This window comes from Lissotriton vulgaris, chromosome 4_1 (genome assembly GCF_964263255.1).
Source record: "Lissotriton vulgaris chromosome 4_1, aLisVul1.2, whole genome shotgun sequence".
Classification (NCBI taxonomy): Eukaryota; Metazoa; Chordata; class Amphibia; order Caudata; family Salamandridae; genus Lissotriton; species Lissotriton vulgaris.
The window spans coordinates 2,091,080,409-2,091,152,497 of record NC_141691.1 but is presented as its reverse complement, the minus strand read 5'-3'; positions in this window follow the sequence as shown (position 1 = coordinate 2,091,152,497).

Here is a 72,089-nt window from a genome sequence, read left to right as displayed (position 1 = left end):
GGTGCTGGCCTGCTTAAACCCGTCAAATACCAAACTAAATTGCAGATTTGTAAAACATCTGATGGTGGCTGAACGGAGAATGCCAAAAATATCGAAAAATGCTCTACAAAACCTGCCGACCCAAGCTGACCAGTAGACGGGCAAAAGGACTTAGCAGAACCTTATCAAGGATGACCACCAGCAGCAGAGGGACAAATTTTGCAACAAGCAGAGTCTATGTGGAAAACACGACAAATGGTTAAGCTGGGCGAGAGCAAGGGGAAACTGAGATACGCACTTTCCAGCATCCAGCGAATTATTGTTTGTCTCTAATCAGCACAATTGAACTATCAATTTAAACTGTAATGAATTTTTCACTCTTTGGCTTTTATTGGTTTTAAACATGGATGTTTTATGAATTTTGGAATAGTTTTTATTGCAATGGTTTTAATTAACTATACAAAAATAAAATAAACTTAAACTTAAACACAGCAGAAGACATTAGTATGCATACAATTGAGTGGGGGTTATGACAGTGGAACACCCTCCCTGCGTTTTGGGAACACGGCGTTTTGCATTTTCCTCACTGCGAGAAGGCGCTTCTTTTTTCACTCCCAGTCCCTTTGCAGAAATAATCCAAGCAAATGGATCTGCGTACGGTGTGCCCCGCAACACCAAGCCAGACATTTGACACAAAACAGACCAGTAGCCAGAGCGTTGTCAATAATAATAGAATGAAATGACTGTTTTCAGTCCATTGGCAGCCAGAAGGTTCTTTCCCCCAAGTCCTGTCCATAAAAATCCAGTTGTCAAAATCTGTGATTGTTTTTAATTTCTACATTTGGTAGTCGGCGATTTTTAGTCTCGGTGTGAAGCGGATTTCGCCAAAGAGGTTGAAATGCTGGTTAGTTGGGAGGTGATGGGTTGCTGTTTACCCGAAGAAAATGAAGCTGCAGGCAGTTTCCAGGTATCTCTGAACACCTTTGAATACTGCAGACAGTTGGTGGAGTATCACCCCCTCCCTGCCTTCAGCCCTCTGAGAGAGGACCCCTGAGTTTAACACTTTTCTCTCTGTTCTGCACCTTTTCCTCTCCTCTTTATTTATCGGAATGGCAGGGCTGCTGCTTCATAAACATCCCACAAATTACCAGTTCCTTGTCCAATAGCCATTTCCAGCGAAATGCCTTCAAAAATAAAACTCCAGCGGGGTAAATGCAAATAAGGTTGGAACTGGAAGCTTGTTTTTGCAGGGAAATTCAAGTGTCGCCTAAAACTGATGGGAGGGAAGCACAGGTGTGAAAGACAGAAGCAAAACCAGGTTTTCTGACACACACACTGTGCTGACAACCAATGTCACGCCGACCCCGATAAATGTCGGATGTTCACTTACCGTAAAAATTGGGCAGCGGTGCAATGGGCAGTTCTTTTTACACAGCTGAACTCTACCAGGGAATCCTTTAAAAAACCCATAAGGGAAGCAGTGACTATAACACGCCTCGTGTCCTCGTCTGCGGCACAGGAGGTAAAAGTGGGTCTGTGAGTAAAGAGACCTGATTGCCTAAGCGCTTCATTTTTTAAAATATTTTCGGGGAGATACGCAACCCCAATGCAAATTCTGCCAATCCTTTTTTTTTTTTTAAATGCTTATTCTGGCCCTGGAGGTCCTTGTGGGACCTCCTGAGCAGGCCTAGGGGGTCAGGGTGTTTCTACTCTGCCCCTTTTCTTGTTTTTTTAATGTTTTTCTACAGTTTTCTTGTGACTTGGTTCTACCGAGTCACAAGATGGCAGCCAACACTTCCTGGCTTGAAGTGTTGGCAGCCAATTAGAATGAAGCTTGTGGTTGGGAGGGTTCATGAACCCTCCTTGGCCACAGATATCAAAACTTTAATTTCTTAGGAACACCTGAATAGATTTACACCATTTAAAAAAAAGTCACTTTCTGAGCCAAGACCTACCTTTTTGCCAAATTTGGTGTAATTCTGCTATGCAGTTCCCGGCTGTAGCTTTGTCTTAAGTTCCTATGGAAATTCACATGGAAAAAACGCTTGACGGATTACACCGACACTTTCAAGACAGGAGTTGACCTGAGCGCCCCACTAGTTTTGAAAATTTCGTGAAGATTCATCAAACGGTGCCAAGGTTATTGGTAAATCAAAAAACGCTTTTCATATATATATATATATATATATATATATATATATATATATATATATATATTCAATGAAAAAAACATAGGTTTCAGACATGTTATAGTTAGTTGCTCATTTCACTCGTACAAAACCATAGAAATTCCCCTGTTATAGTTAGTTCAGCTAAATATTACACGCGCCCCCGCATTGCACTGCTGATGAAGTCATATATTACATCATTCATCACATGGTCAGTGACATCACTGATGACATCTCAAATGACATCACTGATGACATCATCCAGTGACTGTGTGTTTCTGTAAAGTTTAAATTTGTTTTATCTATATGCCAAGCTGTATTGAAGAATGAGTGGGTGTATAAGTGTCTGTATAAAGGATTTAGTAGGTACGTGACTGACTGTATAAATGAGTGATTACATGTGTCTCACTGAATGCATGGGTTAGTTACTAAACTGTGTGAATGTCTGTATCAGTCTGTCTGTTGTTGTGTAACCTGCTGCATGGGTTACTCAGTAGCTACATAAGTGTCTCTATGGGTTATTGATTGGTTGCCTGAGTATATTTGTATGGGAGAGTGAGTGAGTGTGTGGGTGGGTGAGAGGTATCTGACTCTGTGCATAGATGTGTGAGTGGTTGATTCACTTGGTGTATAGGTTCAAAGGTGCATGTGGAAACAGCTGTATGGGTGGGTGAGTGTGTGTATGAGTCTGTTGGTAACTAAATGGATGTCTCAGTGGTACATGAGAGTCAGTGATTGTGGAAATGGCTGTATAGATGAATGTGTACTTGTATCAGGGATTACAGAAGAGACTTAGCATGCATTTGTTTCTGTATAAATACTCAAGGTGGTGAGTGTATAACTGTATAGGTGAGTAAATAGGAGTGTGATTGATTCTTTGCATGACTGACTAGCTGTGTGAATATCTCCATGGGTGAGTGGGAGTGTGTGAGTGTTTATTTAGATGTATGAGTGCATATGATAGTGTTGTATTTCTGAATGACTGCATGTTTGAGTGACTGTATGGGTAAATGAGTGGATGTGTCTCTTGACCTAGAAACAGTGAGTGCGTATGTAGTAACTGGTATTGTTGTGTCGATGGTTTTGAAAATGTTACTCAATATTTTAGAGTGGATGTATCAAAGGTTATATTAGAATGTGAGGAGGTGCATCAGATATTTACGAGGATGATGTCATCAGTGATGTCATCAGTGATGTTATCAGTGATGTCATTTGAGATGTCATCAGTGATGTCACTAACCATGTCATGAATTATGTAATATGTGACGTCATCAGCAGTGCATTGTGGGGGCGCAAGTTATAGTTAGCTGAACTAACTATAACAGGGGAATTTCTATGGTTTTGTACGTGTGAAATGTGCAACTAACAATAACATGTCTGAAACCTATGATTTTTTCAGTGAATTTCCAAGGTTTTTTAAATGCTAATTTGTAACTATAACGTTCCTGAAACCTATGTTTTTTTCAGTGAATTTCGAAGGTTTTTAAAATGATAATTTGTTACTATAACGTCCCCGAAACCTATTGTTTTTTCAGGGAATTTTAACGTTTTTTTAAATGCCATGACCTGCCACAAATGCAGAGGCTCATGGAGGACATGCTGTGGATGGAGCCGTAATGGATGGCACCCACCATGGAGCACGAAATGTAGCTGGGTACCATGCCTTGATGCCCACTGGGCTAAGTCTGCGCACGATAAGATCCCTTTATTATTATTATTATTATGCCCTTCAGGTCCTCATCATGGCGCTGCTGCCACAAGGCATGGCGCAGATGAATGCTGCTGCTCCCACACCCTTCACATCTCTGCCCCCTGGTGAGTTAGTGCCTCACAGTACAGCAGGCATATCCACTGTGCCCCCAGAAGTGTCAGTGGTACACAGTGTGGAAAACAATACACCTTTGTCCACTCATGTGTTAGTGGCACACAGTCCCCCAGCTGCTACAGAAAAACCCACTGGTGGGGCAGTGCACTCATACGAGGGTGAGGACCCGGATGGGTTTGAGATCAGTAGAAGGCACTACCATTAATTTCCACAACCTGGCCTGTTTATCCTTGGTGCCACATATAGCCCCACGACCTTCCATTGTCCCACATTACACTCTGATGCACTTACCTTGGTCCGCGACATGGTCTGCCATATCCTCTTCAATGACCAATGACACAGCGACCTCTCTGGGGACTGTACCCTTTAAGTCCTGCGGTACCTGTCATCCCCGGATGGAGTCTGGTTCACCCTCCACGAGCCCATATTGTGAGGTGTGCTTGTCCGTTTCCTCTACCGCTCCAGCTGCTAAACCTCCAGTGTTGCACTGCTGTGTTATGTCATACATAATTTATGTATGAATATGTGGAAAAATGTAAAAACAGTGATTCACCTTACGATAATGATGCTCATCTAATGGGGTGCCAGTCACAGTATGCGACATAGCCTATTGTGTTTCGGGTGCCGTAAAAACTCAAATGGGAACACACGCATTAGTCACTTCCTTGTCCGGACATGTACTAAACCACGCCCAGAGTCATTGTGGCTTTCCCTGCCCTGTCTCGTCGTACACCACGCCACTCTGATTACGTTCCAACGTTGGTACCACATAGCTACCTGTCACAGGCGTACTCGCTGTTGGTGTGTAGGTCAGTGGTCTAGTTGTCAATATGTCACATCCACTCCCTGAGGGCAGGTTAGCACACACACCACACCAATCCGGCACATGCGTCACAGGCCATGTGAGCATGCAAATATACTGGACCGGCAACATCACATCCTTTATTGCCGGTAGTTTCTGGAAGGCAGACGCTCCACAGGTCTGAATCAAAAAGAGTCCATGAAAAGTTGTCCAGAGGGTTAGTCGCACCCTAATCTGTATAGCTGTCACGGGTTTTCCACCACATGGCACGGACTTGAGTTGCACAAGGTTAGTGCCACCCTAACATGATGTGGCCGTCAGGGGCCTACTTCCACGTGGCTTGGACTTGAGTTGCTTGAAAAAAGAGGGGCGGTGGGACCTGGAGCCGATATTTATGCAGGTCCTGCACACGTGGCTCAGAGGAGAAAGTGACGACAAGGAGTGTACAATTCCTAAAGTGAGGGTGGGAGGGGGAGGGGAAAAGACAGGTTTTTTTCATGTTGCCCTCAAACATCCCGACAGGTGTCATGCTTCATCACTGGACCTTGTTCCTCGTCAGGCCGGCGCTGCAATGCCCAACGGGCTCACCGTAAGCGGGGCTCTTTGCCAGAGATCTTTTTAGAAGATGCTGTAGGGTGTGTGTGGGTAAGGGGACAGTGGAGGTTTGGTGCACATGAAGTGAGATCTTAAATCAGTCAGGATCAGTCCTATTCTCAAAGAACTTTAATGATTTAGGTAGATCCTGCCTAAATAAAATGGAATGGATGCCCTGTGGGAATGTGATGATCCTAATGGGCAGTCACTGAGGTGGGGTGTTTCATTCATGCCTAGTTCTTCCTAAAGAATTGTGTGGCGCTTCTTCAGGCCTCTGTGAAAATGCAGTGCACAACTAATAGGCTACAGTTTATTTAGACAGTAGCCTGTTGCGGGGCCCTAGTAGTTCTGTACTGGGCGGTTGGAGACCTGTGGGAATAAAAGACAAAAGACAAAGGGTATATTATAGAACAGGGGGGATTACCAACAAAAAATAATTCAACATTTTTTAAAATGTTTTAAAAAAGGAACAACCTAATGTACAATGGAGTTTGGGACTCATCGGTAGCTCTGAGGCGCCCTTCTTCAGGTGCCTGTGGTTGCACAGGGTTAGTGCCACCCAAAGCTGATGTGGCCGTCAGGGGCCTACCACCACGTGGCGTGGAATTGCGTTGCATAGGGTTAGCGGCACAAGAAGCTGATGTGGTCTCCGCCATTGATGACTCAGGACTCAGCAACATATATGGGATCTGCCTGCTGCGGAGCGTGTCCACATAATGTGCACCAAGCCATGATGGCGGGACCGGGCCCTGGAGCTTTCACGGGTACGTGGAATGCCCACTGGTAGACACTCTGGTGGCAGCAGGTATTTATTTGGTCATGGATACGAAGGGGCGGCGGTGTCTCTCTCTCTCTCTCTCTCTCTCTCTCTCTCTCTCTCACTCTCTTCCTTCCTTTCCATCTATCTCTCTCACTCTCTCTCCCTTCTCCCTTTGTCACTCCCTTCCTTTCCTTCCCTCTCTTGTTCTCTCTGGCTTTTTTTTCTTTCTCTCTATCTCTGTGTCTCACTTCTTTGATATGCGCATTACACACATCCTTATTTTGTGCTTTATTTTACAGGCTGTGTCGTCGACATTGATGGACCCGACAGGAGTCTTCCGCTTTGTTGTTTTGTGTTCAGTTTGTTAAATTTCAATAAAGTTTTTGGTTATTACTTAAGTGCTGTGTGACTCTTTCTCGTTCTTATTACTGTTATTTGGTGGTGTCCACCATGGTGTTAAATTTGGGGGCAGTTATCGCAGAAATACCGGTGATGTCTGCAGTTTGTAACAGCTTCTAAATAGTGTGTTAGATTTATATCAACTTTAGTTGCAATAAAGTGCTGATAATGAGATGCAGAGTAGGTGTTCCCGTGCAAAAACACAGATCAATCAATCAACCGATCAATCAGTCATGTCTTAAGCGCACTACATACCCGCGTGGCTCTCAAGGTGCTGGGCGGGTGGGGGTGGGGCCGCTACTGATCGAACAGCCAGGTCTTTAGTATCCTCCTGAAGGTCAGCAGGTCTTGGGTCTGTCATATGCTCAGTGGGAGGGTGTTCCAGTTCTTGGCGGCGAGGTGGGAGAAGGATCACCTGCCAGTGGTTGTTCTTCGGATGCGCAGGACGGTGGTGAGTGAGAGGTTGGTGGAGCGTAGCTGGGGGTTGGAGGTGTAGAAGGAGAGTCGTCTGTTAAGGTAGGCTGGGCCGGTCTTGTGGAGTGCCTTGTGTGCATGGATGAGGAGCTTGAAGGATATCCTTTTGCTTACGGGGAGCCAGTGCAGGTTTCTCAGGTAGGGGTGATGTGGCCGTGTCGTGGTACATCGAGGATCAGTCGTGCCGAGGCGTTTTGGATGCGTTGTAGTCGATTGATGAGCTTGGTCAGGGCTCCCGGGTAGAGGGCGTTTCCGTAGTCGAGTCTGCTGCTGACGAGGGACTGGGTGACTCTCTTTCTTGTATTACGAGGTGCACCTTTGTGATTTATTCTAAATACTAAAATCCTGTATTGAATTGCACTGTGGTAATGGGTACATATACAGTGTACACACAAAATCAATGAAGAAATCTAATTGTATTTATATTGATTGGAAATAGTGGGTCAGGAGCTGGATCTTGATAGGATACACTGCCCAGTTTGTTTATTTTCCTGTTCACGAAAAAACCACATCAAAACTTTCACAACGAAAGGCAAAAACTGCAATGCGAAACAAACTCTGCATTAGCACCAGGGATATTACACTTGCTTCTGCTGGTGTTAAGCAGGATGACCACCTGCAGCATTAAAGGGAACACAAGCAAAGGGCCTGAACGGACCACCCACAGGTGCCATAGAGTCAACGAGCATGATACACGGATACTGATGAGGGCAACAACACTCATTGCAACAACCCCAGGACCGCCAACGCCCCTCAAACCCACATCTGAGCAAGTGTGTCCGTGTGATCATTGTGTTAGCATGATGGGCACGGACCCTGCAACATCACAGTGTGCTGTCTTCAGCAGACGTTACCATGTCACCTCAGCGTTAGCAGTGAGCCTGGATATATAGCTACGCACGCATCCTCCTGCATGCAAAAGCAGCGTGTGCTGGTCCGGCGTACACAGGTCAGCGCACGGGTGTGCCTATCCGGCAAGGGGATCGGGGTGTCTCGGACATGTTCTTGTGCAGGAAGTGCGGTAAGTGTGTCTCTGTGCTCTGGTGTGGCTGCCACAAGGGCCACAGCAGTCAATGTTGTAAAGTGGCATGCACCCCTCCAAAGGGCAGTGTCATGGTGTGGTTTGAATGCTGCAGGACATGCGTGAATAGGCATTACAATGGTGTACCGTTGGAGTGCACGGGATACAACAGCGCAACGCACAAGAGTATGGGGGCTCGTGGGAGAGAGGAGCAGTGAACCCGCCCATGTACCACATGCTGGGCATCTCATCCATGATAACCAGGGTTGCAGACATTAAACAAAACACACACGACCGGCCTCTCTACACATCCTCTACGAATGCAGCTGGAGAAGTTACTGTAGGGATGAAAGGTTCTTTGGTTGAGCTATCTTGCACTAGCACATCTGCTGCTCCGAGAAGGAACTTGCAAGTGGTCCGCACCCCCAGCAGTTACGATAATATTTGCATCCGTCTCCCACAATACGCACTACCCGATTTGAGAACGAGTACACATCCCACACTAAAAAGTCCTTTGTCATAGTTAGCGTGCGTGAAATGGCCTTCACACGTACTCCCACCACACCCCTGCCCTGCACCCATTCCACACAGACCCGGCTCATTGCACCAAGCTGTGCCATTTCATTCACAAGACTGGCACATGGCAAGCCAATGCAGCTACAAGCAGAGCCACTGACGCAATGGCATGGCATCCCGAACACATGGTCGACTCCATACACGTCCACCTATGCCTAGCACGTCTTCTGCATGTCCTGGATGCACTGCCTTTGGCAGTGCTACAAATCACTTAGCGGCTGAGCTTCCACATTGCGAACGTCACCTGCGTCCAACCTGTGTTTCAATGTCACACGTGCCGACCTAAGTGGTGCATGGACGTGTCCCTCTCCGATGTGTGAGTCGCTGACATGGATTATGACGGGTGTGTGCACCCCCTCTTAGCCCACGACCAGGAGTGTCATAGTGATGCCCGTTTATGGCATGCATGAATGTTTGGCATGCATGTTGGGACTGGGCCTGGGAGATTGCATGTGTCATAGTATGCAATGAGCAAATTGACCCATTCCCCGATTCTGCTCTGGTGCACATTGGGTACAGTGATTGGAGTCAGCACATCTGTCCCGGTCAGCTGATGGATTACGTCGATGACATGTCAAATATTGTGGCCAACCACCACTTATTAGAGATAGTGGCTTACACAGCTGCACTTGCGTTCATGTACGAGTGACAAGATATCTGCAACCAGTGTTCCCTTTAGGCTGCGCGCATGCGTGCCCACGCACCAGTGCTACCACAAGCGCGCAGTGTCTCCTCTGAAGCGCACACACTTCACTGCATATCCCATCACACAAGAGACCTTTCGCGCTACAGATTTAAAAAACATGAGCAACACGGACAATGGTCTTTTGCTTGTTGTGGGATATGATATAGAAGCAACATTGGGCTGAGGGTCACACCAAGTTCAGCAGCAAGTAACTCCGGCACGGCCACTTGCTACATTCCATTCCGTATTTGGAGAGTGGCTTGTTAAAGAGTATTGTATGTATTTTTTAAATATGTTAGCGATCATGCTGCTATCTCATTTTCATGATCACTGATTTATTTAAAAAGCTCCACAACAGCAGTGCTGCATGGAAGCATGTCGCGCTTTCACCATCCCTAAATATATTTAAAAAACCACACAATCTGCATTGCTCCGCATTCGACTGGCAGAGTGTGTCTTTTTTTTAATTTTATTATTTGTCTACTCATGGCATGTGGTTTACGAGTGGAGCTGGCAGCGATGCTCCTGTAGCCATTGCTGCCAAGGTGTCCGTTCAGTTATGTGTGACTTTTTCATGGCTTAAGTCTGTAAATGTGTGACATTTCAATTCCGTAGGTACGACATTCTGACACTTTATCATGAGTAGAACAATGCATTAATGTAAAACATAGTAATTTAGTTAATGCCAGAAATGAACCTTTTGTTGTATGTAATGATCAAAAAAGTGTTGTAAAACAGCTGCAATGTTCCTACTTGCTGATATATAGCTGTAGAAACAATTCTGATGCCACGATAAACAAGTCATCTGTTGATAATATCTTTGTTTATTTAAGCAATGTGCTTGCAAAATTTGAAAGCTTTGTTTGCAGGACACTGCAAACAACAGCGAAGAGAGGTGATTTTTTATTGTATCAGTAGCTGGTTTTCTGTGATGAGCCTGATCAATCGAACCATGTTAACTGCACGACAAATAAGTTTATAGGTGTTTGGTGGTAGTAATCGGAGAGCAGAACGTTTTTAATACAAATTCTAATTGCTCTCTTTCACTGCAAGGCTCTAGTGTACTATTCTGGCTCGAAGCTTCTGTTTGTTCTCGTTTTGCATTGTCAAGTTAAATAAACAATTGTGCTTATTGCCGCATCTGAGAACATCACATTCCCACAGGGAGTCCATTCCATTTTATTTAAACAGGATCTACCTAAATCATTAAAGTTCTTTGAGAATAGGACTGACCCTGACTTATTTTAGATCTCACTTCACGTGCACTAAACCTCCACTGTCTCCTTACCCACACGCACCCTCCAGCTTCTTCTGAAAAGATTTTCGGCAAAGAGCCCCGTTTATGGTGAGCCCGTCGGGCATTGCAGCGCCGGCCCTACGAGGAGCAAGGCCCAATGATGAAGCATGACACCTCTTGGGGTGTGTGAGGGCAACATGAAAAAAGACCTGTCTTTTCCCCTCCCTATCCCACCCTCACTTTAGCAACTGCACACTCCTGTCGACACATGGACTTGAGTTGCACAGGGTTAGTGCCACCCGAAACTGATGTGGCCGTCAGGGTCCTACTACCACGTGGTGTGTACTTGAGTTGCACAGGGTTAGTGCCACCCAAAGCTGATGTGGCCGTCAGGGGCCTACCACCACGTGGCGTGGAATTCGTTGCATAGGGTTAGCGGCACGAGAAACTGATGTGGTCTCCGCCATTGATGACTTAGGACTTAATGTGCACCAAGCCATGATGGCTGGACCGGGCCCTGGAGCTTTCACGGGTACGTGGAGTGCCCACTGGTAGACACTCTGGTGGCAGCAGGTATTTATTTGGTCATGGATACGAAGGGGCGGCGGTGTCTCTCTCTCTCTCTCTTTCTCACTCTCTTCCTTCCTTTCCATCTATCTCTCTCACTCTCTCTCCCTTCTCCCTTTGTCACTCCCTTCCTTTCCTTCCCTCTCTTGTTCTCTCTGGCTTTTTTTCTTTCTCTCTATCTCTGTGTCTCACTCCTTTGATATGCGCATTACACACATCCTTATTTTGTGCTTTATTTTCCAGGCTGTGTCGTCGACTTTGATGGACCCGACAGGAGTCTTCCGCTTTGTTGTTTTGTGTTCAGTTTATTAAATTTCAATAAAGTTTTTGGTTGTTACTTAAGTGCTGTGTGACTCTTTCTTGTTCTTATTACTATTCTTTGGTGGTGTCCACCATGGTGTTAAATTTGGGGGCAGTTATCACAGAAATACCGGTGATGTCTGCAGTTTGTAACAGCTTCTAAATAGTGTGTTAGATTTATATCAACTTTAGTTGCATTAAAGTGCTGATAATGAGATGCAGAGTAGGTGTTCCCGTGCAAAAACACAGATCAATCAATCAATCGATCTATCAGTCATGTCTTAAGCGCACTACATACCCGCGAGGGTCTCAAGGTGCTGGGGGGGGGCGCTACTGATCGAACAGCCAGGTTTTTAGTATCCTCCTGAAGGTCAGCAGGTCTTGGGTCTGTCGTAGGATCAGTGGGAGGGTGTTCCAGTTCTTAGCGGCGAGGTGGGAGAAAGATCTCCTGCCAGTGGTTGTTCTTCGGATGTGCAGGACGGTGGTGAGTGAGAGGTGGGTGGAGCGTAGCTGGGGGTTCGAGGTGTAGAAGGAGAGTCTCTTGCTGACGGGGAGCCAGTGCAGGTTTCTCAGGTAGGGGTGATGTGGCCGTGTCGTGGTACATCGAGGATCAGTCGTGCCGAGGCGTTTTGGATGCGTTGTAGTCGATTGATGAGCTTGGTTAGGGCCCCCGCGTACAGGGCGTTTCCGTAGTCGAGTCTGCTGCTGACGAGGGCCTGGGTGACTCTCTTTCTTGTATCACGAGGTGCACCTTTGTGATTTATTCTAAATACTAAAATCCTGTATTGAATTGCACTGTGGTAGTGGGTACATTTACAGTGTACACACAAAATCAAGGAAGAAATCTAATTGTATTTATATTGATTGGGAATAGTGGGTCAGGAGCTGGATCTTGATAGGATACACTGCCCAGTTTGTTTATTTTCCTGTTCACGAAAAAACCACATCAAAACTTTCACAATGAAAGGCAAAAACTGCAATGCAAAACAAACTCTGCGTTAGCACCAGGGATTTTACACTTGCTTCTGCTGGTGTTAAGCAGGGCGACTACCTGCAGCATGAAAGGGAACACAGCCAAGTGCCAGACCAGACCACCCACAGGTGCCATAGAGTCAACGAGCATGATACACGGATACTGATGAGGGCCACAACACTCATTGCAACAACCCCAGGACCGAAAATGCCCCCCGAACCCACATCTGAGCAAGTGTGTCTGTGTGGTCATTGTGTTAGCATGATGGGCACGGACCCTGCAACATCACAGTGTGCTGTCTTCAGCGGACGTTACCATGTCACCTCAGCGTTAGCAGTGAGCCTGGACATATAGCTACGCACACATCCTCCTGCATGCAAAAGCAGCGTGTGCTGGTCCGGCGTACACAGGTCAGCGCAGGGGTGTGCCTATCCGGCAAGGGGAACGGGGTGTCTCGGACATGTTCTTGTGCAGGAAGTGCGGTAAGTGTGTCTCTGTGCTCTGGTGTGGCTGCCACAAGGGCCCCAGCAGTCAATGTTGTAAAGTGGCATGCACCCCTCCAAAGGGCAGTGTCATGGTGTGGTTTGAATGCTGCAGGACACGCGTGAATAGGCATTACAATGGTGTACCGTTGGAGTGCACAGGATACAACAGCGCAGCGCACAAGAGTATGGGGGCTCGTGGGAGAGAGGAGCAGTTGTTTGCAACGTAACACACAGTGAACCCGCCCATGTGCCACATGCTGGGCATCTCATTCATGATAACCAGGGTTGCAGACATCAAACAAAACACACACGACCGGCCTCTCAACATATCCTCTAAGAATGCAGCTGGAGAAGTTACTGTAGGGATGAAAGGTTCTTTGGCTGAGCTGTCTTGCACTAGCACATCTGCTGCTCAGAGAAGGAACTTGCAAGTGGCCCGCACCTCCGACAGTTAAGATATTATTTAAATCCGTCTCCCACAATACGCACTTCCCGATTTGAGAACGAGTACACATCCCACACTAAAAAGTCCTTTGTCATAGTTAGCATGCATGAAATGGCCTTCACACGTACTCCCACCACACTCCTGCCCTGCACCCATTCCACACAGACCCGGCTCATTGCACCAAGCTGTGCCATTTCATTCACAAGACTGGCACATGGCAAGCCAATGCAGCTACAAACTGATCCACTGACGCAATGGCATGGCATCCCGAACACATGGTCGACTCCATTCACGTCCACCTATGCCTAGACCATTGCTGCCAAGGTTTCCGTTCAGTTATGTGTGACTTTGTCATGGCTTAAGTCTGTAAACGTGTGACATTTCAATTCCGTATGTACGACACTCCGACACTTTATCATGAGTAGAAAAATGCATTAATGTAAAACATAGTAATTTAGTTAATGCCAGAAATGAACCTTTTGTTGTATGTAATGATCAAAAAAGTGTCGTAAAACAGCTGCAATGTTCCTTATTGCTGATATATGGCTGTAGAAGCAATTCTGATGCCACGATAAACAAGTCATCTGTTGGTAATATCTTTGTTTATTTAAGCCATGTGCTTGGGACATTTGAACGCGTTGTTCTAGGACACTGCAAGCAACAGCGAAGAGAGGTGAGTTTTTATTGTGTCAGTAGCTGGTTTTGTGTGAAGAGCCTGAAGAATCGAACCATGTTAACTGCACTACAAATAAGTTTATAGGTGTTTTCTGGTAGTAATCAGAGAGCAGAACGTGTTTAATACAACCTCTAGTTGCTCTCTTTCACTGCAGGGCTCTAGTGTACTATTCTGGCTCGAAGCTTCTGTTTGTTCTCGTTTTGCATTGTCAAGTTAAATAAACAATGGTGCAAATATGCACTAAATGATGTTTACTTGCATATGCTTACTGTTCATGACAAGGTTGCCTTGCCAACTTTGAATGTATTCTGCATTGAAATACCAATAGACTGTGATTCCCATAGAAGTTTCTAGACGCTAAGGTCGGCCGAGTACAGCCACCTGTGAAGGGGTGTTTGACCCGCTGGTGATCATAGGGGCTTTATTTACCTCACAGGTTAGATCACATCACCGCGCCGGACATGCATGGTCAGTTGGTCTAACTTAAGATCCTTTTGTTCGTCGCAGCCCATACATTGTAATCCTTTCTATAATGGCACAGTGAGTTATGAAGGACATGTGGCTCCCGCACCTTGTAACCCTCACCGTTTTATGTAAAACATATTTTACACTGATTTACAAACACATGATATATTGTCACTGTGTAATTTGTACGTGTGAACAAAAGCAGACAACGTGCGGGCACTTCCGAATGTGCCCTGGTGTCAGAAATTTACACCAGGATGAGTACAACATCTTTCTGTGAATCCCGGGAGGAGTGGGAAAGGAACGTGGCGCTCTGCTGAAAGCGGCCAGTTGTGCAGCAGGGTAGAGGCGCTATACTCTGAAAATAGTGGGTAGATGGTGTCTTCCCGAGTCTACCCTCTGTTCGAGCCCTGCCTGTACCACCGAGCACCTGCCCATTTTAAGCACTTGAAAAAAGGCAAGGTTAGTTGTTGTTTTGTCACTACCATTATCTTTGAATGTCAAGATTACATGCATCTCCAAACTTTAGCCTCTCTACATATAGTACTGGCTGCTACAGAACGGAGGTTGGTGGGGCGGGAGGGAAGGGAAGGTGGGGAATAAAAAGCACATTCCTGAATAAGGCTGGCCCCGCCTCTCCTCAGTCCTCTTTTCTGCAGCAGGAAGCAAACAGCCTCGCAGAATCCCCTAGCCAATCACGGCACTGCCTTGTGACTGGTCTGAGCACCATGGTTCGGCACTCGGGGAGGGACTGGGAGGCTGGGCATGGTCTCCACCTAAGCTGTAAAATACACCACGTGGAGAATATGCAAAGTGCAGGTGGTAATAACGGAACGCTATTATTGCTAAACTTTTTTGTATTGAACTTGCAGTTGAAGCATTGAGGCCAAAAGCATGAACTCTATCCAGGTGAAATAGCAGTATTAGGCAGTGTCTGTGATCTACTAGAAGGAATACAGAGAACGGGCTTTGTGTTGGCTCACTTCAACCAGGGGTGTTTATGGGGATTTTATGGCTTGCCATTTCTTGTATGGACCGTCCATCAAGACAGTGGCATGTGCATCTAAATTGTAAAATCTGTCTTAAGACCCCTCGCATGGTGCTGTACATGTGGAAATGCAATTTCTTTTCAGTTAAGTAAACGTTTGGAGTGCTATTTGCACTGATATTTGTGGCTGCACTTGCATGCATTGTCAGGTTCTTGGCTCACATAGACTTGGCTGCAGTGCACAGAGAGCATACATTGCCGCACACAGAGGTAAAAAAGTTGAGGGAACATTGCCTGCAACCACAACTTGATGTGCCACATTGCAGGTGTCCCTCCGCATCATTGCACATTGTGCATCTGGTCACATGTCCCAAGACGACAGTGGACATGGCTGCATTGGCATAGACTCGTGTCCAAGGCACAGACAACCAAATCTGCTTGACACTAACGTGTGTTGGTGATGGACTACCCTGAGGTGAACATGGACGTTTTCCTACGTTCCTTATTCAGGCATGCTGCTGCATTTTTCTGCATATCGTGGCACTATTCTTGGCCGTAGTCACACGCACTTTTTTATAAAGTTTTCACATTTTCACCTGTCTCCAAATGTGTTGTGTCCTCATGTGTATTCCAATGTGTGGGTCACAGACTCTCTGGCTGCGTGCCATACGTGAATTGCTACCCCATCCAGACTGAAGGTTTGTACTAATGCGTTCTCATATGCTTGTTTCAAACTGACGCTTTTGGATGTTTATCCGCCACAAACGAGTGCATTTGTGTCCTGTGTTTGATTGTGCAAATGTTTGTGTTTGGACAACATTGTATTGGATGTTGTGCTCTGCTTCCTATGTGTGTGTACTGCATTCAGTGTGAGATGCCCCTTCATGTGAGCTTTTGTTCATCCTTCTCCCTTTCAGGCAGTGTGGTTTTCACTTCTGTCCTTGATTCTTTAAAATTGCAAAACTTCTCTCTAATGGTTATTTTTGAATTTTCCATACAAACCTTTTTTTTAATATTCAAGGACACATAGAAGTCAGAAGTGCAACATATTCTATCAACACACTTTCTAGAACATTCTACAACACGTTCAGGTTAAAAGTTCATCAATTTTTTGTAAACCTAACGATATTTTTTTGCCACATTTTCTCAAAAATTTAACGGCGCATGCAGGTTAAAAGTTCACGATTGTTTTAAGTATGAACAATGCCTTCCAAATGCAAGTTTTTATTTAGTATACACAATGGTTCTGTCGGGTATGCAACCTGATTGCTTCAAAGTGTGAATGAGTCATTCAAGATTTACGTTATTCGTTGCTTGCTTCAATCAAGACTCTACAGAAAACCATTAATGCTAATCCAAACCAAAAACAGGGTAACATTAGATTTTTGTATTTGAATTATTCGCAATCATAAATACCCTTTGTCAATACATGAAGAATAATTGAAGAATCAAGTGCATTTTGCTAAACGGTGCATCAAATAAAGTGAGCATGTTTTTAAGTGTGTAGTGACATGTTGTGCACTGGTGACATAAGATTAGTGACTTATATACAGGTGAGTGAGGGGGGAGGGGGGAAAAAAGTGAGAGAAGATCGTTTGGCCAGTTTAGTAATCAATTGTAGTTATTCCAGTATGCCACTTCCGTTTGCTTGTGCTTACTGAATACTCTCAGCTGGACCAATGTATTTAAATCGTTGATGTTACGACCCTATGAAAGCCCAATTTATGGTTCAGGTACGGGTCTTCTTCAGGACTTGGGGCAGGAGGGGGGCGAGATGGGATGTGCCGCCTGTTGGTTAAATTAATATGCCATCAGGTAAGAATTTGCGTGAAGTTAAATAAAATTGATTAAAAACAATGTGCAGCAACGATTAGTTCTGCACTCACCTCTGGGACCCCTAGTGAATTGGACCCAGGCGAGGTAGTGTGCAATAGTCACAGGTTGTGTTAAGGAGTCTGGCTCTCTTGAGGGTGTAATCTGTTGAGTAAATGGGTTTGGTAATTAATATACCATTCCGCTTCTCGTGTCTTATATGGCAACTTATTTAACTAAGAGAAATGGGTATTCTGTGCAGATGCCCATTACACCTTTCAACTATGAGAAATCACTCACCCAGACAAAGGAAACTCGTCGGTCCCTGTGTTACCTTAAATGAATTGAGAAGTAGTTAATTCCAGCTGCATAGTTCAAGCGATCTGAAAATGAAGAAGAAGGGTAGCGGAAAGCCGCGTCTTGACATATGCTTCTCCAGTCCGAATATGGAACGGGCAGTATGCGCCGCCAAACGCAGGGAATGTAGTCAGTTCCCTGACAAGGTACGGTGTTAGTGGGGATTGGTTCACCTGGAACTCAGATTAATATCTATTTGAAACGGCCCCGTATGCGATCGATTCCTTTCTCGCTGTCTGCGCGCCGTCAGATTGTTATCTAGGCAACCCGTCTGATTCGGGGCATGTATAAACTGGTTTTCGATCCTCGAGGACGTTGCCCCGTCAGGGCGTCATCTCGTAACTAAGCAACGTATTGCACACGCTCGCAAGGGTGCTGGACCTGCTGACATCAGGATGCAACTGACGCTGGACGTCCCTCGTTGCCAGGCAACCCAACGAAGCATCATTTACGTGAAGCCTTGTATGATCAGGTCCAAAGCAGCACGTCGAGGTGTAGTGGAATCAACGTGCTATCGTCAACATTGGCTGAGTAAAACCAACAACCAATTCAGTCTACACTAACGTGTTTGAGTGGATCGTTTCAGTAAGTCCGGGATAGAGCCACACCCTGATTTAGCTTACTCGTGAGTCAAATTACATTTCAATGATATTATACCGGCAACATTCTGAACCCCCATTGATGGAGTGTCTGCTGTAAAAAGTCGGCTGGCTGCACCATACGCTTATAGCATATTTCTACTCATTTCGGGAGTGTAGTTAACCAACATAGGGGTATGCTAGACACCTACACTCATCCTTATTATTCAGTTTGCATCAAACCTACACTCATCCTTATTATTCAGTTTGCATCAATGTGCTATGGGGATATTTCAGGCAGTCCCCGACAGTGGATCGTCCTGATTATAGGTACTCAAGGGGTTTGTGATGGCATGTAACGAGTTACATTTTCAATTTTAAGATTACCCCTGATACTGTCAGAGATGGTAAATCATAACAGTTGGACATGTGAACATCATGCAGAGCAAGTAATCATACAATTTTACGCAATTCGAACTCGCTGTATAACAAGAATGCGTACTCATTCAGTTTACCATCCATACCATCACTATATTACATAATGGAATTCATTGCACGAAAGGCAGTTCATGGTATGTCAAGTATAATGCATGCAACATTAATAGATCAACTGTAAGGGCAGGTAAATCATAACAGCTAAGAATTTAAGCATCAATCAAAACAAATGCAAATAAATGTACAATTCTGAGCGAGTCGAATTTCCAGTATGCCCCGAGTGTGTACTCATTGAGTTTGTAGATCACCCCTTCAGTGTATTAGAAAATGAAGTTCATTACACACGGAGTAGATCCTAGTTTGTCCGACATACTACACTGCATTTTGTGGTTAAGCATGGGGTAACATATGTTATTACAGCTCCCCCATCTGTTTAGCCGTCTCCTCTCTCTCATTGAGCCCATCCTGTACTGCGTTCAGAGAATGTATCCATCTACACTCTTTGTAATTGAGCGACTTGGAGATGGACCCACCTTTGGCGTTGGGAATTATCTTTTCCAAGACCCTCCACTGGATGTCCTCAGGTTTGTGACTGTGTGTGCTGAAATGTTCCACTAATGGTGCCCCCACTGTGCTACACCTAATTCTGCTCATATGTTGTAGGATCCTTGTTTTTACTTTTTGCATTGTCTGTCCAATGTAAATCAGTGTGCAATGGCAAGTGAAGGCATAAATTATATGTGTGTTGCAATTAGTGAAGTGTGTTAGCTTGTATGTTCTGGCGTTATGGGTAAAGCTTGAACTCTCTTGGCAATACTCACAAGCCTTGAAATTACCACACTTGTGGTGTCCTGTCAACGGTGGAAGGTTCAACAGGCTTCTCAGGTCTGGCTGTTTGGGGGGTTATAGAAAGGCTTTAACCACTGTATCTTTTATGTTCCTCCCCCTCTCGAATGCAAACAAGGGTTGTTGTACCATCTGTAGTTTGCAGGCCACCAGGTTCCTGTACTTTCGTATGATCTTTTTTATGTAATTGCTCCTTGTGTTGAATGAGTTGACACAAACAATGCCGCTGGCTTCTTTAGGTTTTTCTTTGGTCTCGAGTGACTGGTCTCTGGGTTGGTACCAGGCACACTTCTTGGCACGTTTCAATAAACTAGAGAGATACCCACGGGTCTTCAGTCTTCTTGTCAGGTCATCGGCTTCTCGAAAAAATTCTTTTCTCTGGGAGCAGTTTCTCCTCAGCCTCAAGAACTGCCCATAGGGCAAGTTGTCCTTCAAATTTCTTGAGTGGTGCGAGCCATACATCAACAATGTATTCCTCTCCATTGGTTTGCGATACAAATCACAATACAGTAGTCCATTTTCAACTTTGAATGTGAGGTCCAAAAAGTCAATTGATTCCCTGCTATGGGCCATTGTGAACTGGATGTCTCCACTCCTGTTGTTCAGCCATGTCTGGAACTCATTCAGCTTATTTTCATCCTCAACCATATCATTAGAACATCATCGATGTATCTTTTCCAGACATCAATTTTGTCAAGGTAGGGGTTGGCCAGGTCATACAGGTGTTCTTCCTCATATCTGTCCATAAATATATTCGCTAGGCTTGGGGTTTATGTTGCGCCCATGTCGACTCCTTTGTACTGATAGTAGAATTGCCTCCTGAAAATGAAATAGTTCCTTTTCATTGCTATTTCCAAGAGTTCAATGAGGAAGTCAGTAGGAATCCAATGTGGTCTAGGTCTTCTGTTTAGAGTGGTTTTGATGATCTCTACTGCATTGTCCTGAGGGATGAATGTGTACAAAGATGACACATCAAGGGAAACCAATATCTGGTTTCTGCCATCAAACGGTTGACCCTCAAGCAACTGGATTATGTGCATACTGTCCCGCACGTAGGATTTTGTTGTCGGAACCCAAGACGAACTTAGAAAGACTGAGACGTCGCGGGTTTCAAGCGTACACGTTTCGTGCACGAGACATTGTAGGAACCGCACAGATAAAAAAGTCCCTTGAGGAAGAGCATTCAGCTCGAAATGCATCGGGCATGATGATTGAAAAATATTTTGGAAAGTTATGATGATCAAATAACGACGCATTGATGAAGAATAAATGAAACCATTACATACAAAATATGTGAACACTTTATTTGAAAGTTGAATGAATGGAGCATTTACGAGTGCTTATGTGACTGTAAACTTGGAAGCCAAGAAACACGCATCAGAATGTGTACAAAGTTGACACATCAAGGGTAACCAATATCTGGTTTCTGCCATCAAACGGTTGACCCTCAAGCAACTGGATTATGTGCATACTGTCCCGCACGTAGGATTTTGTTGTCGGAACCCAGGGATGTAAAAAGTGATCAATAAATTGATTCAGGCGCTCCAAAATAGAACCACATCCTGAAACTATGGGTCTGCCCGGTGGATTTTCCAGTCTTTTGTGCACTTTATGTAAGGTGTATATGGTTGGGATCCTAGGTTCCTGTTGGTTGAGAAAGATATGTTCCTGTTGACTCAGGAAACCCTCATCAATTTCTCCTTGGGTGGTTACCTCTATGAGTGCTTTAATCTCCAATGTTGGGTCCCTTGCAACCTTGCGATAACTGTCTTGTACCTGCAACTGCTGCTCAATCTCGCTGATATAATTCTGGGTATTTTGCACCACTATCGCTCCCCCTTTGTCGACCGCCTTTATCACTATGGCATCATTTTTTGCAAGTTCATAAAGTGCCACCTTTTCCTCTTTACTTGTGTTGTATCTGATGTATTTCTTTTCTTCCATCAGGTGCATGGTGTCTTCTAAGACAATCTTTTCAAATGTGAGTATTCTGTCACTCATCATAAAGGATGCGGGCTTGAAAGTTGATGGTGGTCTAAAAGTAGTTGCTGCCCGTGTAGGTGCAAAGGTATTTTTGTTAAAGAAATATTTAAATCTGATCTTACGAAAGAACCTATGTAATTCAAGTTTAACTTGAAAAGAATCCAGTGTGGCTGTAGGTACATACGATAATCCTTTTGCTAGGATATCTTTCTCCAAACTGGTCATGGTGTAGTTGGATAAGTTAATCACCGGATCGAGGTGCAACCCAGCTGCCCTTGGTGGGGTCATAGCTGGCATACATCCTTCACTCAGGGCAAGTGTATGTTCAAAGCTGAGGCAGTTATCCTGCACCTGTCTGGTAACTGTATCAATGGCAGGTGTTAGCCTATCTGTGTTTGGGGGGATGTTAGTCTGTGGTGCGGTGGTGGGTATGTAGGCAGTGTTTTCTTCCGCAGGGAAGACTACCATCTGTAGGTCTGTCTCCTTGTGGAGATCTCTCCATGTGTCTCTGGCTGGTAGAACCTGACTCGGGAGGTTCCCTGTGTAGTCCTTCCCCTGCCCCATCGCCTGGGTCGCTCCCAATTCTGTTGCCTCCCACCCCTCTGTTCCCCCTGGGGTGGCTGTCCCCTAAAAAATGATGGGGATCCTGGTAGTCTGAGCTACTTGTAGATGGTCTCTCAGTCTCTGAATCTGAGCTGCTTCCTACAGATGAGTCCGAGAAGGTATTGAACCTTCGTGGACCCTGCCTCCCCCTGTTCGTGTAGAAACCCTGGTTGTCTTGCTGGTAGTAGTCGTCAGAAAGGTAGGGGTATGTAAGTTTTTTATCATAATTTCTTACGTCCTTACTAAGTTTATCTAACTTCCTACTAAGTGTGATGGTATTAAACTCAGATAGGGTCTTTTTTGCACGCTCCAATGCCTCCTTGGCGTTCGTGAGTGCTGAATCCCCCAATATCTTGCTTTTAAGATCTGCAATCTCTTGTGTCAGTTTCCTCACGTATTCGATGGCTTTTTCTACCCCAAGCACCATCCAGTGCATGGAGCAGTTGTTTGCCACGTAGCTAAAGCCCTCCCGTAACTTTGGGACGTCTATAAAGATTGCTGGTTCGTTGCGAACCCGAAGGCCTTTTGGTATTATCTTAGCTTCTAAGTAATTTGTCAATACGTGCCCATGAAGGCGCGATCTAATTAGTTTCTTCTCCAATTTCTCAATCTTGGCTAGTTTGGCACTCAGACCTGCATCTGATGGTAATCTATTGTTCCCCAAGAGAAAGTTGGACGCACCTTGATCTTGAATAAGTCTAGCTATATATTCAGCACTGTAGGTCAAAGTTTCCTTGTCAAACATATTTAAATAAACATCAGTAAACACCAATAAAACAACGCAATTGCTCATTAAACAAACAACAATTAATGAGAGTAAAACACCCTCGCAGGTATTCACCTGCACTAAGTAATGTAAATTGCTATGGGGTAACCCAGTATCCCTCAGAACCTGGGCGGTACTATTTAGTATACACGATGGTTCTGTCGGGTTTGCAACCTGATTGCTTAAAAGTGTGAATGAATCATTCAAGAATTACTTTAGTCGTTGCTTGCTTCAATCAAAACTCTAAAGAAAACAATTAATGCAAATCCAAACCAAAAACAGGGTAACATTAGATTTTCATATAGGAATTATTTGCATTCATAAATACCCTTTGTCAATACATGAAGAATAATTGAAGAATCAAGTAAATTTTGCTAAACGGCGCATCAAATAAAGTGAGCATGTTTTTAAGTGCGTAGTGACATGTTGTGCATTGGTGACATAAGATTTGTGACTTATATACAGGTGAGTGAGGGGGGTGGGGGAAAAAAGGGAGAGAATATCGTTTGGTCAGTTTAGTAATCAATTGTAGTTATTCCAGTATGCCACTTCCGTTTGCTTGTGTTTACTGAATACTCTCAGCTGGTCCAATGTAATTAAATCGTCCACGTTTCGACACTATGAAAGCCCAATTCGTGGGTCAGGTGCTGGTCTTCTTCAGGACTTGGGGCAGGAGTTGGGGGAAAGATGGAATGTGCCGCCTGTTGGTTAAATTAATATGCCATCAGGTAAGGATTTGCGTGAAGGTGTGGTTGAGTTGAGCACATTTTATCCTATGATATGTACTCCACGTTTAAAGTGCTTTTTCTTAACCAATCACAAATATGCTTTTCCACAAAACGAATGTGCACCCTACTTTAAAAAAAAACAGTTCTTTTTATCTCCTAATCAGGTATTGTTTTGCATGGGGAAAAAAGTAGTTCCCCATCTTTAAACATATCTCTTATTCTACTAACAGACTGCATGAGGTACAGACATCTATCTATACCTCCCAGCCATACCTTCAAAATGCTAGTGTGGATCGTAGGACATAGCTATGTTTTCTGGTGCAAGAGGTATGCAGAACAGAGATGTATTGACTTAAACCTAGGTTTACAAAATGTGGACATTAAATGCTTTGCACAGAGAGGATTGAAGTGGCACCAATTGTTGCCTTTGGTTAAAACTTGTTTGCATCTCAAACACCCTTACCTCATGATTGTGCATTGTGGTGGAAATGACCTTGGCACATTGACTGGCGTAGGTTTGTAAATGCTTAGGAAGGACGCCTTTAGACAACTGATGGTGCTTTTCCCTCAAACTGGTTTTGTATATTCCAATATATGTCAAAGACAGAAGTTGAAATGGTCAAACCAATTTTGTCCTCAGATTAAAAAATCTTAGAAAGAATGTTAACAAAGCTGTGTCTGCATAACTCAGAGACCATAGAATAGGGTGCATCTAAAACAACAACATACGTTTTGATATGGCTTATATCTACAGAAGTGATGGAGTACACTTCACAGATCAAGGAAATTGAGTATTTCTGATTATCCTGCAGCTGTGCATCCGCACTAATATGTAGCTCCAACTAATAAACACAAGGGCTCTTTTTAGAGCCGCTTTATAATCCCAATATTAGTTTGCAGACTCACAGCTGCAATCCGGCTACAACAGGGAGACCTGCAGGCCATTGGGCAGTCTCGCAGAGGGAGAGCTGCGGCCTGTGGGCTCCCCTCGCACAAGGAGAGCTACGGGCAGTCCACTCGCACAACTACAGTTGCGTGCTGGCTTGCAGAGGGAGAGCTCGAGTCTAACTAGTAAAGGGACAGAAACGGGCCAACTGCCCTGCTAGCAGAGATGCACCTATGACCTAACGGACTGGCTCGCACATGCACAGCTGCGAGCTGATGGGCTGGTACTGTTTTATGGTTTAGGATACTACATGGTGTTTGTGTACTGTAGTGAATTGTGCTGCGGGTAGTGTTTTAGGATTTACAGTTGTGCAGTGGGTTTGTGTAGTGTTTGGAGGTTTGTGCTGGAAATAGTGTTTTAGGATTTAGGGTAGTGCAGTAGTGTTTCGGTAGTGTAGCGGATTGTGCCGATAGAGTGACTCACACATCTCTGAGCCAACGCACTGGCTTGTAAAGGCATAGCCGCAACCTGCTTATGTAGGGAGAAGCAGTGTGAAAAGGGTATCTCACAGAGACACAGAAACCAGTGTTGCTTCGCACAGGTAAAACTACGAACCTGATGGCTTCTACACGGACAGATGCAAGCTGACGGACTGAATCACAAAATGGCTGCCAACACTTCCTAGTTTCAATAGTTCACAGCCAATCAGCCACAAGCTTGTGCTTGTAACCCCTCAGCCAATCAGATGTCAGAATTCTTAATATGCAATATCTGTCAAATTTGATATTTCCCAAAAACTACTGAACGGATTTATACCATTTAAACAAAAGCGTGCCTTTTGAACCATCACCTGTCTCCCTGCTAAATTTGGCCTAATTCTGTTCAGCAGTTTCTCCTGTTGTCTTCTCTAACGTTTTGCATGGAAATTGCATGAAGAAAACATGTTTTGCGACCCCCTTTTTTCTCAACCCCCAGACCAATAATCCCCAAAATTTTAATATAGGAGGTGATGAAAAAACAGAAATGTTTTGGATAATTTCATAAACCTTCTTCAAACGATGCCAAAGTTATAAGCACATGCAGGGCTCCAAGAGGGAGGCCTCGCAACACCCCTCCCAACATGACTGAAGCCCCGAGCTGCGGGGACCACAGCGGGCACCCGCAGACCCAGCAAGCCCCGCTATTATTTTTTAATAAATGTCCCCGTGACCTACCCACCCTGGGACCTCATTAAAATAAAATGCTTTTTTTGGCCCTGTGAGTCCTTTTGGGACCCCCTCAGCATGCCTAGGGGGTCAATGTGTTTCTACACTGCCCCCTTCCCTTGTTTTATACCTTTGTTTCTCCGTTTTGGGTGACTCACTTCTACTGAGCCAAAAGATGCCAACACTTCCTGGTTTGGAGTGTTGGCAGCCGATCACATTGAAGCTTGCCCCGCCCAGATAACAAAAACTTTTATGTTTCTAATTTCTCTGCAACTACTGAACGGATTTACACCATTTTTAAAAAATAATGATTTCTGAGCCAAGCACAACCTTTGTTCCAAATTTGGGGTAATTTTGTTCAGTAGTTTCGGCTGTAGCCTTGCACAAAGTTTCCTAGGGGCAAATATTTTTTTGACTCTTATTTTTTGAATTTCTCAAAAACAATTGAACGGATTTACACCATTTAAAAAAAAGGTCGCTTTCTGAACCAAGCTCTACCCTTCTGCCAAATTTGGGGTAATTTTGTTCAGCAGTTCAGGCTGTAGCTTGTCGCAAAATTTCCTATGGAAATTTACATGGGAAAACGCGTTTAGGGACCCCCCTTTTTTCTCAGCCCCGCTTGACGAATCACCACCAAACTTACAGGATAGGAGCTGACCTGGATAGAATTTTGTTTGGGAGAATGTCAGAGAGATTTATCATACAACGCCAAAGTTATTAGCAAATCAGAAATGTTTTTCCTATGGAAACTAGGTTGTATTCACAGAAGAATCCATATGTTTCAGGGGTGTTATAGTTAGCTGGACATTTCTCTCAGACATAACCATAGAAATTCCTCCGTTATAGCTAGTTCTGCTAACTATAACTCGCACACCGGCAATGCACTGCTGATGATGTCAAATATTACATAATTCATGACATGGTCTTTGACATTACTGATGACATCACTGATGACATCATCCTGTGAATGTGGTTTAGTTTGACATTTAAATATGTATTATATATATATACCAATCTGTATTGATGATTGAGTGGATATATAACTGTCTGGATGGAGAATTTAGTAGCTGTCTGACTGTCTGTTTAAGTGAGTACTTAAAAGCTTCTCGCTTAATACATGAATTAGTAACTAAACTATGTGAATGTGTGCATCACTGTCTCTGTTGTTGTATAACATGCTGCATATGTTAGTTACTAACTACATGAGTGTGTATATTAGTTATTGATTAGTTGGGTGAGTATTTGAATGGGACACTGAGTTTGTGTATGGTGGATGGGGTGTGTGTAACTATGCATAGATGTGTGAATGGTTGATTGACTAGGTGTATAGGTTTAAGAGTGCATGTGGAAACAGTTGTTTGGGAGACTGGGTGTATTTATTTGTGTGTTTGTGAGCGAATATATGTTTTAGTTGTACATCTTCAACAAAGTAAAAAAATAAAAGGCATTGTGTGTGAGAGTTGGTGTATATAAATAAGTATATGTGAGAGTCAGTGATTGTGAGAGTAACTATATGAATAAGTGTATAATTGTAATGGTGATTTTTTAACATATTAACTATGAGTTAGTGTTTGAATAAATGAGGTGTTGTGTGTATCAATGTGTAAGTGAGTAAATGTAAGTGTGAATATTTTTTTCATGAGTGAGTAGGATGACTGCATAACCTACTAAGATGACTGCTCAATGTCTATATAAGTATATAAGTGCATTTGAAAGTTTTCTATTAATTAGTGACTGCATGTATAAGTGATTCTGTTGTTCAATGGGTAGTTGTGTGTGTAGACTTAGGAATCAGTGAGAGGGTATGTAGTAACTGGTATTGGTGTGTCATTGGTTTCAAATATGGTACTCTGTATTTTACAGTGAGTGATGAAAGGTTATACTAGTGTATGATGAGGTATATCAGATTGTCACGTGGATGATGTCATCAGTGATGTCATTTGAGATGTCATCAGTGATGTCATCAATGATGTCACTGACTATGTCATGAATGATGTAATATGTGAAATCATCAGCAGTGCATTGCGGGCGCGCAATTTATAGTTAGCAGAATGCCCCCTCCCAAACGCGCAGCGGGCGGGCGCAGCGGGCGCGCCGATGGCGTGCCGGAGGCGTGCCAGAGGCAAGCCCGTCTGGGCCCGTCCGGGCCAGGCCGGGCTCAGGGCAAGACACTATGCCCATTTCTCACAAACTTCGTATCAAATACTTGCGAGATGAACTCCTGCATCTAAGAACTAAAACCACCCCCTCTAAACCACTATCATCTCACCAGGGTGACCCACCTTCGAAAGACAATCGCCAGATACCGAAGCACGTAAGCCTGGCCCTGCTTAATTGCAGATCTATACCCAAACACTGCATAGAAATCAATCTGCTAATTCAAGATACCAACGTGGACATACTATTCCTCACGGAAACATGGCTGACCTCTAATTCGGAGGCAGACATTGTCAGTATGTTACCCCAGGGATTCCTAATACAGCTTCACAACAGAACCCAGGGAAAGGGAGGTGGGCTAGCCATAGTTTACAGGGACAAATTTACCTGCAGGATACAAGAGGGAGGAATCTCGGACTGTGAGAGCGTCTATTTTAACCTACAAATTACCCCAAACAAATCCTTATCCGGTATTCTTATATACCGCCCCCCCGGTAGCCTATGACAATTTGTAGTCTCACTGCTAGAAACCACAATTACCTCCTGTGCCGCGACACCTACTTTTATTTTACTAGGAGACTTGTACCTTCATTTCGATGATCTCTCTGATAAAACAGCAGGCAAACTTAAATCAGAGCTGAATGCGTTCGACCTCCTCCTTAAAAACTCTGAGGCTACACACACAAAAGGACATCTTCTCGACCCGATTTTTTCTAACATCCCCGAAATAAAAATATCGCCCCCCCCCTCCCACTACCTTGGTCGGACCACTTCCTCATCCCGTTCGCATGGCAAACCAATTTAGACTACCCTCAGGGTCAGGTACCCTGCACTCAGGAGAGAACATGGTCCAAACTCTCTTTTGAGAACCGGACCCTTGAATTAGAACACACTGCCCCTCCCGCTGACCCCGATCCACTGAAAGCTGACACGAATTTCACCAATTGGCTGACTAATACCCTTGACGCGGTAGCACCCAAGAAAAATATGAAGAAAAAAAGAAAAGTTTTCAAATCACCATGGTACTCTCAAGAACTTAGAGACTTAAGAAAAATCTGCAAGAACCTGGAGCGTAGATGGAGAAAAGACTGGGCCCCCCTCAATAAAGAGAAATATAAAGCAGCCATGAGGACCTATAAATCAGCTCGGAAAACAGCCCAAGCCTCCTTCTTCGAAGAGAAAATTAGAACTGCCTCCAACTCGTCTCGAAAGACATACAAAATAGTAAAAGAGCTGCTCAAAATACCCAACCCCCCGTTGGTGCAGGACACCTTGGACACCAGATGCAATCAATTAGCAGCCTTCTTCGAGAGCAAAATAAAAAACATCCTACAATCCCTACCGCTAAAGTCACATATTTCTGCCCCTGCGGATCTTACTGCCGCAAACACAGGCCCCACTCTGGACTCCTTTACCCAGATATCCAAAGAAGGCTTTCAAACTGCTCTGACCTACCATCTCCCCTTTGGCCACAGACCTTATTAATGCTTCGTTTGATCAAGGGGTGGTTCCCCCTGGTTGGAAACAGGCAGTAGTAAAGGCACTACTAAAGAAACCAGAACTTGATCCCCATGACTTTTCAAACCTCCAACCAATTTCCCTTTTGCCAGGGCTCAGTAAGATCGCAGAGAAAATTGCAAACCAACAATTCTCGGCCTTCTTAGAAACCAACAGATTGCTCCGCTCCTCTCAAACCGGGTTTCGCCCTAGCCAGGGGACTGAGACCGCCCTCCTAACAGTGGTCCAGGAAGCAAGGTGCATCTTGGATTCGGGAGGATCGACTTTGCTGATCCTCCTGGATCTAAGCGCAGCATTCGATACCGTAGACCATAAGATCTTAGTCCAGCGCCTTCTCAACTTAGGGGTAAGAGGCACCGCACTGCGATGGCTGACATCCTTTCTGAAGGACAGAACCTTCCAGGTTTGGGAAGGGAATCCGCGCTCCGAGCCTTTTCCCCTCCAGTGTGGGGTGCCGCAGGGCTCTTCATTGATCCCTACCTTATTCAACATTTATATGGCCCCCCTTGAGGATGTTGTCACTCCCTTTGGGATTAAGGTTGTTACATACGCTGACCACACCCAACTGGTCGTCTCACTCTCCCTTGAAAAGGACAACTTCAAAAAGCTGCATAACTGTCTCTCAGAAATCTATAACTGGATGTGCGACTCGCGACTTAAATTAAATGGCACAAAAACAGAGCTTATGCTTCTGGGCCAGCGAATGACATCCCTTCCCTCCTCCATCTGGCCCATATGTCATGGGGATATTCTGCCACCAAAGAAAGAACTTAAAAGCCTAGGGGTATGGCTGGAGCAAGACCTCTCCCTTAAGACACAGGCCAAAAAGACTGCTGGCACCTGTGTGGGCCTACTCCGCTCAGCCCGGAAGATTCTCCCCCTACTTCCGACACAATCCCGAAAGTTGCTCATTCAGGGTCTTATCTTATCTAGATTAGACTACAGTAACGCCCTTTTTATGGCCGCGCCAGAATCCACCATTAATATCCTTCAGCGCATCCAAAACTCAGCAGCTAGGCTGCTGACAGGCACCTCCCGGAGAACATCGGCTAAACCAGCACTCAGAGCTCTCCATTGGTTGCCTATCCGGGAAAGGATCAAATTTAAGGCTCTGTGTATCACCCACAGATCCCTTCAGGGCAAAGGGCCCCCTATTCTTGGGAAAATGCTCTATCCCTACAAAACTACCAGGTCCCTGCGCTCCTCCCAAGGTAACCTGGCCACTGTTCACAGAGTTAGGAAGGCCCGAACTGGAGGGCGACGTTTTTCGGTCACTGCAGCAACCTTGTGGAATTCCTTGCCTATTAGTCTTCGATCTGAACCAACGTATATGAAGTTTCCTAAACTCCTGAAGACACACCTCTTCCCATAAAAGCCATAAGTTCACCTGTCAAACCCTGAGTTTCCCCTCGGACTTCCACTGCACCCACAGCGCTAGGACGCTCCCGGGCAGCCATGCGTTTTATAAATCTTTTTTCATTTCATTTTATTCATTCATTTCATTCATTTCATTCATTTCATTCATTTCATTCAACTATAACGGAGGAATTTCTATGGTTTTGTACGAGTGAAATGTCCAGCTAACTATAACACCCCTGAAACCTATGTTTTTTTCTGTGAATTTCAAAGGTTTTTTTAAATGCTTATTTTTAAGTGTAATAGTAGTTATACCTATTTTTTTGTACTGATTTTCCACAGTTTTTTAACTGTTTATTATTAAATATTTTATTCATTAAATAACATTACATATTTTTCTGAAAATTGCAAAACAAAATTAAAAAAAATAAATCCAACTGAAATATTGTTTAATTTTTTTGTTTAAATTTTTTATTGTAATATATTTATATTATTTTCTTTTTTAATTTTTTTTCCAATTTTTTTGGGGGAGTTGCGCACCCAAAGTGTACACATCATGGTGGGTGCGTGGAATCTAGGTGCATTTTAGAAAAGTCGTGAAGGATCCGCGTACGGTGTGCGACGGCTGCGTCTTTTTCAGTTACATCATATACATTTAATATTATGTGATGTGCGCGATTGGTATGCGAACAGTCCGCGACTCCTGCTGCCGTAAATTCGTAACACATGCGCAATACAGTACACAAGCTTGCACGGTGGCGGGTACCGCGTGATGTCATATACGTGCTGGGGTGAGATTATCTAAGATATTCATGAAAATAATATATTTGTACTTATAATAAACTTATATTATTTTTTTATATATTTTCGCGAAGTCGCGTCGGGTGCATGCTTTGTGAGCGCAGAATGAGCGGATCCCATGTGACCACAAAAAAATAAGATTTAATTGGTTCATAACATTTCCCACTGTAACTATTGAAGGACCCCCACCCATTTGAATAATTCTGGATAGAACCTCTTAAGAGAGACATCGCTTTTCCTACAAGAACCCTTTTTGCTTGTTTTTTTTGTGTTTTTCAAAAGAATCAAACAAAATGGCATCTGGACAGCAGCAGGAGGAAGTTTCTTCTGTAGAAGAATTCTTACAGGACGCACCACGTCCACAGAGGTCGTAATCTGTAGTGTGGAAATTCTTCACTTTTCCACCTGGAGAGAAGAAAGTAAATGCGAGAAAGGTGACGTGCCAAATTTGTGACCAAGTCCAGTCAAGAGGCAGTGAAAAAAAATACTCTTGTGGCACTGCTTCTATGTACAAGCATCTCCCTGACCACACATCCTCTCAATCTCGCTCAGGAGGAAATGAGGGATGCTGCTTTGAACCCCTCACCTGCTGTGGCAAGTACGTCTGGAGCGTCCTCAGGAACACCTGCAATGGACCTTAGGCCAGAATTCGCCTTTCTCGCGCAGAAGGGACACCTTCCAGCACAAAAACAATCAGCAAAGGCATTCTCCTCTATCAATGTATGCTGTGGAATGCAGCATGCATCGAAAGAGAAAAAAATGAGGAGAAATGAAAACAATTCTCCTTGTTGCGCCTTGCTACACCAACTCTAGGATAGTGCAGCATTCATACACATCTCCAGATGTTCGATTTCTCATAAATCTCGAGATGTCTTGTTCTATGGGTTTTGGGTGGGTACACCCACAGTATTTATTTATTTATTTATTTTGGCGATTTTTAGAGCGCGCAAATACCCGAGGGTGTCTCGGCGCTGTGACACAGAACTCTCCGTAGGAAAAGGAAACTAGGCATGGAATAGCCATGTTTTCAGATTTTTTCTGAACTTAAGCAGGGTAGGTGCACACTTAAGGTGGAGAGGGAGAGTGTTCCACAGTCTAGCTGTGGCAACGGTGAAACGTTTGTCTCCCCAGTTAGGCCTTCTTGTGCGGGGGACTGTTATCAGATGGGCAGAAGATGAACGCAATGTTCTTTGCTGTTCGGGTGGGCGAAAGGCTTGTTTTAGAAATAGGGGGCCATGGTTATGAATGGCTTTGTACGCTATGCACAAGGCTTTAAATTTGATGCGGCTCCTTACCGGCAGCCAATGCAGCTGTTGGATGTAGGGGGAGACAGATGCAAATTTAGGAATGCGTAGCAGGGTCCTAGCTGCTGCATTCTGTACAGTCTGTAATTTATTGAGGACCTTTTGTTGTGCATTTAGGAGTAAGGCATTACAATAGTCGGTCTTGGAAAAGACTAGCGTGCTGACTAAAGTTTTGCCTGCGGAAGATGGTAGGTACGGGATGAGTTTTTTGATTCTTTTTAAGGTGTGGAAGGCAGATGAGACCACTGAGTTTGCGTGCTGCTGGAAGGACAGTTTGTTGTCGAAGATGACCCCCAAGTTTCGTACCTTGACCACTGGTACTGGAGGTTGTCCCATTTGTTGGGGCCACCATTGAGGAGACCAGGTTGGTTGTAGTCTCCCAAATGTCATCACTTCTGTTTTATCAGAATTTAGCTTGAGGCAGTTTGATGACATCCAGGAGCTTATTGCTTCCATGCCAGATTGGAAGTTTGACGCTACTGTTTGGCCATCATCGAATACGGACAACACCAGTTGTGTGTCGTCTGCGTATGTGGTGAGAGAGATACCGTGGGACTTGATGACCCTCGCTAAGTCAGACACATATATATTGAACAGTGTCGGGCTTAGCGAGGATCCCTGTGGTACACCGCAAGGCAGGGAGAAGGTCTGGGAAGTGTATTGTCCCAGCTTCACCGTTTGTGGGCGGTTTGACAAGAATGAGGCCAGAAGCTCCTTAGCCTTGTCCCTTACTCCTATGGCCGCGACACGGTCGATCAGAGTGGCATGGTCGACCGTGTCGAAGGCTGCGGACAGATCTAAAAGTATGAGGATTGCAGCTCCTCCATTGTCCATAATGGATCGAATCTCGTCCGCCGCCATCAGGAGAGCTGTCTCTGTGCCGTGTCCCTGACGGAACCCGAACTGGGTGTCATCCAGTAAGTTGTTGTTGTGGATGTATGTTGCCAGTTGCTGGTTCATGATCTTTTCAAAGATTTTGGCCGGAAAAGGAAGGCATGCAATAGGCCTGTAACTGGATGGGAGAGACGGGTCTAGACTGGGTTTTTTGAGTAGCGGCTTGATAATGGCTTCCTTCCATACTGAAGGGTAGGTGCCGGATGTGAACATTGCGTTGCAGATCGTAGTGAGTGACGGGGCAACAGCTTCTGGGATAAGGTTGAGAACAGCAGGAGGGCATGGATCAAATGGAGATCCAGATTTGGTTCGGGCGATAAGGGGTTGAACCGTATCTTTCGTGATATTTTCGAAGGCTGAGAAATTTGGAGTGTTATTTGTCGTAGGGTGCTCGGTAGGGGATAAGGAAGGGTCAGGTGCGAAAGTGGAGAAAATGGCTCTGACCTTATCTTCAAAAAATGTGGCCAGTGCATCTGAGAGGTCCTGTGATCCCTCTGAGGGGGGTGGAGGAGGATTGGACAGGTATGTTACTACCTGGAACAGTTTTCCTGATGAATTTTTGGCCTGGTTGATTTGGTTGGTGTAGTAAGTGGTTTTCTCGGATGTGATCAGTTTTTTATAGTTGGAAAGGGCGTTTTTATAGCTGATCTTGTCTGCGTTATTATAGTGTCGACGCCATTGTCTTTCTAAGTTCCTGCAATATTGGCGCTGCAATCTGAGTGATTCCGAGAACCAAGGGGCTGAAGGATGCTTTCTGTTCCTGTTAGATGTTTTTGTGGGGGCTAGTTTGTTACAGGCTGCGTTCAGGATGTTTAAGTAGGTGGCTGACGCAGCTATAGGGTCTTGATTGTTTAGCGGAGGACTGTCCCGTATGATCTCAGTGAGCTGGTCGATATTAATGTTTTTCCAGTCTCTGAATTTTGTTGGTCCAGAAGTAGTCTGGGAGGGTGGGCAAGGAGTGATGGGGACTGAAAAACAAACTGCCGAATGGTCTGTCCATGTTAGAGGAAGAACCTTATTGATTGTAATATCTCTGTCATTGGTGAATAGGCGGTCTAAGGTATGCCCTGCTGAGTGGGTAGGTGATTTGACAATTTGTAGGAGGTCTACTGACTCCATGTCACCTAATAATGTTCCGGTATCAAGGTCATCATGAGATTCAAGATGAAAATTGAAGTCACCTAATACGGTGAAGTGTTGGGCTCCGATAGACATCTCAATGATTTTGTCAGCATTTGAGAGAAATTTAGATCTGGATCCTGGGGGGCGGTAAATTAACAAACCTCTAAAGGTAGTTTTACTGGAGGTGCGTATGGCAAAGAGGAGAGCTTCGCACTCAGGGAGAGTAGTTTCTGATGTTGTTAATTTTAGGTGCTCTTTATGTATGATTGCTATTCCTCCGCCTTTTCTTAGGGGTCTGTTTAGCTTGCTTACACAGTAATTGTTAGGCATGGCATCTCTGAAATCAGGTCCAGAGGATTCATCTCCCCATGTTTCGGTGATGAATATTAGGTCCAGGTCATGGGAGTCAATGAACTCGGCGATTTCCATTTTGTGTTTGGGTAAGGAACGAACGTTTATTAAAGCTGCAGACACTGTGAGTATGGAGGTGGTAGTGTCTGTAGACGGTATCTTTATGCATGTGGGACATGTAAGCGGTCCAATGCAAGAGTCGTAATTACAGAGGGGTATGGGATGGGCTATTTCGGCATAAGGTTTATAGCTCCGGAGTTCTGCGGAGGAGTAACCTAGCAGAGGAGTATTGATGGTGGGTCGTGGACCAGGCAGAACAGGGGGGGTGGCCCCGGGCCCGTCCTCGGCGCGGACGAGCGCAGACGAGCTTGCCTTATGCGCGCCTTCGGCGCGCAATCGTCGCGCCCGCTGCGCTCGTCCGCTGCGCTTCCGGAAATTGCACATATTAGTAGGGGTGCGTAATAGGGAGGGGGGCGTGGCCTGGTGTTGGTGGGCGTGGCCTCAGTGTCCCAAAAATCGCGGCAACACAACAAATCCCGCAGCTGCCTCTAAAACTGCAGCGCGGTAAATGCCCAGAGAAGGTGCTAGTTTGTTTTTAAAATAACAGAAATCACAAATGCACAATTCAAGTTTAAAACACAGCGTAGTGACCCTCCCGGCTTCCGCCTCAAGAGGTCTGATGTCAGGGATCGCGCTAGCGAATCAGCGCGCTTTAAATGCTGGTGTGGAGGGGGGCGTGGCCTGGTGTTGGTGGGCGTGGCCTCAGTGTCCCGAAAATCGCGGCAACACAACAAATCCCGCAGCTGCCTCTAAAACTGCAGCGCGGTAAATGCCCAGAGAAGGTGCTAGTTTGTTTTTAAAATAACAGAAATCACAAAATGCACAATTCAAGTTTAGAACACAGCGTAGTGACCCTCCCGGCTTCCGCCTCAAGAGGTCTGATGTCAGGGATCGCGCTAGCGAATCAGCGCGCTTTAAATGCTGGTGTGGAGGGGGGCGTGGCCTGGTGTTGGTGGGCGTGGCCTCAGTGTCCCGAAAATCGCGGCAACACAACAAATCCCGCAGCTGCCTCTAAAACTGCAGCGCGGTAAATGCCCAGAGAAGGTGTTAGTTTGTTTTTAAAATAACAGAAATCACAAAATGCACAATTCAAGTTTAAAACACAGCGTAGTGACCCTCCCAGCTTCCGCCTCAAGAGGTCTGATGTCAGGGATCGCGCTAGCGAATCAGCGCGCTTTAAATGCTGGTGTGGAGGGGGGCGTGGCCTGGTGTTGGTGGGCGTGGCCTCAGTGTCCCGAAAATCGCGGCAACACAACAAATCCCGCAGCTGCCTCTAAAACTGCAGCGCGGTAAATGCCCAGAGAAGGTGCTAGTTTGTTTTTAAAATAACAGAAATCACAAATGCACAATTCAAGTTTAAAACACAGCGTAGTGACCCTCCCGGCTTCCGCCTCAAGAGGTCTGATGTCAGGGATCGCGCTAGCGAATCAGCGCGCTTTAAATGCTGGTGTGGAGGGGGCGTGGCCTGGTGTTGGTGGGCGTGGCCTCAGTGTCTCGAAAATCGCGGCAACACAACAAATCCCGCAGCTGCCTCTAAAACTGCAGCGCGGTAAATGCCCAGAGAAGGTGCTAGTTTGTTTTTAAAATAACAGAAATCACAAATGCACAATTCAAGTTTAAAACACAGTGTAGTGACCCTCCCGGCTTCCGCCTCAAGAGGTCTGATGTCAGGGATCGCGCTAGCGAATCAGCGCGCTTTAAATGCTGGTGTGGAGGGGGCGTGGCCTGGTGTTGGTGGGCGTGGCCTCAGTGTCTCGAAAATCGCGGCAACACAACAAATCCCGCAGCTGCCTCTAAAACTGCAGCGCGGTAAATGCCCAGAGAAGGTGCTAGTTTGTTTTTAAAATAACAGAAATCACAAAATGCACAATTCAAGTTTAGAACACAGCGTAGTGACCCTCCCGGCTTCCGCCTCAAGAGGTCTGATGTCAGGGATCGCGCTAGCGAATCAGCGCGCTTTAAATGCTGGTGTGGAGGGGGGCGTGGCCTGGTGTTGGTGGGCGTGGCCTCAGTGTCCCGAAAATCGCGGCAACACAACAAATCCCGCAGCTGCCTCTAAAACTGCAGCGCGGTAAATGCCCAGAGAAGGTGTTAGTTTGTTTTTAAAATAACAGAAATCACAAAATGCACAATTCAAGTTTAAAACACAGCGTAGTGACCCTCCCGGCTTCCGCCTCAAGAGGTCTGATGTCAGGGATCGCGCTAGCGAATCAGCGCGCTTTAAATGCTGGTGTGGAGGGGGCGTGGCCTGGTGTTGGTGGGCGTGGCCTCAGTGTCTCGAAAATCGCGGCAACACAACAAATCCCGCAGCTGCCTCTAAAACTGCAGCGCGGTAAATGCCCAGAGAAGGTGCTAGTTTGTTTTTAAAATAACAGAAATCACAAAATGCACAATTCAAGTTTAGAACACAGCGTAGTGACCCTCCCGGCTTCCGCCTCAAGAGGTCTGATGTCAGGGATCGCGCTAGCGAATCAGCGCGCTTTAAATGCTGGTGTGGAGGGGGGCGTGGCCTGGTGTTGGTGGGCGTGGCCTCAGTGTCCCGAAAATCGCGGCAACACAACAAATCCCGCAGCTGCCTCTAAAACTGCAGCGCGGTAAATGCCCAGAGAAGGTGTTAGTTTGTTTTTAAAATAACAGAAATCACAAAATGCACAATTCAAGTTTAAAACACAGCGTAGTGACCCTCCCAGCTTCCGCCTCAAGAGGTCTGATGTCAGGGATCGCGCTAGCGAATCAGCGCGCTTTAAATGCTGGTGTGGAGGGGGGCGTGGCCTGGTGTTGGTGGGCGTGGCCTCAGTGTCCCGAAAATCGCGGCAACACAACAAATCCCGCAGCTGCCTCTAAAACTGCAGCGCGGTAAATGCCCAGAGAAGGTGCTAGTTTGTTTTTAAAATAACAGAAATCACAAATGCACAATTCAAGTTTAAAACACAGTGTAGTGACCCTCCCGGCTTCCGCCTCAAGAGGTCTGATGTCAGGGATCGCGCTAGCGAATCAGCGCGCTTTAAATGCTGGTGTGGAGGGGGGCGTGGCCTGGTGTTGGTGGGCGTGGCCTCAGTGTCCCGAAAATCGCGGCAACACAACAAATCCCGCAGCTGCCTCTAAAACTGCAGCGCGGTAAATGCCCAGAGAAGGTGCTAGTTTGTTTTTAAAATAACAGAAATCACAAAATGCACAATTCAAGTTTAGAACACAGCGTAGTGACCCTCCCGGCTTCCGCCTCAAGAGGTCTGATGTCTGAACAGTAACACCTATGGAACGCCCCCTTCAACGCAAAGTTCTGTGTATGAAGGGGTCGTATTTACAACGAGAGGAAAAACCACAAAGGTTGGCTTTTCCTCTCCTTGTAAATATGAAGGAGTTACTGGCGCCATCACCACGTTACAAAAAGTGACATACTAGTGGCGCAGGGTGCTTGTAAATCTGCCGCATAAGTGCTGAGGTATTGGCAGACTGATACAATAGGAGCATAGTGCTGGATGGGTGATTGAAGAAGTGCATGAGACTGAGAGGAGGTATCCTACGTTGCATGGGTAAAACTTCAGCATTTAATGGAGTGGACCAATAGTATGTATCTGCTTAGAGATTTGTAGGGGTTATGCACAGAATATTTTATGTGTACTTCTGTTGGTGCCTAGGTCATTTTATAAGAATACCACTAATAACTGGAATGATGACAGTGCTGCAAACAGAGTGAACACTTAATTTATAAGTGCCTACGTATTGGTGGAGTGATAGGGTAAGTAAATAGTGGTAGATAAGTGATTAAAGAAGTGCATGGAACAGACTGGACGATTCCTACACTGCATGATTACTAACTGGGTATTTAAAAGTGTGTATCAATAGTATGTAGCTAGTTAAAGGTCTGCTTGGATAGTGCACAAAATATTATAGCTGTACTAATGTAAGTAGCTAGGCAATTCCATAAGTTCATGACTAGTAACTAGAATAATTACAGTATTACAAACAGAGTGTATAGTGAATTTATAAGTGATTAGGTATTGGTGGATGCTAGAAATGGGGATTTCTGGTTAGCTAAGGCTTGCGCCAAAGCCAGGCAGAAACCACCACTCTAGTCAGGGCAAGGAAGTCACCCGTCAAAGATAACCCCTGCTCACCCCCTGGGTAGCTTGTCACAAGCAGTCAGGCCTATCTCGGAGGCAATGTGTGAAGCGTTTGCACGCGCACCCATCAACAACACCCAAGGCCCACCACAAAGGAAACTCCACAAAAGGTTATATATAAAAATAGCCTCTGTATTATACCAAACACATTAGATAATAAACACACAGTTTACACTGTGCAACTGGCACGGGCAGAATTTACAGGGGATAATATACACAGGCCAGGGCCACATGCACCACTGTCAGGAATAAGCACTTGGTAGAAATGACACTTTGTAGAAATAGCACTTTTAGAACATAGAATACTTGTAGTACCAAAATAGCAAATGTAGCACACAATCAGTAACCACTGGTAAAAGGTAAGTACACCCTACGCAATCCTAACCACCGTAGGCATATATCACGCAAGGAACCATGAACTCACTAGAAGAACCTATACTAGGAAAAACAACCTCCTAAGCATAAAAATACATTCAGGGGTGTAGGCATTAAGGCATTGCATATGATGCAAAAATCACAGTAGGCAAGTAATCACATTTGCGCAAAAAATCACATACCTGACCCCAGGCCAACTTGGCCTCTCAGGGGCTCACAGGCCCAATGTCCAGAATGTCTGGGCTAGCTGCGCAGGCAGCCAAAGAAGAATGCGCAAGGGTTCGTGGGGGCTTAAACGATGCAGCTTCCCACTAAGTGCTGGGAAGCTGGGGAACTGAGCCTGGCACCAGCGTGCCTCCTGGCTCTCCTGTGGACTCTCATCAACAACAGAGCCCAACAACAACGTGGGAGCCTCGTGGGCTCTGAACAACAACTGTGCCCGTGCTTGGAGCCAAGTGGGCTCTGAATGAAACTGTGCTCCCAAATCACGCTAGAGCCTCGTGGGCTCTGGAGGAAACATACTGCCACACTGGGGAGAGCGGCCCTCTGCAACCTGGGGCCGCTCTACCACAGCTCTGGGGACTCGTGAGCACTAACACAAAATGTGCCCCTTGACGTCGGCACCTCGCTCTGCAGGGAACAAACTGCGGGGAGAACAGCTTCCCCCCAGGGCTCCCCTTTTAGGAAAACAGCCCCCAACAATGTCAGGCCAGAGCCCCACTTACTGGGACTCCTGGTGTGGGGCTCTTACGCAGCAGGCCTCCTCCGGGCACCGACAACGTGCCCCGACAGGTCCCGCTCCGGTGCTGCTCTCTCCCGGTCCCGCGGGACATAGGGGCACAGGGACACTGGCACACTGCTCCTTGGCTTCCCGGGCGGATCTGGCTGCACACGGGGCTCTCCTCTCTGCACAGGAGCCCCGCCAGTCACTGCAGCAGGCATCCGTTTTTGCAGTGGTACTCGTGAGCTTCTCCTCTCCCGGGGAAGCTATGGCTGCGCTCGTCTTCCTGCTTCCTGTCAGGCCCCGCCTCTGTCTCGAGGAGGGCTGCCTGACTTCTGGTCTCGGGCTCCACACTGGGTCAAGGCGGTGATGTTGCACAGTACGGGGTAGGCTCCCGTAGGATAAATAATAAAACGGGGTGGGCTCCCGTGAATGAAAAATAACGTAAGCGCTGGGTGGGCACCTGCACTCCTGGATATATAAAAAAAAGCGGCAATTTTGCAGGGTGGGCACCTGCTCGTAAAATCAAGGAAGGGGGGTTCCCCACACCGTGGAATCCCTCGGGATAGGGATCGCCACACCAGTGGCGCAACGCGCTATTTTTGAGGGGGAAGCCAGCACTCCCCAGGTGCTGGCAGGCCACAGAAGTCCCAAAAGTCCAGGGACAAAGTCTAAACAGTAATGAAGAAAGGGGGACAAAGGCTGTGCCCAGGGGCCAGCTCACAGGGCCCTCCAGGCAGGGAGGCAATCCCCAGTAGTGGTCCTCCTGGCACCCAGCAGCAGCAGGCCGCCTCCAAGTTAGGTTCAGGAAGAGAGAACATTTTACATGGGGTCACAGCCCCTCTTTTATACACATTATTCCTTTGTCTGGTAGCACAGGGTTAGGGAAAAAACAGATGCAACTGGTTTTGGAGCACTCTGTTGTGCTCAGCCCCTCTCCCCATTCATAGGACAGGCTAGGGACATCAGACGTACCACAGAGGGCGGAGCCAGCATTGTGGAGGGAAATCCCAGCCCTATTCAAGTCCCAAGTCCCACCCATCAACATGCAGATGTCTCCATTCACCACTGGGGCAGACCCATCCTGACTCCTGGAGCCAGGCACACCAGCCAGCTCCAGCCAATCACAAGCCAGACATTTAATTCACATTTATGACACAGACATGCCAACTTCTAGAAGTGGCACTTCCACACTAGACACAGTAAATCCGCACAAATCATCGTGCAGCATTTAATCTCACGAGTTTGTACATACCAAACTCGATCCTGCACTCCCCACGCATCAGGAACTAACATGGACACACACATTCCCCATGCGTTCCTATGGGAGGTCAGGCCAATCTCACCACACGCACCCAGAGTGCGCACGCACTTTACACTGGGACACAGGGAAAGTGCGCAGAAGCCAAAAACAACCAACACCAAGTCACATATCAAAGCAAAAAGTTTATGGGTGAACCTGCCAGAAGGGCCAAGTCCAACAGTGGAGTAATACGATAAGTAGATAGTGCTGGATGGGTGATTGGAGAAATGCATGGGACAGACTGGAGGGTTCCTACACTGCATAGGTACCAACTGGGTATTTAGATGAGCGTATCAATAGTTTGTAGCTGGTTAGAGGTGTGCATGCATAGTGTACAAAATATTGTACCTGCACTTGTGTTAGTAACTACGCCATTCCTTAAGTATACGACTAATAACTAGAGTAATTTCAGTGTTGCAAAGAAAGTGTGTGCTGAATTTATAAGTGCTTAGGTATTGGTGGAGTGATAGGATATGTAGATAGTGCGGGATGGGTGAATGGAGAAGTGCATGGGACAGACAGAAGGATTCCTAGACTGCATAGGTACTAACTGGGTATTTAGAAGGGTGTATCAATAGTATGTAGCTGGTTAGAGGTCAGCATGCATAGTGTACAAAATATTGTACCTGCACTTGTATTAGTGGCTAGGCCAATCTTTAAGTATATGACTAATAACTGGAGTAATTTCAATGCTGCAAAGAGAGTGCATGCTCAATTTATAAGTGCTTAGGTATTGGTGAAGTAATAGGATACGTAGATAGTGCTGGATGGATGCATGGAGAACTGCATGGGACAGACAGAAGGATTCCTAGACTGTATAGGTACTAACTGAGCATTTAAAAGACTGTATCAATGCTATGTAGATGATTAGAGGTCTGCATGCATAGTGCACAGAATATTGTAGCTGTATTAGTTTTTCTGGCTAGGCCATTCCTTAGGTACAAGACTAGTAACTAGAAGAATTTCAGTGTTGCAAAGAGAGTACATGTTGAATGTATAAATGCTTAGGTATTGGGGGAGTGATAGGATACGTAGATATTGCTGGATGGGTGATTGGAGAAATACATGGAACCGACAGAAGGATTCCAACACTGTATAGGTATTAACTGGGTATTTAGAAGAGCGTATTAATAGTATGTAGCTTGTTAGAGATCTGCATGCATAGTGTATAAAACATTGTACCTGTACTTGGGTTAGTGGCTAGGCCATTCCTTAAGTATTTGACTAATAACTGGAGTAATTTCAGTGCTGCAAAGAGAGTGCATGCTAAATGTATAAGTGCTTAGGTATTGGCAGAGTGATAGGATACATAGAAGTGCTGGATGGGTGAATGGACACGTGCATGGGACAGACAGAAGGATTCCTAGACTGCATAGGTACTTACTGAGTATTTAAAAGACTGTATCAATGCTATGTAGCTGATTAGAGGTCTGCATGCATAGTGCACAGAATATTGTAGCTTTACTATTATTCAAGTGTCTATGGTTTCGAGAATGGTAGTCTGTATTTTAGGGTGTGCGGAGGTGCATCAGATCATCACGTGGATGATGTCATCAGTGATGTCCTTTGAGATGTCATCAGTGATGTCATCAGCGATGTCACTGACCGTGTCATGATTGATGTAATATGTGACGTCATCAGTACTGCATTGCTGGGGCGCGAGTTATAGTTAGCACAACTAACTATAACGGCCAAATTCTTCTAGTGTTATACGAGTGAAATGTCCAACTAACTATGACGTCAAAGAAACCTGTGAATTTCAGAGTTTTTTTAAATGCTAATTTCTAACTATAATGTCCCTGAAACTTGCATTTTTTTAAGTGAATGTTATATATATCTATTTAATCTCCTCCCACTCTTACAAGGAAGGAATCAGAACTCAGGTTGTAGTTTGGAAGTATTTAATCTGCAAAGGATGTGATCCACGAGTTTCGGCTCGTCCGAACCTTGATAACGATACAGGACGTCATTGTAGCATCCTTATTTAAATGTACAAATGCCTCCAGTTGCCAACATTAACAAAGGACTACATATTACTTTAATATAAAAAGCTGGCGGCCATATTGGCCTGGTCTCAATGGGAAAATTCAGGAATTCATGCAATAAAGAAAAGAAAACAAGTGTTAATATGCACACAATACATATGGCTTGGTTCAAACTGGCATGGCATGGTGAGCAAAAAAAAGATTTACGCCCAGATCTCTGTTCTGGGGTGAATGTATGACATTGTTCTGCATTCTCTCCATCAAGTGTTGATTTTGCATTTGTCACCCCGAATGGGACGGTATGCTCAGGGTGATTCCCGTGCTCTCCATGTCACTGGAATCAAGCCATGCTGGCTGATGGGGGTTGAAAGCCCGAAACCCGTCCTAGGATGCTTGTTTCCAGTCCAGGGAGGACCTGGCTTGGCAGATCGGGTTGGACTGTTCCCAATGGGGCACAGGGTCAAGACTGATTTGCATATGGCTAGGTTCAAACTGGAATAGCATGCTGAGCAAAAATTTGATGGATTTAGGCCCAGATCTCTGTACTGGGGTGAATGTCTGACATTGTTCTGCATTCTGTCCATCAACTGTTGTTTTTGCATTTGTCACCCGAGGGGAAGGGTATGCTCAGACGTGAGTCACGTGCTTTCCAAGCCACTGGAATCAAGCTATCCTGGCTGATGAGGGCTGAAAGCCTGAAACCGGTCCTAGGATGCTTGTTTCCAGTCGAGGTAGGACTTGGCTTGGCAGTTCGGGCTGGACTGTTCCCATGGGGCACAGGGTTAGACTGATTTGCATATGGCTGAGTTCAAACTGGAATGGCATGTTGAGCAAAAAAATGATGGATTTAAGCCCAGATCTCTGTACTGGGGTGAATGTATGACATTGTTCTGCATTCTGTCCATCAACTGTTGTTTTTGCATTTGTCACCCCGAGTGGGACGAGTATGCTCAGATGTGAGTCCCGTGCTCTCCATGCCACTGGAATCAAGCTATCCTGGCTGATGATGGCTTAAAGCCCGAAACCGGTCCTAGGATGCTTGTTTCCAATCCAGGGAGGACCTGATTTGGCACTGTTTTTCATATGGCTGGGTTCAAACTGGAATAGCATGCTGAGCAAAAAGTCGATGGATTTAGGCCCAGATCTCTGTACTGGGGTGAATGTCTGACATTGTTCAGCATTCTGTCCATCAACTGTTGTTTTTGCATTTGTCACCCGAGGGGAAGGGTATGCTCAGACGTGAGTCACGTGCTCTCCAAGCCACTGGAATCAAGCTATCCTGGCTAATGAGGGCTGACAGCCTGAAACCGGTCCTAGGATGCTTGTTTCCAGTCGAGGTAGGACTTGGCTTGGCAGTTCGGGCTGGACTGTTCCCATCGGGCACAGGGTCAAGACTGATTTGCATATGGCTGGGTTCAAACTGGAATGGCATGGTGAGCAAAAAAATTATGGATTTAAGCCCAGATCTCTGTACTGGGGTGAATGTATGACATTGTTCTGCATTCTGTCCATCAACTGTTGTTTTTGCATTTGTCACCCCGAGTGGGACGAGTATGCTCAGACGTGAGTCCCGTGCTCTCCATGCCACTGGAATCAAGCTATCCTGGCTGATGAAGGCTGAAAGCCCGAAACGGGTCCTAGGATGCTTGTTTCCAATCCAGGGAGGACCTGACTTGCCACTGTTTTGCATATGGCTGGGTTCAAACTGGAATGGCCTGGTGAGCAAAAAAACGACAGATTTAGGCCCAGATCTCTGTACTGGGTAAATGTATGAAATTGTTCTGCATTTTGTCCATCAACTGTTGTTTTGGGTTTTGTCACCCCGAGTCGGACGGGTATGCTCAGATGTGAGTCCTGCGCTCTCCATGCAACTGGAATCAAGCTACCCTGGCTGATGAGGGCTGAAAGTCCGAAACCAGTCCTGGGATGCTTTTTTCCAGTCCAGGGAGGACCTGGCTTGGCAGTTCGGGCTGGACTGTTCCCATGGGGCACAGGGTCAAGACTGATGTGCAAATGGCTGGGTTCAAACTGGAATGGCACGGTGAGCAAAAAACAATGGATTTAAGCCCAGATATCTGTACTGAGGTGAATGTATGACATTGTTCTGCATTCTGTCCATCAACTGTTGTTTTTGCATTTGTCACCCCGAGTAGAACGAGTATGCTCAGACATGAGTTCCATGCTCTCCATGGCACTGGAATCAAGCTATCCTGCCTGATGAGGGCTGAAAGCCCGAAACCAGTCCTAGGATGCTTGTTTCCAGTCCAGGGAGGGCCTGGCTTGGCAGTTCGAGCTGGACTGTTCCTATGGGGCACAGGGTCAAGACTGATTTGCACATGGCTGGGTTAAAACTGGAATGGCATGGTGAGCAAAAAAACGATGGACTTAGGCCCAGATCTCTGTACTAGGGTGAATGTATGACATTGTTCTGTATTCTGTCCATCAACTGTTGTTTTTGCATTTGTCACCCCGAGTGGGACGGGTATGCTCAGACGTGAGTCCCGTGCTCTCCATGCCACTGGAATCAAGCCATACTGGCTGATGGGGGTTGAAAGCCCGAAACCCATCCTAGGATGCTTGTTTCCAGTCCAGGGAGGACCTGGTTTGGCAGATCGGGTTGGACTGTTCCCAATGGGGCACAGGGTCAAGACTGATTTGCATATGGCTGAGTTCAAACTGGAATGGCATGGTGAGCAAAAAAATGATAGATTTAAGCCCAGATCTCTGTACTGGGGTGAATGTATGACATTGTTCTGCATTCTGTCCATCAACTGTTGTTTTTGCATTTGTCACCCCGAGTGGGACGAGTATGCTCAGACGTGAGTCCCGTGCTCTCCATGCCACTGGAATCAAGCTATCCTGGCTGATGATGGCTGAAAGCCCGAAACCGGTCCTAGGATGCTTGTTTCCAATCCAGGGAGGACCTGACTTGGCACTGTTTTGCATATGGCTGGGTTCAAACTGGAATGGCATGGTGAGCAAAAAAACGACAGATTTAGGCCCAGATCTCTGTACTGGGTGAATGTATGACATTGTTCTGCATTCTGTCCATCAACTGTTGTTTTGGGTTTTATCACCCCGAGTTGGACGGGTATGCTCAGATGTTAGTCCTGTGCTCTCCATGCAACTGGAATCAAGCTATCCTGGCTGATGAGGGCTGAAAGTCCGAAACCAGTCCTAGGATGCTTGTTTTCAGTCCAGGGAGGACATGGCTTGGCAGTTCGGGCTGGACTGTTCCCATGGGGCACAGGGTCAAGACTGATTTGCAAATGGCTGGGTTAAAACTGGAATGGCATGGTGAGCAAAAAAACGATGGACTTAGGCCCAGATCTCTGTACTAGGGTGAATGTATGACATTGTTCTGTATTCTGTCCATCAACTGTTGTTTTTGCATTTGTCACCCCGAGTGGGACGGGTATGCTCAGACGTGAGTCCCGTGCTCTCCATGCCACAGGACTGGTCCTAGGATGCTTTTAAGTTTTTTTCATTTATTGATTTCACGCATTTTCATGTCACTCAGTATTTAGAAATGGCACTGCATAGCAACTGTCTGGTTACAAGCAGCCAAATGCTCATAACTTAAAAATATTATGTTACGTTACAGCTACTTCTAAAGCGTACAAATACAAGTATGTGTCTTTGCGCTGGCTCTATACGTTCACTCTATGCAGCCACTAAAATATAGATGTGATACCACAGAAAAGCCAAGTTTTTTATGCGTTCCTAAAAGATAACAGGCTAAGCATTTATTTATTGTGAATAGTAAGGTCTTCTATGCTTTAGCTGTGCAGGCAACAAGGCTTCTCCCACCCCACGTGGAGGATTTTAACCCTTAGATTGTCACATTTTTGGCCACCGATGACCGCAGCTTCCTACTAGGCTCATACCGTTAGAAGCTGTGTCTCAAATACTCTGGTCCTAAGCCATGCATTGCTTTATAGGCTGATTAATTTGAAGCCAGTGTAGTTTTTGGATTGTTAGAAAGGTGAATTCAAATTTGGGACTCCCTAACAGCAGACGTGTGGCAGCGTTTTGCAAAGTTTGAACTTTGTTCTTAAGTTGTTGCTGCATGCTTAGGTAAAGGTTATTATTGTAATCTATTTTAAAAAGCACAAAGGATGTAATTGCCTGTTTTTGTAAATCAGACAGAATGAATGCCAGGACTATTTTTCACTATCCTTAGTGTATTGAAGGAGGATAAGATGACTGCTTTGACTTGATCACTGTAGGTGAACTTGTTATTCATTAAGACTCCCCAAGTTTCTAGCCTTCCTAACTGGAGTCAGGAGAAGCAGTAACTCCTGAGGCCATCAAAACTGAGGCCAAAAGGAAACTTGGTTCCCGAAAAGGATGACCTCTGTGTTGCTGGAGTTTAATTTCAGGCAGTTACTGTTCATCCATTCGCTAACTGCTGACATACAATTATGAAACCTAGTTCCCCTGTTATCACTGCCGGAAAGACAAACCACAATTTGAGTATCGTCAGCGTAAGATGTTAAAGACAATTTGAAGGATCTTATCAAAGTGGCCAACGAGGGAACATACACGTTGAATAATGTTGGGCTTAGCGAGCACCCCTGAGGGGACCCTGCAAGGCAATGAAAAGGGTTCCATAAAAACTCATTTGATGCCATTAATTGTTCTCGTCCTGAAAGAAACTATCTCAACAGCGACAATGCAGCCCCACTGATCCCGACGTTGTGGAGATGGTCCCTCAATAATTCACGATTGACCGTATTGATCGTTGCCAATAGATCTTGCTTATGCTGGAGGGTTATTGCTGAAGCTAATTAGATGGGGGCAAACTGACCGGTGTTTCCATGGCACCTCTTGTGTCCGCATTAAAAACTCCCCATGAGGTTGCCATCGTCCCTGAAGTCAAACATTTTGCAGTATTCCGTTTCAGTTTATGTACAGTTGCAACTGCTTTGCAGTAAAAACAAACTACATGTAGAGGGAAGCCTACTTAGTTACAGAATATGGCTAAACCATGCAAAATGCATTTCAATATTCACACATGTATATGAATGTGCACATGCCAAATATAAACCTTCGTCATCGAGAGGCCTAGAAGGGAATGGGCAGAAAGTGAACCAATAAGCAACGGGCACTATGCATAATATTACTTTTTAACTTTACTAGCCTTTTAGTTGGCGTATAAATAATTAACAGCTTGATGTTATAAATGAATGTAGTGCAAATACCATTATAGTTTGAGTTTTTGATCGGAATAAAAGCATATAAAAAAAGCAGACTTTCAGGAAAGAGGAGTCATATAGAGTGAACAAAGAAATCAATGTCAAAGTTAGTTCAGATGAAAAAAAAGGTCCGTACAGGATACAGCGGGGAGATGAGCAAAGGAGAACTGTTTTCACATTCGGTGTGAAATGAAAGAGTTGTAAATGGGGCAACTAGAATGGGGATAGAAAGGAATAGAAAAGATGAGATGAGGGAAAGAAAGAAAGAGCAAAGAGTGAGAAGAGCTTTAAAGAACTCTGTGTCTGGCAGACTGAGCTGTGTTGTGGACTGTTGCTGTACCACCGTCTCTGATCTCCATATTGCGATCTCTGTATGAGTGACAAGAGGTCGGTCTGACTGCAGGACAGGTGAGCATGATTTAGATACAGCGGGCTAAACAGGAGGCCGTACAAAGGAAGTGACGTATATCTGCCAGCAGTATCCCTCTCTCAAACGTGCACTCCTCTCCTGACTTTGCTACTTAACTCCATCCTTTCCCACTTTCCAACGATTGGGGATGGGTGTTCAGCAAGTCTTCTTGAGCAAACTCACCCTGTGACAGATAGGAATGTGTGGAATGGCTGAATTGACTGATGCATGGGGACAATATAATACCAGGAAAGAAAAGAGGGTCTGAGGGAAGTTTATAGACCTGCGTGGATCAATCCCCTAACCATACATCTACAACAACATAGGATCTGCAGGTCCTAAAAGAAAATATATATACACACGGGAAAACAGTATAACTCCAAAGGAGAGCACAAAAAGGGGGTCTCAATTCAGAGGACATGATCCCATCACCCACTGAGGTGGAATGCTTCATCATTTGCGATCTCCTCTTAGCTACAACCTAGTGCAACCAAGGAGCTACAACTCCTTGCTTGTGTAAAGTAGGAGCTCGCAGATGTGTTGATGTAATCTGGGACTAGATCTTCTAAGATCGATGGAGCATTAACCAGTGTGGTGAAAGTGCATGATGCATTAAAATTGACTACCAGGAGAACAATACATTTTTTGAGTATCTCGTGGTGTAAAAAATTAAAAAGGCAGTGAATGCGTGATCTGAATAAATGTGTGAGCACGCTAATGTGAAGGTCTACATGTTTCAGCCAACCTTGATCCTACATTGGTCATTGCCGTGAATACTTGCATGGGAGCGGTCACCTGAACTGCTTCTTACTATAAATCTTCATGAATTCAACGCCACAACTGTTCTGGGCAAATGTGTTCATCGGTGAACAGTGGTGCAGTTGGTGGGTCACGGGCCCTAGTGCAAGGAAGGAAATGGGTCCCTGTGGGCCGCTCAAGCCTCTGGGCCCTGTGCCGCAGCACCAGTGAAATCTTGACCCCTGCCAGTGAAATGGAGCTCATGGCAGAGAGTGGCCCAAGTGCTTGGATTGTAATCAAAGTGCCATCTATTCATTTCTCACTGTGCGAAGATGTGGAGGGGCGGGCGTTGGCCAAGCACACCCTGAGACAACTTAACTTTACCACCTGTCCCCGTCCCCACCAAAAACAAAACACATTTGAGGCTGCCACTGATGCACTCGGGAGGTTTCACACCCTAGAATGGCCCTTTACTGCACTGAGCCCCCAGTTAGCTGGAGACCTGCTTTCTTCAAGAGTTTACAGCTAATTGTGTGCACACCACGTGATTTCTGCTCCTTACTGGCTCGCTGTTTGAGATGGTATGCGTGTCACGGCTGCCCCTTGTTATTGCAGAGGGCTTGCTTAATTTGACTTAGCCCCGCTTACTAGGAGGTTTGAGCCGCACTACCACCTTTTCACCAGCGAGAAGTCCTTGCATCCCTCCCCTGTTCGTACCAAACAGGCAGCTACATCTCCTTGCACCTTTAGAAGGTGCGGGCCAGGGTGGGGGAAGCACTCTTCACTTACCAGGCCCCTTGTGTGCCTTCATTGCACCCATCCCCGTTGCTGCTTCCGAGCAATTGGTCACTTGAATGCAACTCAGCCAGGTGGATGTCAATGCAGTGTGATCTGCACACAAACAAAGGGCCGTGAAGCCTCGAGCATCGATCATGACAAGGGAGCTTGTTTATTTTTGTACTTTTATACAGCACAAACTTGGATTGAGGGCACCATGAGCACCACATTGCGCTTCATTTTTTAAAAATAATTTCTGCAGGATTTGCGACCCCAATGCGAATTCCGCCAAAATTATAAAAAAAATGCTTTTTTTGGCCCTAGGGTTCCTTGTGGGACCCCAGAACAGGCCCTGCGGGGTCAGGGTGTTCCTACACTGCCCCCTTTTCTTATTTTTAACATTTTATTTTCACTAGTTTTTTGTGACTCAGTTCTATCGAGTCACAAGATGGCTGCCAAAACGTGCTGGTTTGGAGTGTTTGCAACCAATCACAGTGAAGCTCATGCTCGGGAGGGTTTGCGAACCCACCGCTGCCCTAGATAGCGAATCTTTATCTTTTTCAAATTTCTCTGCAACTACGGAATGGATTTACACCATTTAACAAAAAGGGATCTTTCTGATCGAAGGGCTACTTTTTTGCCAAATTTGGTGTAATTCTGTTCGACATTTCAGGCTATAGCTTTGTCTAAAGTTTCCTAAGGAAAAATACATTGGGAAAATGCATTTTGGGACCCCCCTTTTTTCTCGACCCCCACTTAGCGAATCACCCCGAAACTTTCAAGACAGGAGCTGACCGGAGCACCCCACTAGTTTTAAACATTTCGCAAAGATTCGTCAAACGACGCCAAAGTTCTGTGGAAAAAAAAAATTCTTTCCCTATGGAAACTAGGTCCTAACTATAACTACTTACTGGTAATATATATATATATATATATATATATATATATATATATATATATATATATATATATATATATATATATATATATATATATGCAATGAAACTCTTCGGCTTTGTAATCCCTTTCCCGTGGGGCACAAAAAAAGAGCACGGACCACCAAGTGCAAATCCTTCAATTTATTTTGCCATTTCAGTCCATGGTACAGCAAGATGGGGCAGCCATTACGCGTTTCATCCCAAGCGTGGGACTTGATCACATGACGCGATCCACCTATCAAAGTTTCTTATATACTCACAACACTTTTTTTTAGAGATTTTTTTCACCGCTTTTTTTAAAGTTTAAAACCCACACTTCATTGCAATCTTAACTTCATTGAATGAATTTCTATTTGTTGTGCAATATATACTATGCTGCTATGCTTTTATTTATTTGTGGCAAAGTTGTAATTCCTTGTGTACATTCAAAACACTTAACACGCTAGAAAAGTCTGTTTTCTATGTTGTTTATCACTAGAACACGTGGTGTGATTAGAGAAAGAGAGAAAAAAATGAGTGTGTGCACTATTTAAGATGATACAATCTGCATTTCCGTTATGTGATCAAGGGCAGTTCCTGCCCGAAACGCGTCATGCCTACCTGAACTGCTGTTGAAAATGGATAATAAAAGTTCGCTGTGACACTCTGTCAAATCGTGTGGTGGTCCATCACTTCTGTGGTCAAAACTGGGAACAGAATTTTGCTCCATATATATATATATATATATATATATATATATATATATATATATATATATATATATATATATATATATATATATATATATATATATATATATATGCAATGAAACTCTTCGGCTTTGTAATCCCTTTCCCGTGGGGCACAAAAAAAGAGCACGGACCACCAAGTGCAAATCCTTCAATTTATTTTGCCATTTCAGTCCATGGTACAGCAAGATGGGGCAGCGATTACGCGTTTCATCCCAAGCGTGGGACTTGATCACATGACGCGATCCACCTATCAAAGTTTCTTATATACTCACAACACTTTTTTTTGGAGATTTTTTTCACCGCTTTTTTTAAAGTTTAAAACCCACACCTCTTAAAGTGACAACACCATGCAAATGGGTTTCCAAACTGCATTTCATCAACCATATTTACAATCAAATGCTTTTTTTCAAACAAGGGTGAATCCAAAATCGGTTAACAAAATTAAATAAATTACATAATTGATCAGTTGACCGTGGTCATCCAGGCATAAATGCATTAGTCCTGTTTATTTGGGGAGATTTTTTCATGTTTGATTCAACGGCCTGTATTGAATCCACAATCAGATAACCTGTACAAAAGTGGAGATATAAATATCTATTTTACACTATTGCATTGATAAATAGGTATAAATACGTTATAAATACATATCATAAATATGGTAAAATCATTAAAAAAATCCTAATAAATGGAATTTTTTATATATATATACACACAATTTGTGTAAAGATAGCCTTTGTCTCATTTTTTGTCTCACATGACCATTATGTTTTGAAAGTTTGATTGGAAACCCCCCAATGCATTTTAATGTTCACATCTAATACATTTAAAAACATTTATATATATACCAAAATACCAGTGCCTATGTGCAAATAACAACTTGTTAAGTGGTTTAAAAAGAAGAGTATTCAATTTTTAGGGAATACTGGCGGCAGCAAAACATGTTCTCAACCTATGTCTATTTGAATATACTGACGATGTCTGACAATTGTAACCACCTATGATTCGGTTTGGGGACTATTTTTATTTTTATTGTTCTTTAAGGTGGCCTACTAAGGGTAACTAATTTATATACTGAATATTTTACTTACAGTGTATAGTATGTTTTAGTTTCAGTTTTAAAGGGTTGTAGACAGATTGAAAATAGTGTCTACTTATCTACAAACTAGCATGGAGTTCCTCGGAACTATTTAAGCCATTGGGTTGTTTACTGTCGAGGCTCAGAATGTGGTGCATTTCCAGCAATCTAAGGTTCTTAACTCTGTCCCCACCTCGTTTGTTTCTTGGTACAGAGTCAACCAAAAAATATTTTAGATCCTTAGGGTCACCTTCGTGATGTTTTTGAAAATGCCTGGTCACCGGATAGGTTTTATCATGGTTCCTAATTGCGCGTAGGTGCTGGAGTACCCTCTGATGTCCTGGTAAGGTCGTACTGCCAACATAGCGTAGACCACAAGGGCACTCCAGCACGTACACCACATGATCGGTTTTACAATCCAGAGCTTTGGTGATGGTCTTATTTGGCCCCCCAAATGGCATGGAAATTTCTGTGGTATTGACCCCATGCTGGCAGGCTTTGCATGTCCTACACTTGTAGAATCCCTTTCTTTGTTTGAGCCAAGTACCCTTAGGTGGAGGGCCAGCTGGATCATTTTCCACTAGGGTGTCCTTCCTCCTTCTATACGTTATCATAGGGTTTCTAGGGACCGAGGCACCAATAATGGGATCCTGTTTTATTAGATGCCAATTTTGTTTGATTATTTTCCTGACTTTTACATGTTCCTTGTTGTAATCTAGGATGAATCTGAACGTGTTATTGGCATCATCCTGTTTGTCTCGGGCAGTACGCTTGCCTAATAGTTCTTCCCTGTCCACAGAATTGCATTTCTGCAAAGCCTTCTTTAAGCAATGGTTGCTATATCCACGTTCCTTGAACCTGGCAATACATTCATCCTGCGCTATCTGGAGTGTAGTCTCATTGCTACAGATTCGCTTTATGCGCAGGAGCTCCCCATAGGGGATGCTCTGCACTAGGTGGTTGGGATGAGCATTGCTTGCGTGCAGGGTAGCGTTGCCTGCCGTAGGTTTCCGATGCAACTTAGTTTCCAGATTCCCATTATCAATGTACACTTCTACGTCTAAGAACGTTACCATAGAACGACTACAAGTGGCTGTCAAATTTAAATTTAAATCGTTCTGGTTAAGTGACTCGATAAACATCATTGCATCTGCCTCACTGCCATCCCACACCAAAAACAAATCATCGATGTACCTCCACCAACTTTTGATATGTTTTTCCAATGTACTTGAGTGTTTGGCCATCAGGGCCTGCTCCTCCCACCAGCCCATGTGTAGACACGCATAGCTGGGGGAGAAGCTTGCCCCCATCGCCACACCCCTCCGTTGTTGGTACATCTTATCCTGGAACAAAAAATGATTATTCTCTAGGCATAGCTTGACCATGTTGAGCAACATTTTGATGTGATCGTCATATTGGGACCCTTTCCTTGCTAGATAGTATTTTAAGGCCCGTAATCCATCATCGTGCCTAATAGATGTATAGAGGGAAGATACATCCAAAGTGATTAATAGATATTGGTCACTCCATACAAAGTCTTTCATCTTAGACAAAAAATCACCAGTGTCTTTGATATATGAAACCAAATTAACAACAAATTCTTGTAAGAAAAAATCAACAAAGATTGAAGTGTTTTCAAATATACCATTTTTGGCAGATATAATCGGCCTACCTGGTGGCTTTGCGGAGTCCTTATGAACTTTGGGTATAAAGTACAGTATTGGTATTGATGGATTTGGATTCCATAGATACTTGAATTCATCAGTTGTCAATATACCTTGCTCACGCCAAGCCATAAGTTTTGTTCGGAAGGCTGCATGGACATTATTCCATATTGCTTTGCTGCTTTTACCATAGCAATGTTCGTCGTTGAGCTGTTTTAATCCTTCCTGCACGTAGTCCTCCTTTCGCCACAGGACAACGTTGCCTCCCTTGTCGGCGTTTCGCACCACGATGTCCTTGTTGTTTTTAATTTTTGTCATGAGTTGGTAATATTGGAGTGACTTTTTGTCTTTTTTTATTTTTGTTTTGCACGGTCGTCCTGATGGTTACTTTATTTAAGTTCTTTAGATCTGAAATCACTTGCTCCTGAAACATGTCGATATTGTCCTTTAACATCAACGGATAGAACTTTGATGGTGGTTTGAAAGGGGTCATAGTATATACTTTCAATGCATTACTCGCCACGGTACTGTTGGCGGCAGGTTGACTGGGTTCATTCATCATGTCGAACATAATGTCCACCATATCTTGAGTGCTCGGATTTTGTGAATTGTTGCTGTTGGCCAATTCTTGCACTGGTGTCTGCGATGCGCCTCCCATATTCTCGTTGTCAGTCATTTTCCCTGACTGGGCATGGAATTTCCGCAATTTGAGTTTCCGGACACTTTTATAGATGTCAACCCAAGATTTCGTGTAGTTAAATGAACTCTCTGGGCAAAAGGAGAGTCCTAAGGCAAGTAATTGCGTTTCCGCAGCATTTAGAGTCATATCTGTCAAATTGAGCACTGTTTTTTCACTGCTTGCCCTTTTGTTGTGGGGTATTATTTTCTCCAATGCTTCTTTTGTTTTTTCTTCGTCTGTGATTTTTTGTTTGTGACATCTTCTCCGACTTGCCTTTCTTCTCTCCCCCCTTCGTTTGTTCCTCCTCTGTTTTCTTTTACTTGCGGTTTCCGAGGTCGCAGTGACTGGAGGCGCTCCCAGCATAAAAAATCAACCTCCTCGGTTAGGGAGCATTGTCTTCCCTTAGTTGGTTTCTCTTTGTTGCGGATCTCAGCCTCAGAGCCGCTTTCCACCGCCGAACTATCACCAGAAGCAGATGTTAATTCCTCCTGTTGTCTGTCATTATTTGATGCCAATTTGGATGCTCTGCTGTCCGCCTTGAGTGCATCGAATTTCCGAGCAAATGTAAATATCCTCCTTTGTTTATAGTCGCACCTATCGCGATGAAACTTGTATGTTTTCCTTTCTCTAATTGTGTCCTCCTTTTTTAGTCGCTTTTTCATTTCGTTTTTGATTTTAGTTACTTCATCCTGCGGTTCCATTGCATCTAATTCCTTGGTCAAATTGTCTATTTCTTCAGCCAGTTTGATGCAATCCTTTTCCGCATATTTCACTAAGATCAGGAGGAGTTTGCGCGAATGTTCTAAGTTTGCTTCTGCCCATTCGCGCATCATGTCGCGATCCGGTGCTTCGTATGATGGGGCAATTAATATCCTCAGTCCTCTCGGTACTCGCCCTACTTCTATGTATCTTTGTAAGGACTTTGCCTCCCACCAGCGTTTCTGTTCTGTTCTCATAAGTTTTTCAAGCCGTTTGCCTTTTTCCTTTATGCCCATATTGCTGTTGGATACTGGTGCATTTTGGGTATTGTGGTCCTTTTCTAACACCACATCATCATTGAACATGCTTGCTGCCGCCTCTTCCCTTTCTCTTCTGGCGTCGGCTGCCGCCATATCGCTGTACCCTGAATGAGACAATTATAGTCTCACTAGTTGAAGGTTGCTGCGTGGGCTGGAGCTTAAGGGGAATGTTCATACCGGCCCGACTTGGCCGCTCGCCTCAGCCCTTCACAGTGCACTGTTAACCCCGCACCCAACACCGAGCCTTCACTTCCGTGGCGATTTTATCGGAAGACGTTGCCCCACAAACAAATATATATATATATTTATTACCTACTGGCGGTCGCCAGTAGGTAGTTATAGTAAGGACCTAGTTTCCATAGGAAATGCGCAACATTCTATTTGGAATAACTTTGGCACCTGTCGATGAGTCTTCGCTAAATTCCCTGAGAAAATTGCCTGCTCCGCTCCGCTTCTTCCCTGAAAGTTTGGGGGTGATTCCTGAAGCGGGGGCTGAGATAAATGGGGGGTCCCAAAACGTGTTTTTTCATGCAATTTTCCATAGGGACTTTTAGCCAGGGCTACAGCTCGAACGGCTGAACAGAATAACACCAAATTTGGCAGAGAGGTAGAGTTCGGTTCGCAGATTGTGCTTTTTGTTAAATGGTGTAAATCCATTCAGTAGTTTCTGAGAAAATTACAAGTAAAATCATAGCGATATCTAGAGACAGAGTTCTACACGCGGACTGAGATCCGTTTAATTACGAGTGCGAGCTGCATGCTGATTGGCTGTCAAGTGTCTGTCAACACTCGAAACCAGGAAGTGTTGGTGGCCATCTTGTGCCTCGGTAGAACCGAGTCACAAGAAAACAGTAAAACAAAGTTGAGAAATAAGGGAAGGGGGCAGGCTAGAAACATTCTGACCCTCTAGGCTTGCTCAGGGGGTCGTACATGGATCTTTAGGCTCTATTTTTTTTTAAAGAAAAACCGCGGCCTACGCATACAGAAATCTGTACAATTACGAGCACGAGCTGCATGCTGATTGGCTGTCAACACTCCTAACCAGGAAGTGTTGGCAGCCATCTTGTTTGTCGCAAGAACCGAGTGACAAGAAAACAGTAAAACAAAGTTGAGAAATTAGGAAAGGGGGCAGGGTAGAAACATTCTGACTGTATAGGCTTGCTCAGGGCGTGGTACATGGATCCTTAGGCTCAATTTTTTATTTTTTTAAATAAAAAATCACGGGGTACTCGTGCAGTACTCGTGCGCGGTAGAAAAGGTGAAAAAATAACTAGAAGTCTGTTTTATTCATTAGGTACCGGGTGGCAAATTACGGGGGCATTTTCTTTCCATAATGGGGGGCTTGTAAAGTGCCCCGAGCACTGGGAAATGCCACTCGTCTGGTTTGATTTTGAAGTATGCGGGGGGGTTACGGTTCTACTCCCCGCAGTCTCGGGGAGCATCACCCCTCGGGCTTTTTAAAAGAAAAATATGTTTTGAGCTCTCCCTCCCTCTCTCCCCGTACACGTTGCGGGGAACACCACCTTTCTGGGGCAGTAATATGTAAAATGATCTTCCAGCTCCGGGTACCTGCACTGTTTTTTTTTATTAATGTTGGGAGGGTGTCGCGTGGCCCTCTTAGTGGAACCATTGATGGTCCTGGGGAGCACGATTTCTCAGGGCCAGCTCTTGCCGTGTGTCGGGGTGCCTACTCCGGGGATACTGCTGTTGGTATGGTAGGGCGGTACCGTCCCCGCTCCCACTTTACCACAGTAAACCGTTTTTCTATTTGAAAGAGAGAGCAAGTTAATCTGGGCATTGGGGCTAAAAGAAAAAAAAAAGAGGGCTATATTATCAAGCAAGGGCGATACATTATCGCCACTTTTATCGGTAGGAAACAGCCACTAAAGCGACAATAATGGACTTGATAATATGGCCTTCTTAATTCCCATAGAAGCTCGTGTTCTGGTGTTAACATGGTCTTCTATGGGAAATAACAAGGCCGTATTATCAAGCTCATTATCGCCATTTTATCGGCAGTTTCCTGCCGATAAAACGGCGATAATTTTAACACTGGTCCTTGATAATATGCACCTAAGTTTACTGGTTTTTTGTGCAGCAGTTGTACTCTCTACGCATGTGCAGCCACGTTTTGAAGCCCACATTTTTTTCTTTTTCTTCAAGTTCAACAAACAAACCTTTCTTTATTTCAGGTATTTGCCGCTTTCTTTTACCGGGTTGTGTGTGTCATCCGCTGCTGTACTTTTGTAATATATTAATAATCATACTTTATCTATATTTTTTTGAAATGTAGTGCCGAGGCGCTAAGAGTTGATTACGTACTCTGTCCACCACCATTTTAGTAGTTTTTCACCGTTATTTTTATTATATCTGTTACTTTAATTTTTACCGTCCTCCTATTTTCTGTGATCGATGAGATTTCCTGCCACAGACACCACGGTGTTTGTCCTTGGCCTCTGATGTTATACTCCGTCCACCACCATTTTAGTAGTTTTCCTCCGTTCTTTTTATCATATCTGTTACTTTAATTTTGCGGTCCTCCTTCTCTGTGATCGATGAGATTTCCTGCCACAGACACCACGGTGTTTGTCCTTGGCCTCTGATGTTATCAGACTTGGTCACACGTATACGTCAAAACTAATTTGAAGGACGTAAGCCACAGCCAATACAACGTGTGTCCGTCAACACAAAGACATTATTAAGATTATGTATTTATCTTGCGTGGTAAATGCATAGTAGTTTTAAAAGCATGCGTGGTAAAGGCATGCGTGGTAAAGCTATATGCGTGCTAATGGCTTCGTGGTGACGATCACGCGTGCTTATGACCGCATTGTAATGGCTGTCTTCCCCCAGGACACTGCAGCAACCAGGTCTGGGCGTTGTGGACTCCAGGGCAGTAGGCGGAGGGCCACGCAGCTCCTCATTCAAAATATAGAAATCTTTGCGGGGTGACTGTTACAGTGGTTTGAGGGGCGTGATAGAGGTCCACACATTTAATTTTGTAGTGGGGTAAGTTTTGCACAGGAAAATGTGGCATGAGGATTGTACATGTGGTACACATTGTTTCATATTATTTTGATTTCTTTTGTAAGTTGTAGTCTATCCAGAGCAAATATAACTCAGTAGTTTTCAATCCTAATCTTGAGCATCTTACTATAGTATTTTCAACATTATTTTTATTGTGGACCGTCATACCCCCCCCCACAAAATAAAAGCAGTATGTTGTTTTTTTTATTAACTTTTATTAAAACAATAAATGAAACTTAATTATAACTATATTAGAAGCAACTAGAAAAAGAACAATATTATAAACAAATTGTGAAATGGAGTCCAAAAGATGTCCTATTAGTAATCTGTAAAACAAAAAAGAAAATTAGAGTTTAGAATTATGTAGATGTGAGTAAATGAGCTGAAGCATTCCAAGTCAAGGTAACTCTACGGTTTTATGTGTGCAGTGTGCCTGGTACAATTCACTTCTGTTATAATGCCGCCTTTAAGTGGTGTCTATATTGAAGTGCCTACTGCGTTACTGACAGAAAAGTGGCAAAACGGGATTGTAAAGATGCATACTTATTTCTAATGCATTGCAATGAAGGCTTTGTAGATCTAGGCCTCTGTGCTTACCGTTGTATAAACACTGCGGCGAAACACTTCGGCCAGTTGAATTCACAACTTCTTTTGAATAATTCTTCTACATGTCCAAGCAGACAGCAGTGTCTATAAGTTTAAGAGAGAAAGAGAAATGATGTCACAGAGAGTGAGAGAGAGAAAGAGAGGAAACAACATTAAAACTGTCTTGCAGAGTCTGGAGTGGACATTTTTTTTGAAAAGTCAGACGTAGATTTACAAGCTCCTTGCGTCACTTTCCCCATGTTAAAAGTGATAGAAAAGTGGCGTAATAAGTTTGTAGATCTGTTTGTCAGACTGTACGTGTGCAGTGTGCCTGGTACATTTCACTTGTTATAGTGGCGTGTTTAAGTGGTGTCCATATGGAAGTTCCCACTGCGTTACTGACGCAAAAGTGGCACAACGAGATTGTAAAGATGCAGACTTATTTCTAATGGTTTGCAACGAAGGCTTTGTAGTTCTAGGTCTCTGTGCTTACCGTTGTATGAACACTGCGGCCAAACGCTTCGGCCAGTTGAATTCACAACTGGAGTTGGGCTATTCTTCTACATGTGCAAGTAGACAGCAATGTCTATAAGTTTAAGAGAGAAAGAGAAATTATGTCACAGAGAGTGAGAGAGAGAAAGAGAGAGAAAAGAACATTAAAACTGTCTCGCAGAGTCTGGAGTTGAGATGTATTCTTGAAAAGTGAGAGGTAGATTTACAAGCTCCTTGCGTCAACTTACCCATGTTAAAAGTGACTCAAAAGTGGTGTAATAAGCTTGTAGATCTGTTTGTCAGACTGTTGTAACCTATCTGTTGTCACTGCTCGGATGTAATTATAGGTTTTACAGAGAGAAGGTGCTGCACAGTACGCATTCTCTCCTTTCACAAATAAAGGTAACACTACGGTTTTACGAGTGCAGTGTGCCTGGTACATTTCAGTTGTTATAGCGCCGCGTTCAAATGGTGTCTATATGGAAGTGCCTACTGTGTTACTGACGCAAAAGTGGCACAACGGGATTGTAAATATTGCGACTTATTTCTAATGCATTGCTATGCGAGGAAATAGCGGAGTTCTTTCACTACAAAATAGAAGTCATCAACTCCTCTTTCCCTCACTCTGCCACCCTGCTTAGAGACCCTGCCGACATAGGCCCCACGATAGCCCCACCTAACGCCCTTAACAGCCTACCAGCACTAGACCTAATGAATCTAGAAAAAATCATGGGACAGGTCAAATCTGGATCACCCATTGATCCAGCTCCCCCGAGGGTTCTCACTCCGATAACTAGTCTGATATCACTCACCATCCAAGACCTGCTTAACTCCTCCCTCCATACTGGCATCGTCCCACCCCTATGGAAAAAAGCTATGGTCAAAGCCTTATTGAAAAAACGCACAGTCTTGATCAATCCAATCCCGCCAATTACCGACCTATCTCCCTCCTGCCTTGGCTCAGCAAACTTCTGGAGAAGTACGTCAATTCTGTCTTGACCGACTTCCTGGAGTCTAATAACATACTTGACCCCACCCAGACGGGCTTCAGGCCCTGTCATGGAACAGAGACTGCCCTGATTGCAGTGACGGAGGAGGCAAGAAGGATTTTGGACGGTGGCGGGTCTACAGCCATCGTCCTACTTGACCTTAGTGCCGCCTTCGACACTGTAAATCATAGCATCTTACTTCAACGCCTTGGTATGATAGGAGTATCGGAAACAGCACTTACTTGGATGAGATCCTTCCTCTCGGATAGATCTTTCCAAGTATTTGAGAGGGAGTTCACCTCCTTCAGTAAACCTCTTAACTGTGGAGTGCCTCAGGGCTCCTCCCTGAGTCCCACCCTTTTTAATGTTTACCTTAGTCCTTTGGCTGATGTCGTCCGCCCCTTCGGTGTGAAAATTGTCACCTATGCGGATGACACGCAGCTGGTGGTAGCGCTGGACCCCCCCCTTAACTCCCACCATAGCCTTCACAAATGCTTGGAAGCTGTCGCTGCCTGGATGTCGGGCTCCCACTTAAAACTTAACGGGGATAAGACAGAGGTAATGCTCCTTGGAAATAACATCACGAAATCCATTGATTCCATCTGGCCCCTCTGTCTAGGCGACCCCTCGCAACCCAAGGAGCAAATCAAGAGCCTAGGCATCTGGCTCGACCAAACTCTTACCTTCAACCACCAAGCAACCAAGCTCGCTGTCACCTGTTTCGGACTAATGAGACTACTCTGGAAAATTCTCCCCCTCCTTCCATTCCATTCAAGACGGATTATGGTCCAAGGACTAATTTGTTCGCTTCTCGACTGTGGTAACGCCCTTAGTGAAAGCCTATCTCCCCACTCGTTCCCTCAGATCTGCGACCTCCCACCTTACCTCAGTACCACGCATTAGAAGAGCCAGATGTGGGGGCCGCTCGCTTTCTTACAATCTGGCCAAGACTTGGAACTCCCTCCCCCTCCCTATCAGATCTGAATCCAACTTGCTCACCTTTCGAAAACTTTTAAAAACCTGGCTTTTTAATAGGACTCCCATCTAATTCTTTTCTGCCTCTCAAACTCCAGCCTCCTCTGCTTAATCCACCACTTTTCTTTCACAGCGCTGGGACGCCCCTGGGTAGCCATCGCGCTATATAAATTCTCTTTCTATTCTATTCTATGAAGGCATTGTATATGTAGGCTGCTGTGCTTACCTTGTATAAAAAGTGCGGCCATCAGACTTCACAACTTGACTTGAACTCTTCTTCTATACGTCAAAGTTTATTCAATACGTTGCAGAGAATTCCATTGCTGTTGCTCGATAGGCCGTGATTGCTTCTGAAGGATGTTTGGTGAAGGAAACAAAAGGACATTTTGATTAATCATTGTAAACTGAGTAGCAAAACTACTGTCAAGAGTGAATTTTAATGTGGTTTTTAATATTCCATACTTAGACTGTTGCAGCCCATTGAGTCCCAGAGTTTGGAGTTGAGAGTTTTTCTTGAAAAGTCAGACACAGATTTACAAGCTCCATGCGTCACTTTCTCCATGTTAAAAGTAACAGAACAGTGGCGTAACAAGCTTGTAGATCTGTTTGTCAGACTGTTGTAACCTATCTGTTGTCACTTGTCGGAGTATATTATACATTTCTACACTGTGAAGCTGCTGCAGACTACCGAGTCTTTCCTTTCACAAATAATTTGTTGTTGTTTCGGAAAGAAAGGGCCATATTATCAAGCAAGGGCAATACATTATCACCTCTTTTATCGGGAGGAAACTGTTGATAAAGCGGTGATAACGGGCTTGGTGATATGCCCTTGGGAATTCCCATAGCAGCCCAGGTTAACACAAGAACCTGGGCTGCTAAGGGAATTTACAAGGGCATAATATCAAGCCCATTATCGCCGCTTTATCTGCAGTTTCTTGATGATAAAAGCAGCGATAATGTATCGCCATTGCTTGATAATATGGCCCTCAATTCCTTGTCACCTAGTGCCATCGGGGTGATTGAAAGATGGTGCTGTACATGTGGAAGAAGTATTCACTTTAATCAAGATAGTTAACTACTTGAATTCAGATAAGGTTGTATACAGCAGAGTGGAGATAGTATCGTCGAAAACTTTAAAAAAGTAAGAGAAACAATGTGAGAGAGAAAGAAAGAGAAAGAGAAAAAATAGGACTTTAAAACGTGGAAGACACACACACACGACAGGGGGGGTGTACGTGAAGCCAGAAGCGCAACCACAGTCAACATTTTCCGGGGGGGGCTTAAGTTCAAACAAAAAGAAGATTGGAGCTGCAGGGGCTCTAAGCAGGGGGGTATCATCAAAGCCTTATTAACAAGCAAAATGTCTTTAAAAGACCTGTGACGTACTTGGGTGCGACTGTGTGTGGGCGCAGGAAGGTATGTCATCCTAGCTGAAGCCTCGTTAGCCCAATGTGTGTTTTGCGCGCCTGCTGCATACTAGACATTGTCTCCTTTTACAGATAAGTTGTTGTTTTAGAAACAAGCTTCTTTGCTCACCTTTTGCTATTGACGTCGTCATTGTTACATGATCCATCGTGAAGTTATACATCTAAAAGGAATTAAAAGAAAGTTGTTATGATTGATAACTGTTGCTAAATTAATTTGGAGTTAGATAATATTGCGGATTTATAGACGTTCATTGTCATATTTGTTTGTACCAGGGGGCATATTATCAAGAACCGGTGATAAAATTATTGCCGTTTTATCGGCAGGAAACTGCTTATAAAACGACGATAATGGGCTTGATAATTCGCCCTTGTTAATTCCCATAGAAGCCCATGTTCTGGTGTTAACATGGGCTTCTATGGGAATTAACAAGGGCGAATTATCAAGCCGATTATCGCTGTTTTAGCAGCAGTTTCCTGCCGATAAAACGGCGATAATTTTAACAGCGGTTCTTGATAATATGTCCCTGTTTGTATTGTAAATATATTCTGGACATTTCAGCGATTATAAAAATGTTAGTGCTATTGCGAAAAAAAATTATACATGTAAATTAATACATTATATAGGAGTGCGTTCGTGTAAAATATTAAGTCGCATTTTTGTATGTAGTCAGCTACAACCCTTTGACTCCTTCTGATGCGTACTCAAGTGTCACTGCTCACCTTTTGGGGAAACAACAGTTTCTTCATGATGTAGTCACGATCTCCAACAAAGACGTCTCATATATGGTGCCGAGTCTTGATATCTCTATGGCTAACGACATACTCGTGCTCCCATCACCATCATCATCGCATGTTCTTGACCCTCTCAGTGCTTCAGGCACTACTAACTGAGTGACCAAAGAGGCCATGCATATAGTAGTGGGCCCCTTGTTCGGTGCTTTGGGAACAACTCTAAAATGGCGTACAACACGTGCGCTCCGTCATTTTTATAGATAGGGTCACGTGTGTAGTGACAAATGCGCTGGATGGGTGAGGTTTGGGTGTATACCAGCCATGAGGGAGTGTGTGTGTTGATCTGACAACTATACCTGCAACTAAGAAATCACTACAATGGAAGTTTGGGACTTGTACTTTTGTTGTGTTTTCCTAGTACCATAAGAGTGGCCTTCTTTTTTCTATCTGACGTTATACAGTCAGCATGTATGTAGCCTATTTTGTGACGCATTTTATTGTACAATGCTGTAGTTGTGGTAGGGCGCTTTTAAATTAAACTGTGTACTCTGCTTACGAGTTTGTTGAGTGTAGAAGTATATATTATTTATTCTATTTTGTATTCTATCATAATTGTCCTGACTTTTCTGCTTTAGCGTGCAGTACTACATTATATTATAAATAAGAAACTGTTGAAATCATGTTTGAAATTAGAATGGAAGCATGTAAGCTGATCTCTGTGAGGAATAGCAATGGGATCGTGGAGGCCTTGGGGCTGTTTCCATGATCCACAACGTTAGATTTGAGCCCCGGGAGATGGGGTCCTCTGGAATTATAGAAAATTTGTGATAAAGGCTATTTTTTAATATTTTTTTATATGGTAGATTTATCGTACGCGTACCAAGCACGTATGGATGACGTGCAGCTGGAATATTGAAAGTCGTCCAGTAAGCGTACGTAAGCAAGAAAAATAAAAATAATTTTAGATACTTATCAAGTTTATGTTTTAAATGTTGGGTGACTCTAAAAAGAGCCCTTGTGTTTATTGGGAGATTTTAGTACTTACAAGTAAGTACCGATGCAGAGTCTTAACTTTATGATGAAGACTCTGTTCCTCTCATCTGTAAAATGTACACCATCCCTCCTATAGATGTCATGCATATTGAAACGCAAATTGTTGTGGTAGATGGACCCCATTCGATAGTCTCGGAGAAAGGCAGAAACAGATTTATTCACATGTTTCCTAGCTTTTTTAATCTGTGGACAATAGTGGTTGGACCAGTTCCATTTCTGCCTTTGGCATATATTAGAATAGACAAAGGCAGTTTGGGAGAAAAGTGCCATCAATTCTCTAAAGGTGCCCTTCAGACCTACCCCAGGCAAAGTGCCTAGGTCATTGCCACCACAGTGCACAATTATGAGGTCGGGGTGTTGGAGATGTAAAAAGGATTTTACCAATGGCATCAATGGATGCCACTTTAATCCTCTCTGTCCAATCCATTTAATGTCTACATTTGGTAAACATAGGTCTTTGTGAATTCGTTTCTATTGTGCGTACCTTTGACTCCAGAAAATATAGCTGTGTCCCACAATCCACACTGTAAGCATTTTGAAGAGAGGTCTGGATGCACTCTGATGGTCTCTGTAAATGAAATGGCAGTTTGAAAAGTAAACATTTTATTAAATGATGGACAACATGCAGTTTTGAAAAAGAAAAAAAGAATTGGTTGTCTGACAACATTTTACAGAAAACTAGGGTGCATGTTTCTGTTTTTTAAAAGCCTTATTTTAATTGGTTAAGAAAAACTGATAGAACAGAACGTTACATAAGATAAGTTGGTATATTCTCAAGTCAAGCATACTTGTTTTAATTTGCAACAATGTATGATGAACTTTTCTCCTGTTTGCTGAGTTAGGTGTTCCCTGAAGTGTTTCTATGGTAACTGGCATATTGTGGAATGGGGGAAGGGTTGAAAGTTTTTTCAGTTTGAAAGGGTTCAAAAGTTCAAGCAATATAAAAGTGTGTTTCTTTTTTAATTTAATGTGGGAATAAATGTGATCTTTTATTTACAGTATATGTGTGTAGATTGAGTGTGTAGAATGATCGGAAAAGTTTGCTATTTGCTATAGGACTTCCTGATCCCATAGGACTGCTTAGGGGAATTTACAATGATCCCCAAGGTCAAAATCTTTTAATGGCTTTTGTTGTGCCTTTGATGCAGGGCACGGAACAACATTTGTTTTATCAATTTCATTGTTTACTTGCCTGCAATCATCCAGATTCCGTTGTTTATCACCCCCACCCTGCCCCTCCCCCGCCCCGCTTGCCTGCCCCACCGCAACTCCCTCCACGGGCCGTGGCTGAAAGACGCGGTAGCAATCTAGTAATTTACCACAGACTTGTTGGGAATCCTTGGTGAGGCGCGCGCTCACTAATAAGTGAGCACTTCACCAAAGACATTCCAGAGTTCAGACTCGTTTTCAATTGCTCCTTAGACATTCCTGAAGAGAAAGCGCAAATATTTCTTAGAGAGTTAAAGAACGTTGTATGACAAGTTAGTGAGTAAGTAAACTTACCTGACATTATAGACAATATTGAATGTATTCAGTCAATGTATTTTCTATAACTTAAAAGAAGAAACGATAACATTTGTGTTAAGCAAGGTCTTAAGGGAAAAGAACACATTGAGTAAGGAATACTAGACAGACTTTTGAATTAAGAAGGAACATTAGTGAAAAACACAAGATATTCAAGAATTGATAGAATAGATAACAAGCATCTGCATAGAGAAAGGTTAGTAGAAGAACACAAGGAAATTAATAGTATAAACGTTAGACAATAAACTGAGAGGGTAGGTTAATGAATGTTAGGTAATTATAGGTTATAAGCAGTGAGAAAAATAAAGAACCACAAGCTACAGTTGCAGATAAATACTAGAGGGGAGGCTAGTTCGAAAGTCGAAGGGGTAGGTAATTAGTAGGGTTAGACTAAGTTATAGATGAGGAATAGAGATAGAGTAAACGCATGAAGTATTCACAAAGTAGTGTGATAATGATGTCTAAATATACACAGATACACAGTGTTATTCTGGACAATGAATAGTATCTTTTCATTTTTAGTAAAACATTTAGTATTTTGAAATGGGTAAGGTGAATAGACATATTCTACATTTTTTAGTTGTGTATTTTACCATAACAACCTGAGTCTTTTCCTATAGTCATAAGGAATGACTTGTTTCAAAATTTAAGAAAAGCTAAGAACAGGATATCCTTATAAGTAATTAGACTTATATAACTTTGCAAAGGACTCAGAGCCCGATGTAGGTAATACCAGATTACCAATTCTTAAATACCGAATCATACCGATTCGGTATTTAAGAACTGGCAATCTGGATGTAGGTAATTTTACCGATTTAATTACCGAATCGGTATGATTCGGTAGATACCGAATCGGTAAATACCGATTCGGTAATTGGGGGAAACATAGAAGGGTGGCAGGGTGTCACTTTGACACCCTGTTGCATTCCACAATTGGGTGCAAATGTTGCAGACATACATGCCCTTTGGGCATGTATGTCTGCAACATGGCACTGTTTTAAAAGCAAAAAAAAATGCTTTTTAAAGGGTTTTCATTATTTACCACCAACTTCTGGTGGTAAATAACGAATTCTTAAACCCCTGTAGCACTGATTACAGTGCTACCTACATGTCAAGATACAGATTCTGTAATTTTACCGAATCAGTATTTTACAGAATCGGTAAAATTACCGGATCTGTATTTTAACATGCCCCTACATCCCAAACTCCAAATACCGGTCGGTAACGGCCGAAATCGGCCGTTTCTGACCGGTATTTGCCTTCCTACATCTGGCCTTAAAACTCTACTAATGGATTGTTATTAGATAATAGTATTTATATAGTATTTTTTGGAGGCCAACATAGGTGAAAACTGTAGTATTGTATTATATATTACGAAAAGTAATACAATTAACTGTTTATATTTTTATACAAGGAGCGAGAAAAATTATGGAAAGAGAACAGCCTCATACTGAGGACATTTTGGATATTTCCTTCAGTATCATTGAAAAACTAATCGTATCTGTCACAGGCAATGAGAGTGAAGAAGAGGAAATTAGTGCTGGAGACATGAGGTGTGATTTCGAAGAGGAAAGCTTGGATGGAGAACTTCTGGAAGTATTACATTATGTCGAAAGTTTAGAACAAATTAATTCAGAAATTGCTAACGAGGGAATTGATCTGTATGACATATCTGATGAACTTCTATTAGAATGTGTGTTAAATTATGGGATGTTAATATAATTAATGTATTGTTTAAAAATAATAAATGTTTGAGCACTATCTACTAATGTATTTATTGTACTAAAAGTGAAGCACTTATAGATTCAGTTATATATTCTTTAAATGTTTGTATTGATTTAAAACATGCAAAGTGGGTCTGAGGGTATGGAGAGCTTAAAATCCGTATGGAGTATACATGCAGTCTTGTATGCACCTGTAAAATTGTGTTTTATGCCTTCAATTACCCAGTCTGTATCCTTAAACTTCCTCCAAACACTCTGACTCTGCTGTTTTAGTATTGTAGTAAGCCAGTCAGCAGTATGTTCTTTTCCATTGTACCGTGGTAAAACTGAAGCTGTGATAAATTTAGTGAGGAACTTTCTTTGCAGAAGTGTAATGATCCAGTCAGTATCTAGATACTCATGGATTAAAAGAGGCCTTAGTCCATAGGCTGTTTTAAACCTTTATAGATTGTGCATGCATTGTTCTATGCACCAGCAAACTTATGTTTTATACGTTCAATTCCTCAATGTGCATCCTTATACTTCCAGCAAACATTCTCACAATGAGCCATTCAGCAGTATGTGTTTATCTGTATACTGTGGTAAAACTGAGGCTGATATAAATTCAATCAGATATTTTCCTTGCAGAACTGTAATCATCCAGTCACTACCTAAGTAGTCATGCATTAAAATAGGCCTTAGGGCGTAGACTGCTTCAAACCCTTGTAGACGATGTATGCAGTGTTCTATGTACTTGCAAATTTGTCTTTTATACGTTCAATTTACCAGTTTGTATCCTTCCACTTCCACCAAACACTCTGTCACTGTTGTTTTAGTTTTGTAGTGACTCATTCATCGGTATGTAGTAATCCATTCACTACATTAAAACACTAATGGGCACATATACAATAACTGGCATATCCCCAGGAATATGTCAGTTATTGTGCTCCGTGACACCACCACCATGGATATGCTGTATTTACAATGTGGTGTACCATGGGGAAAAAATGGCACATATATGTAATGTATCTGTGCTGTAAAGGTGGTGCTTTGTTTGAGTTATGTTGCAAGTGGAACGTATCTCCAGCAATGCTCTGGGGGCCCTACGCTCAGACTGCTGTGTCAGTCCTTACATCTGCTTCAAGGTAGTGCAGGGTTTTGGCACAGCATGAGCCCAAAAGTGACAAAGTGAAATCTTGTATATTTCAGTCAGCCACTATTAGGAGGTGTTCCTGCGCCAGAATGCCCCCCCCCCCTATGTAGGAATGTCTCCTTCTGCTACAGGGATTTACAATGTGACGCACCTCCCAGAGACGTCACATTCTAAATACCAGATACCATGGCGCATCTTTTGCACCACCGCTTCATCAGAAAAGTGATGCAACGTCGGTGTAAAAGAGGCACAAGGGTGTTGTAAATCTGCCTCCAACAAACACTTACAAATTCACCCAGGCAGTTTCACTAGCAGTGCATTCTTTTTGAATTTACTTTTGTTATTATTTTACATTAAAAATATGAAATGTAACTTTAAAAATAAAATAAATATAAGTATTTATAATGGAAATGTAGGAAAATACTATAAAAAGAAAGAAATATAATAATTAGTATATTTTAAAATTATAATTGACAAAACCTTAGAAATTCACTGAAAAAAACGTAGGTTTCAGGCACGTTATAGTTAGGAATTAGCATTTAAAAAACCTTGGAAATTCACTGAAAAAAACATAGGTTTCAGGCACGTTATAGTTAGGAATTAGCAATTTATAAACCTTGAAAATTCACTGAAAAAAACATAGGTTTCACCCATGTTATAGTTAGCTGGACATTTCTCACATACAAAACCATTGAAATTTCTCCGTTATAGTTAGTTCAGCTAACTATAACTTGCGCGCCCGCAATGCACTGCCGATGACGTCACATATTACATTACTCATGACATAGTCAGTGACATCACTCATGACATCACTGATGACATCTCAAATGACATCTGCTCTTGCAGTGTCTCGGGGTGCCTATCCCCAGGACACTGCTGTTTGCTATGGTAGGGCGGGAGCGCCGCGGCTCCCACTTTTGCACAGCAAACCGGTTTACTATTTGAAAGAGGGAGCAAGTTAATCTGCTGCCTCTTTCAAGTAGGAAAGCAGATTGCTTTAGGTTATAGATAGCAGCATGTAAGCTGTTCTCTCTGAGAAAGCAATGCCGGCTCTCGAAGGATGCGAGGAGCCGGCTGGGACCGTGGGGGCATTGGCGTTCTCTCCATGGTCCCCAATGGTATTTTTTGAGTCCCTGGGGATGGGGTCCATTTGCAGCTCCTTAAACATTCGTAAATATAACTTCTGCAAAACCTTTTTTTGTGTTGGGGAACAGAGTATTACTCCAGTGACTTTGTCATCCATGTATCTTTTTTACTTTTTCTTTATTTGAGTTCCGCTTTATTTACAGTATGTTTCTACCTTTTCTTCACAATGAGTTCCACAGCGTAGCGTCCGTTGCAGTGTTCTTAGCCTTTTTGTTCTTTTGGTGACTTACCAGTTTGTGTTCAAGATTCAGTGACCTATTTGTGTTGCTTTCCTTTGTGTATGTTTTATGCAGCCTTTTTTTGTGTATGTTCTTTTGTATCTAACTTTATTTATTCAGTGCTTCATCCAGTGTTCTAAATATAGGA